The following is a 66,376-nucleotide window of genomic DNA, read 5'->3' on the forward strand; positions in this document are numbered from 1 at the left end:
GAATCACCCGGGCCCCGGCAACCGTCCGCCTAGCTATACCGCAAACTTCCCTCCCGGTCAAGCTCCTCTTGGTCGTACCAGTCCTCTCGCTCAGCAGCCCAACCGCACTCCTCCAACTCAAATGGTCGGCGGCCCTCCTCCGATCAACACCGGAGCCCCAATGGGCTACCCTCCCGGAATGGCGCCCATGGGTCAAGGTCCTCCTCCGATGGGAGGTCCTCCTGGGTTTGGACAACAACCACCGCCTCCCCAAGGATATCCTCCTCCCGGTCCCCCTGGTGCTCCTATGAACCAGCAGTTTCAACGACCAGGCCCTGCTGCTGAAGTCGAGGGCGCCAGCAAGAGCAAGGCTCAGCTCATTGTTGGAATTGATTTTGTAGGCCAGCTACCAGCGCAGCAGATCCTGTAACCAACTAACAACCAACAGGGTACCACATTCTCAGGTGTTGCTTTCGCTTTCGCGACCAACAACGAAGCCAAGGAAGATATCATTACTGAGTGGCCAGGTGCTGGCTCTTATACCAAGCAGAAGGTATGCCAGCAAGGATCAAGACACGAATCAAGGAAGCCAGCAAGCTAACAGCTGTCTTTGACAGATTCCAACAGTGCTTTATTACGATCAGTACCAGAAAGTGGTAGGATGGGGACCCGATATTGCCGATGCCCTTGCTCCTACTGGCTATCCCAAGCCCGGTGTACAAAAGGTTGAATGGTTCAAGCTGCAACTGATGCTGAGCGGCAACACATACATTGATCCTATCAACCTTCCTCCTCTGCCTCCAGGAAAGTCAGAAATCGATGTCGCCGCCGACTACCTTTTTAAGCTTCGACAGGCTATGCGGTCAGCTCTGCAAAAGGCGTTGGGTGAAGTCTTTAACCGAGAAGAACGCAACATCCGATATTATCTGACCGTCCCTGCTATCTGGAACGATGCTGGAAAGGCCGCCACTCGAGCTGCTGCCATCCAGGCCGGTTTCCTTCGCGATGAGAACGACAACCGCCTGACTCTGGTCTCAGAACCCGAGGCTGCCGCTTTGTTCTGTTCCAAGACCGGTCTTCTGGACCTCAAGGTCCACGACGCTGTTCTGATTGTGGATTGTGGTGGTGGTACGGTCGATTTGATTGCTTACGAGGTTGAGGAGGAGAATCCTTTCACTGTTGCCGAGTGTACGGCTGGTTCTGGTGACTCTTGTGGTTCAACAGCCCTGAATCGTAATTTTAGCAACATTCTCCGCACCAAGATTCGAAAGATGAAGCTTCCCGATGGCTCCAAGACCGCTGGCCGAGTCTACGCCAAGTGCATCATGGACTTCGAGAACCGAATCAAGGCTGATTTCCGAAACAACGGTCAGAAGTGGGCTGTCGACGTTGGTATCGAGGCTGAGTTCCCTGAGGCTGGTATTGAGGAGGGTTACATGACCTTCACCAACGAGGAGATTCTCCAGTGTTTCGAGCCCGTTGTCAACCGTATCCTGGAGCTTGTGAGAAACCAGATCATCGCCATCCAGGCCCAGAACCGCACTCTCCAGAACATCCTGGTTGTCGGTGGTTTCGGTGCCTCTGAGTACCTTTTCCAACAAATCAAACTCCATGTCCCTCCGCAGTTCCAGTCTAAGGTTGTCCGACCCATGGATTCCGTGGCTGCCATCGTCAAGGGTGCTGTTACTGCTGGTATCACAGAGCGAATTGTTACTCATCGTGTTGCTCGACGACATTACCTCATGGCGACTCTTCAGCCCTTTAAGGAAGGCTATCACCCCGAGGCTTATCGTGTGCCGTCTCTCGATGGAAAGGACCGCTGCAAGTTCACCCGCCAGATCTTCGTCCAAAAGGGCCAGAAGGTCAAGAACGGCGAACCTGTCAAGGTCTCTTTCTTCCGACAAGTCGCTCCAGGTGCCACCCTTATGTACGAGGATGTGCTATATGCCTGCGACGATGATGTCTGCCCTGAATACACCAAGGATCCACGTAAGTTAAACATTCATTCTGAGCCTCCACAACACATGACTAACATATCCCAGGTATCAAGGAAGTTGTTACTCTTACCTCGGATCTTTCTCGCAAGAACTTGGAGAAGGACTTTGAGAGAATGGATACTCCTCAAGGCACATTTTACCGCGTTTACTTCGATATTTACCTGACCCTTGACGGCTCGGAATTCAGCGCCGAACTTGTTTGTCAAGGCGAAGTCATGGGCCGCTGCCGCTCTCGCTTCAGGTAAACAAGCTTAAAATAGAGGCGGAAGCGAAAGTCGATAAGTTTAAGGTTCACTTTGAAACCCCATGATACCTAGGAAGACACAGACCCGAGATAACGCCAAGTCAGCGCGCAAATGGGATTATTTTTATAACTGCCTCAAGGGCACGCGAAGAGGACGTGCGACATGTCGAGCGAAAGATGTTGGATTTCGTATTGAGAAGTTCAAACGGACGGGGCATGGCGAATAGACCAACGTGTCTGACTGAGCCTGGTGCTACGTTCCGGGATAAAGAGGGGAAGAGTTACATGCATGAACGACATGATGATTACTCGTACATAGACAATGAATTTTCAGTTGAATGAACACAGGCTATAGAGCCATATAAAAGCAACCAATGCACACTCTCAAGTCTCATGCTGAAGCTGCTCACAGTTTCTCATCATAGGTTTATAGATCGCAGGGAGACTATGGTTGAGCACATACGACCAAAGCTCGTNNTAGTTGGGTCGGTGACGACCAGCGAATCCCCGGTGTTGTATGTTTTTTGGTGTCTTCGATTTTTGACGATATTCAGGTTTCCTAATACGGTAATTGGATAGGTGGGGCAGAGTCTCTTACACCACGCACGTGGGAATAAGGTTGTTGTTTCGTTGCCAGGTTGAGATTGACTCACTCACAATGACATTATATTAACACCTAATAAGTGTAGCTCATGATGTGAACAGTTACTTGTAGCCTATCTGAGTAAGGTACCTCGTGGGTAGGTACCTACAGTTTGAGGTGCATCCTCTGTCGTCCTGATTCGTGATTGCTCTGACGTCATATTTGACCTGCCATGTCAACCAACACCAGGAAATGGCAGGAACACCAGCCATGGGTTCGTTCCTGCCATGAGCAGCATGTGGTACTCTGTTCTTTTGCTCACTGGGCTACCTTACCTTGCCTCTTGTTTGTGCTCCCCTTCACTTCTGTATTCTCCTTTCTCGTTGGTATGTGATTCTTTGCCTTGCTCCAGGCGAGTCTTTTCATCTCGCCTTTATCCTCTTTTACGTTCTTTATTGTTACTTTCCTGGTATTTGTCTTTGGGCGATCAGACACTAAAAATAGCTGTTACAACATCATCTCTAATACCCCTGGTCGTTTCAGATTCGTGCTTTGCCCTCTCATCGTCTTTCCTTCACGACAGCCTAGCCCTATCTCGTTTCCCTCGGCCGGTCAATCCCTGTTCGTTGGGCCAACTATTCGTCCTTCCTCTGGTCATTTTCAGTTGCCACGCTTGAACCGCAGATCAACTCGACTAGGTTTAACAAGAAACAATTTCTGGGCATCAAGAAAACGGTCCCTCATTCGCACCTTCACGGCCGCCTATACGTCACTGTCAACCCTGGACCCTGGCTCCAAACCAACTCTATCGTTCGTCTTATATCTGCCTCTCGACCGCAGTTTGAATAGTCCCTTCAGCGTTATGATCACGGCTGGCTAGCACTTATTATTATTTCCTGACACTTTGGATCTGAGGCAACTTCATTCGACAGGCTTATTGGATCCAAGTCTCAATTACCAACGTTCAACTTCTTCTTCTTCTTGGTAGGAATAAAGTCCTCGGGTCGTGAGATGGTTTTCTCGTCGAGGCGTAGAGGCGCCAGTAGCGTTTCTTTATTTTGTCGAGTACTGGTACCAGCTGTTTCCGTCGGGTGTCTCCTTAGCGCCGCAGGGGCGGAAGGGGCACAAGATGCCACGAAGGGTTCACACGACGGTCTTCTGCATTTCCCTGGACGAATTAGATCTCCGAACCGAGGGGAACCAAAAGATCCTAACAGGACAATTCCCTTGACCATTACCAACAAATGTGACTCGACAATCTGGCCCGGCATCGCGACACAGGCCGGCAGAGGCCCTGGAACTGGAGGATTCGAGCTCGCTCAAGGAAAAAGTAAAGACCTGTGGGTCTCTTGGGATTGGCAAGGTCGGGTCTGGGGTCGTACGAATTGTACTGTGAATGGTGATTCGTGTTCCTGCAAAACTGGAGATTGTTTTGGGATGTTGGATTGCGAAGCCAGTGTAAGTGGCCTGTGTGGGAACAAGAGTGGTATAATACTAACCACCAACAGGGTTCCACGCCAGCAACACTCGCTGAGTTCACACTGGCCGGTGGTTTGCATGGGAAGCAGACTTTCTACGACCTCTCTTTGGTTGATGGCTATAATCTCCCGATGGGTGTCAACTACATACCTGCCAAGAACACAACATTCATCCCGCCGAATCTGACCAACTGCGCCTGCATTGCGACACCTAGTTGGATCTACGCCAGCAGCCAGACGGGAACATATTACACAAACTCATCTTACCCTGTTCCCCTTGAAACTCGAGTCAGCAGCGACAATGCCCGAAGCTGGTGCCCATGGAAATATCTTGCTTTTCCACCCACTAAGCCTGGGGATGGCGTCTATCCTTATCCAGACGACGACATTCAACGGCCAGAGTTCTCCCCCTGTAACAGCGCATGCGCTGCGTACGGAACCGATGAGGACTGCTGTGTAGGGAAGTACCACGACCCAGATGTCTGCAAGCCATCTGCCTACAGCAAGAGAGCCAAGATTATATGCCCCGATGCATATAGTTTTGCTTATGACGACCAGAAGTCCACGTTCATTATTCCTAACGGCGGAGGCTGGGAGGTAATCATGTGCCCCAAGGGTCGCTCAACTAACATCCTGCGACAACTTGGGGATGAAATGAACGAGCTCGCCCAATCCGGCACCCTATCGGAGGTGACACAGAAAAAGCTGAGGGACGTCAGTTATATCGTAGCTGAGAGGAGCCTCGCAAACCATGTGCCACCTATCCAAGTCATGATGGGTTCTACAGCGTTGGCGACTGCAATTTGGTTACTCGTATAAGCTACAACGGGTCTTATGCAAAATCCGGCCATTGGAGCTGTGCAGTTCTCTTTTGTCCATGGGGTTTCAGGCTGGTTCCTGATCTCAAGTACACTCCTTTGATGCCATGAAGAAACGATAGACGATGGAGAAGAAACCGCACCATATACCTGATTAGAACGTTTATACCCCCTTTTCGATAACCTTAAATGAGAAATGCTTATTCTTGCACCTGTGCGTAAGCTACTTAGGTTCTATCGCTCTGAGATTTGATGATTTATATCCACCCGTGAACTGGTTTGCCTCGTCTTATTGTGAAGCAACCTCTATATCTGAATTTGTGCAAACGTGCCATGTTGCGCGTCTATTTGCGCTGCTTCTCCTTCCGCCTTCTCTCCCACTCAGCTCTCTCCTCTTCATCGCTTCCACTGAACTCAGCGTCGTCGTCACTGTCGTCTGGAACATCGAGCACGGCTCCACCATGGCCCGCCGAGTTGTTGACATTGATGAAGTCTCCAGCATTTTGGTTCGCATACTCATGCTTCTGGATGATTTCGCGGAGTTCTGTGTTTGTAGGATCGACAAGCTGGTAGGGGGTAAGACGGGCCTTGTTCTTGACTCGTGTGCTGGAACCGGCCTCGAGCATCATCTCGACGAGGGCGTTGCCGAAGGGTCGCTGTGCAGGCGGCTCTGAGTTGATCCAACGAATGGCGCTGTGAAGAGGTGTGTCACCTTCTGAACGGTTGATAGGGTCGCACTCGAATTCGGGCTGGTCGAGGAGGTGGTCGATAATTTCGTCTGAGGCGGTGGGTTAGCTCGTCTGGATCATGCGCACGGGTGAAGGTATGTGAGGCGCACAGTTTCCGCGGGAGGCGGCTTCGTGGTAGAGATGGTTGCCCATGACAGTTGTGGTCTCGTTGAGGAGCTTTGAGATCTCGGCATCCGACTTGTCCTCTAGACAGTCGTTGAGAAGATCGAGGTTGTTACGGCGGCAGGCTTCGATCAGGATTTCCTGGACGGTGGCGCCCTGGTAGAGTTTGGGTTAATTCGCCGATCTGTTGGGACGGGAGTCTTTTGTGCCAAGCATGATGTAACTCACATCGTGCTCTTCATCTCCAGCCATGTTGAAATTTGTTGACTATCAAGTCGAGTTGGAGTTCGCGAGAGCGGGGTATTAGTTAGATGTTCGGATTGACAATGACGAAGTCAAGCGCTGAAGAATCCGACAAACCCCGTTGGCAAGTCAGAAGAGTTTCAAGAATATCGGCAGGTGAGAAACGGAGAATGCACAGACTGGTCGTGTCGTTGTGGCTCAAGGGAGGCAGTGAATATGGACTGTGCTATGTAGGTTTTGAGTGTTTCATGTTTCGTTGGTCGGCGTTTGGAGGGGCACTGTGATGCCCGGGCAGCCTAATCCAAGTCCACCACAGGGAGCTCAGGCGGAAATGGCGGGGAGAAGATGGCGCTAGACCTGCCAGACCAGCCTGGGCGATAGTGGGGCCAACCAGATCAAGTCAAGCAGCTTCATGCCCGCTTCTACCGTCAGTATGAAAAAAAAAACAGACTACCTTAGTCATTCCATCTTCAATTCAAGATCGTTTGTCTATTCAACCGCACCTAAATCTACGACAATTACCAAACAAGAGGACCCATCCTAAGCAAAGCAACGTCGCCCCTAATCAATCAAACCGTGTCTCTCGTCCACGAGCATAGTGACCGTCATCATGTTACTCTGTAGGAGCCCCAAAATTGATGCGCCTCTTCCAAACTAACAAACTTCAGTCTGCCCTCATTGCGCAAATATCCTCACCGTCTCCCTCACAAATACACGAACCAACCGACTCGAATGCCGAACTTGCCCTTTCGAACATCACATCACCGAGCCTGTCTTTTCGCGACGGATGTATGAGCGTGTCGAGAAGGAGGATGTCTTCGGCGGTCCTGGCGCCTGGGACAATGCGCAAAAGGGTCGTGTTCAGTGCCCTAACGAGGGATGCGAGGGAGATGAGGCAGCATTCTTCCAGGTTCAGATTCGCAGTGCTGATGAGCCCATGACGAGTTTTTACAAGTGCATGACCTGTGGTCACCGGTGGAGAGAGAACTGAGTTTGGGGAAGGATTGCTTTGGATTTCGTAGCGAAGTGGCTTTCTTTGTGCAAGGAGAAACGGAGTTGGGCCGTCATGCTTTTCTTTTAGAGGTGTTTAAGAATCTGTTCCACCGGGCGTCGCACTGTTCTTGATGACGGAATGCTTCTTTTTCTTGCGGGGAGTTTTTCGCTTTCGCGGGGTGTCAGGCATACTTTCGTTCACAGCGTCATCCTGACTCCTCTTGGTGTTACTTGGGCCTTTCGTATCGTCCTGCGAAGGGCTGTTCAGCTTGGCAGGGACCTTCTAGCTCTCTCGGTGCCAATCGACTGATGCCTTCATGCCCTCCTCCATTAGTGCCCTCACGACATCAGGACTGATGATCTGTTGCCGGAACGTCTCCTGCTGGAGGAGCTCCAGATGTCGTAGTGTCGGGCCGGGGTACGTTAGGTACTTGAGATACGGCGGTTTGCTCCAGTATTGTAGGTAGGCAAGATATGCGACAAAGGCAGGTTGGCTGAGAAGCTTCTGGGAGGCAAGATGGTTGAGGTAGGCCGGGTTTGCGAGGGACTGAACAAACTGCGCGCGATATCTGTTAGCTATGGGCTCATAGCGCTACTAGATGAGAATACAAACAAACCTCAAGCTCAACCTCGAATCGTGAATAGCCACCGTATTTGGGCTCTTGGTCTACTTCAGCAGGCGGTTTGGGAGGCGATCCCATTGTGACGTCTTGAGAATCCTCTGTCGCCATGTTCCAGGGACTGTATCGAGAGAGACTAATTCCGAACAGTTAAATATAGAGATCGGGGTTGAGGGTAGTGATTTGTGGGAGGATGTTTGATGTTCATGCTGCGTTTGGAGCGCAATTGGGTAGGGGCCGCACGCAGAGTTGCAAGGCCCACATCTTTCATTTGACGGCTGAGGAGAAAAGAAAAAGCCAAGAACAGGTCTCTAGAGAGCTTGTTAATAATACTCGACTCTAATTCCTCCCAGTTTATGTACAAACTTAAATCTTATACTAAGCAATATTCTTCTTACATGAGTCTATTTCTATGTACTTTCGTGTCTTATTCTCATGCTCTTACAATGTCATTCTTCAAGACAACGCACACGCTAGGCTTCGTTTTTTCTGTCCTTGGGGGGCATTGAATACCTAAACAGCGACGTCAGGGTGAGCTCTTAGTAGACATGAAAGGTTACCTACCTCTGATGGTATAAACTGCAATCCACAAACACAAACTAGGCAACAATATTCCTTCAAATTTATATTGAGAATTATCATTCTCTGAAATAGAGTTACTATCCCTGGTGAAAGCATCATCTACTCTTCTCTCGACAATAACTCTTCTGTCTCTGACACACTCAAACTCAACAAACCTTAAATTTTATGCTCCCATGATCGGCTTCAGTTCTCTCTACTAGAATGTCCGAAACATCTGCTACACAACATGTCAAAACCCGCATCCTTATCATATCCGACACGCACGGGTCGAAGCCAAAGCCCAAGAACAAAGGCGGACCTACCACTGATGATGAGCTCAACGAAAAGGATGTCTCGCGTGTGACGACAGGTTGGAGAGATCCCCTCCCTGAGGCGGATGTTGTTATTCACTGTGGGGACCTCACGAAGCGAACTACAATTCCTGAATTCGAAAATACATTCTCTATGTTACGGTCTATCAATGCCCCTCTCAAACTGGTCATTGCGGGCAACCATGACATGGCGCTTCATGACGATTATTGGATCAATGAGTATGGCGGTTCAGCGGACACGCTCGACAAGGTCAAGACTATTCTTCAGGAGGCTGAGAAAGACGGTGTTCGGTACTTGACAGAGGGCGTTCATGTGTTGACCCTGCAAAATGGCGCTCTGTTGAAAGTGTATGCGAGTCCATGGACTCCTTCGTATGGTGGCTGGGCATTTCAATATGATAATGGACACGACTTCAACATCCCCAAGGAAACCGATGTCGCCATTACTCACGGTCCTCCTCAAGGTATCTGCGACTTTGCTGGCATGTCTGGAACCCACGCTGGCTGTCCCGATCTCCGTGCCGCAGTCGCTTGTGCCAAACCCAAGATTCATTGCTTCGGCCACATTCATGAAGCTTGGGGGACGCACCATGTGACATGGAAAGGCAATGACATTGATGAGAAAGTGTCAAGAAAAGTCGGCCTCAGGGGGCTACGACCAAATCGCGTGACGCAGAACGAGGAGGAGGCCAATGCAACGAGGGTGAAGCTAATCGAGATGAGCAAGCAAAGAGCTGCACATCTGGACCTCACTCAGGGCGACAGTCGCGTGATTCAAGGAGAGCAAACATTGTTTGTGAACGCAGCGATCATGGATATCAGATATAGACCTATACAGCTACCGTGGCTGATTGATGTAGACTTGGTGAGAGCTGGGCCGCCGTTGTGAGAAATCCTAGACGAACGACTACGGATACCACCATTATCATTACGAATCATAACATAGATACGTGTTAACTGAAAACTAATAGTTTCAATGCTTGTTTATTACTGACTAAGCTGGTACATGTCTATTACTACTTTTCCCATCACTCTCGATGGCAAGCTAATCAACCGTGGGTACCCCTGGGAGAAGAAGAAGTGATACACTATCCATGGATCTTTGACCAACGCATTATTAATTTCCTTGTATCGTAAATGTCAATGTACTGCGTCCCATGAAATGCTCCGTGGTGAAGATGAAATTATACGCAAACAGATATAAGAGCTCTTACAGAGCAAGGACAGCACCGAGGGCAGCGAGGAGACCGAAGGCAGGGCCAGCAACAGCAGCAGCGTTACCGGTAGGAACACTGCTGGCGCTGCTCTCGCTGCCTGAACCAGAGCCAGAAGTTCCAGTGGGGGTGGAAGCTCCGTTGGTCTTGGTAGAGGTTCCGTTGCCGGGGTGGGGAGTAACGGGGACAACAGTAGACTCCTCAGGGATGCTGGAGAAGATAGCAGGGACGCTGGCGGAGCCGGTGACTGAGGTGTCGATGCTGACGGTGACGGCGCCGGAGGTGGCAGCAGCAGAGGTAGCGGTAGGCTTGCTGGAGCCGGAGCCGGCGGTCTTAGCAAACTCCTTGCAGGCCTCGGCGGCAGCCGACTGAGCCTTGAGGAGGTCTTGGGCCTCGCAGGCCTTGGTCAGGCAAGGGGTGATGATGGGGAGGAGTTTCTCCTGGAAATCGGAGGCGCATTGGCAGGCGGTGTCCTCGAGCTTGCAGCCGGCCTTGGGGATGTTCTCCTGGAGACATTTGAGCTGTGGGATGGATGTTAGTTGGGCGCTGTCATTGGATGGATGGATGTGTTCCATTGGATCAGGGTGACTTACAGCACACTCGGGTTGACCACCAAAGTCCTGGGCGGCAACGAGGCCAGCAGCGGCGAGGAAGAAAGTAGCCTTCATCTTGGATGTGTGGTGGTGGTGTGAATGATCTTTGTACTGTGACTGATAAACGATAGAGTGAAAGCGAGAGAGCTTTGAGTTATAGAGTCAACGATTAGACAGATGCAATGCAAGTCAATTCAATTCAACGAGAGGGATGTACAGGAGACAACTAAGACAAGTCTTGGAACAGGTCGGCATCGCCTCCTTATATACAATATAGTAGAGTCTTGCAAACTTAAAAAGTCCCGATACTTTATTAGCCCAGTCAATAGTGACAGACAGCAGACATCAACAAGTGGCTGGACTACGAACGAATACAGGCTAAGATGCTGCTATTGGGGTGACCATTGACCTGATCCTGATCCAATGCTAAGCTCTAGCACAGCTTCAGGCTGCAGAGGTGCCCCTGGACCCCTGGTTCAGTACCCCCCAACCCCGAGAAGCCGACACCAACCTTCTGCGTACTGTACATAAAACGTCCAGACTGACCAATCATGCCGAGTCCTGCGGCATAGGCGCTGACCTTTTTCGGTGGGTCTACAGCGCTGTTAGAGTTCTAATGGCCTGTCAATCACCATATTTCAGTAACATTCTCACAACTCCCGTAATTGTCGGGTGTCATCGTCTGAGGTTTCATAAAACTCTACTTGTTTTCTTTTCCTTCTTTTGGTATTCTTCCATCATCTTCTCTGATAAGCGTCATTTGTGCTCGGCACCGACTTTCGGAGCAAGGAAAATTGAGTTTTATTTTGTCTTTTCTAGTCCCTCATCCCCTAAATCTGCTACTCTTTTTTGCCTTGTTTGTGCCGGTTGCCGTTTGCCGTTTGGGGGCGACGCCATCATTGCCCATGGCGTTTCTTGGTATGCATCCGTGCATGTTTTAAGACGAGGGGGGAGACTAAATTGGTGCTACCCTCGAAACTAGGGATTTATTGCCCCGGACAACATCACAACAGTCAATGTCTTTCCAGATCTAGAAACATACGCACGTTGAATGTATTGAATACGAAGTAGCCTACCATAGCATACCTATGGTCGGTAACTTTATTTCTCTTTATTAAGGTTTGATGATGATGCTAGTTCATGCATCAAAATTGCTCCTTTCGTCTGTTTACTCTTTTTTCCTTTCCAACGCGAAGCTTCCTTTGGTTTCTCTCACTTATTCACTCATTCGACTTACAGAGTATACCGTCTGGAACAAGATAGAGCTAGATATTAGAAGAAACTAGAAAACCTTACCGTCAACATACATGCTCCTATGAAACGCCACTAAACAACACAAAGACCAGGATGAGAACATGATATGCAGCACCATCTCAGCTTCCGCAGCTCTCACACACTGAATCAATCGTGGCAACCTTGAAGGCTGAGCTGGCTTACTGCTACTGTTGCTGTAGTCTCTTCTGGATGTCATCTTCACATCCTCGAGCTCATCCATCAACGTCAGCTTATTGCCCCCTCACGCATTGTGCATGCGCGTGCATACAAGCACTTACGCGTCGTCCCAAAGTGCCTCCTCAGAGTGCCTCGCCTCACTAGGACTTTTGGGCGGCCTTGTACGGATAAATTGTATCCAATGCTTCCCAACAAAACATCTTCCTTCTCCCTCGCCGCTATTGGTGCATGTCGGCTTCTAATTCGGGGAGGTGTCTAGACAGTGCAACTCTACGAAACGCAGTGATGCTTAAACGAATACTGCTGTAGCTGTCTCTTGCAGCTGCTTTTTCTTCTCTTGACTTCATCCTCGCATGCAGGGCCAGATCAGCATCACCGATCAGCGGCTGCATCAGTGCATGCATCTCGTATCCAGAGTAACGTGTTGTCGAGGCTTGGAATCAGGCGAGTACGGCATAGCACTTACATAACCTCGCATCACATCATGCCAACATCACATATGGATCTCCATTCCCTAAGAAAATCATGGTATAATTACCTACATACTGAGTAGTAGAGAGGATGATCAAGTCTTCCTCTTCAAGTGGGTAGTGATGTATAATAATGACTGAGTACACATATAGCAGCACACTGCCGTCAACCACCATTCGCAGTGTACGTACCACATACCAAATGTTGAGTCTCCCTCAACTGCCACCTACGATTTCATTCCAATTATCTCAGCCACCAAACCTCAGCCAGAGTCAGTTCTGCCTTTCCTCAGAACCTCGATCGATATCCAATACCTACTCGCTCACTTCTCGATCTGTGACACAGTTTTCCATGTCGGCGTCCTAGCGTAGCCTTGTGGAGTTGAACAAAAAGCTTGGCTCAATATAGAAATCCTGCCAAGTTTGCTTCTGCGTTTGGCAATTGCTTATATTATACAGCGGGACTCATTTGTCGTTCTCTTTAAAACACGATGCAAATAAAGATCTTGTCAAAATTTCCAAAATGTAGTCACTGGGATGGAAATCTCTCTACTCAGGACAGTAAATGCAGGTCTAAATACATTAACAAGCAAACAATAGTTACATGCCTAAGAAAAGACATCGCCTCATGAATCGTCATCCCATCGAGGCCGATTCATGATAATGGGTCTCGCAGGATCCCACGGTCCTCGTATCTCATTCTTGTACTTCTGAAGCCCTATCAGCCACCAGCTGCAGCCTCCTGTAGCCAGTATGGCAATGAGCATTCCGACAATCATGCCCACTAGTCCACTCTTCCATGGCCATCCAATTGTGTTCTTATCGTATCCCAGGATTAGGCCGACTCCGAAGCTTGCACCTAGGACCAGCAGAATGGCAGACAGGATATGGAAGCGCCAGCTTCGATGTCGTACATAACGTCGAAACACTGGAAACAACCCAAACACCTCGATGCTGAAGAGTGTCAGACTGAACACCTGCTTGGTCGATGGTAGTCGGCTGGCGAGTACAGTCGATGCCATCAAAGCAGCATTTGTGGACAGTGATGCTGGAAACTTGGCACCTACACCTCCAGAGTAGTCAAAAAAGAAGATGTTGATCGCGAGAAGCCAGAAGGACATGGCCCAGATGCTATCGCTTGATGTTGATCGCGTCAGAGACTTGAGAATAGGACTCAGTCCAAGGAGCGTGCAATAGATAAGAATCGCAGACTTGACTGTCTCCATTCTCTGTCGATATCGATTTTCTTCTGCCAGGAGGGGTGGCGGTAGTTCAGGGAGATGTTCCTGACTCGCTCGTGGAGTGTGTGCGATGCCACTGGCCAGGGAGGTCGTCGAAGCAGACTGAGCTCGATGCATCATGCTGGGCGCATGCAGATTGGTTGTTGAACTCGCTGCCGAACCGACAGCAGAGGGTGCGGCGGTAGACGGCGCCGACTCGACCCGGAGCGGAGCTGGACGCCGGATACTACCCGTGCGGGTTGGTCGCCTTAGACTTCCAGTCCGACCGGCCCTTCCCATCACATTCGCTGCCACGCCAAGACTCGGGTCATCCGTGTCTTCGATTTCTGATAGCCAACGTTCCCAGAGGATCCATCCTACAAACGTAGCAAAGCTGCTCCAACTTGTGACAGCAACAGGAGACACGCGCTCCTGAAATATGCCAACGAAACAAACAACAAAGATTATGACTGAACAGACGTGCTGAAGGATGACCGTCGAGTCAGCGACGAGTGGCCAGAAGTCATATGGCTTGAGACGAGGGTTGCGCTGGAGATTCTCGAGGAAGGTGGCTTGATCTGTGTAGTTATCGGGGTCTGCAGGCTCAATTATTAGCTGCCATTGTCCAACACGGGGATTTTCTAAGGCGTACACGATTGCTTAACCCACATCAGCTTCTTCCACGGGCGTTTACGTCTTCGGCTCCGGCCTCGTGGCCCTCGAGGAGGCGACACAAAGGCATCGTCAGGGGAAAGATGGGAACGACCAAAGCCATGGAGGGCCGAGTGGTCTAACGAGGGGAACGGCGTCTCGTCGTCGGTAGGGGGTGGCATGCTATCGAGAAGGCATTGGAGGCGTCGGGGTCTGGGTCCGGGTCCGGGTCCGGGATCGGGATCGGGGGGTTGACTTGGACCTGGACTTTTTGTTGGTGAAGTTGGAACCGGAGCTGAAGTTGGAGGCTGGTGTTGATGCCAATTGACACCTGTAATGAGTGGGTCGCCCAGGGTTAGTGGGCTTGGAGATCGTGCCGTAGCGTCAGTGTCTCCCGTCATGGAAATGGATGAGGTGGGATGGATCTACAAAGTTAGGCTATAGACAAGTGCGTGCGCGAGCCCGTACGGAGCTGTGCTAGCTGTGTGAGCTTTGCTGTAATTTGCTGTACGGAGTACTGTACTGTGTGTATGTATGTATGTCGGTGGCTAGTAAAACATCCCATGCTTTGAAAAGTTGAGATGTGACGGACTTGCGGGCTTATCGTCATCTCCAGCTCCCACCGGAGGATGCTGATCCTGCAGCAGTACAATATTCGTATACGTAAGGTAAGTACCTCCTCAGGTATTGTCTCTGTGATCTTGTACCTCGACTGTTGAGGTACTTCTCACTTCCATCAGGCAGGAGGATAACAGGAAGGATGGAGCTGTCTTATGGTGGGGTCGGTGATACACTTGCAGCTTCCCACTCGTCTGTATGTAAGCTTGGAACTGCACAACTGATGGCGCAGTCACCACCTGGGCTCAGTCGCAGAAGTTTTCTCTCTCATCCCCTCCCCCTCTCGTCTCACAAAGCTGAAATACAACCACAACAAGCACGATAGAAAATGTACCGATACGCGGACCGAGAGAGTCAAAAAGAAGCTTTGATCATCCCTTGGGCATGGCCCATTTCACTACCCTACACAAGCAGAGTCAACTCAGCCGCCCGACGACTCCTCATCACTCGCATGATTTCACAAACATCACCTTGCATTGCAGGAGGAGAGAACACCACCGGAGAGAAAACTCAGGTCTGGCGGCTACAGTGCGATATTCTTGATGGCATTGGATACCGAAAGTGACAACTTGGAGTATACGCAGATACGCATGTACACCGATGTTTCAAGCACAGTCATCAGCCATTCCAATATTGAGCACATCACCGCTCTTCCTTTGATCCACCACCCACCATCCCATCCTGCTCGACCAGCCAGTCTGCCTTGGCATATTCAGTAACTTCTAACCGAGAAACTGGGTTGATATGCTAGACATGGTTCGTGGATACGCAGCATACAATGAACCGTGCAGAATGCAGGCCCTCCTCTCCCTGTCACACTTACAAAACCACATAATTATCTCCACTCCTCGATAGCGACCACTTCGCGTCTGCCAGCCAATGGATTGGGTTAGCTCTCCCGATCCTGAGAGATCGATTTGGAGAAAAACGTGGTCTCGGGACCCAGAACCAGCCACGCACCCGTACCTGCTGATGTGCTGTTATCGGAGAAATTGGATCATGTCGATGGCAAAATGAAAATATGAAATTGGAACCCCGTGTTATTGTCCGGCATCCATTCGCTCAGCCTTTACTCATCACCTTCGCTATCTGCAGTCATCAAGGATGCCCACTGCTTGTTGCCCCAAGTCAGATCTCACTGCCAATCATAACCAGACTTGGTAAAGGCGTTCATTCTTGGACTGTCCCAGAACCAGTTCACCGGCACCAATCGCGTACTATCCCGCCTCAAGTCAACAGACTCCACACGGGGTTACCCGACATCCCTTGCAGGTTCCCGTCCAAGCCCTTCCGCCTCACTTCAAGCACATTTTGTTAAGCCAACCATACCGCTGGGTCCATACCAAACTCCCAGTTTTTCTCTACAGTACTCTGTACGGAACGTAGGATCGGAAGATGACTCGGTATATCCACCGCACATCTTCAGATTTCCAATAGCAGAAAAAGATTGAAAACAAGCCTAGAATGGATAACCCAATTACCTCGCTCCTTTGGTGTGTTGAGCTGAGCTGAAAGTGTCTGTTCGCGCGTTGACCCACGTTCTCGGACAACTGTCACCTACGGATACTAGCCTCGTGATAGACAATCGACATTCCCGGCATCATAAGCGGTCACCTCCAGCCTCCAGATGACTGTATGTAACTGGGGACATTGTACACCGGACTGAGGAAGTCCTGATTCTGATTGATCTCTCCGGCCCTAGCATCGCGTCGTATCGGTCTTGCCCACTGGCAGGCTTTTGCGTCGTATGCAGCCACGACTGGGATAGTCTGCCACCGTCCAACTCACATCAGGCCATTATCCAAGACATATTTCACTAACGCTATAGACACACGAACTGATCGGTTGTCTCGAATGCTGAGCGTTGCCTTTTTTGCTGTTTCGACTGCGTATGCACACGACGAGATATCCTGCCAAACATTCGATCGAAAAAGCAAGACAAGACAATAAATCATGCTTGAAGCAAGATGATGAGCTAAAAAGAGCGGCGAGGGGAAACGACGGGCGTTGCGAGGCTTTTGCCAGATTTGCTTTTTGCAAGACAAGTGAGAGGCAAGAGGTAAACAAGAAGCGCGGAGTGTTCGATCAAATGTGATCGTCCACTTAACATCTTGCACCATCTGCGGCTCCCCCGGTCTCATCACCACTTTGTTCCTTGGAAAGCTGCCTCATTGGTAGGCTGACCGAGACATCAGAATCCGCCATGCAGCATGCCGCCATCGAACCGCTGAGGGCGGTGTCGGTGAACCATCCCGGTTTTAGTAGATTGTGACACAGTATGTACAGCACATAGTCTATCTACTATCTACCACCTCCTGTACATACCTTACATGCATGCGTGCATGCATGTATGCACCGCGTCCGACGATGGCTTCACGAGGATCATTATTTTCCCCGCCCCGGACGTGCCGCAAACGGTCATGGCCCCCTCCCTACTTGTAGGTATGACACCGTTTCCGTCTGTCCTCGTGAGAACCCCTGCTATGGGGCTCGACACTATATACCCGACGTGAGATTAAAACCGCCGCTGATACCTCTTTGTTTGGCAGCCAAACTTTGATGTCTTCTCCTGGTCTTTAATCTCTGGAGTTCATATACGCCACCCTCTATTTACTATGATGAACATGTCTTCTTCGTCTCATGACCTTGAGACCATGCCGTCTTTGTCCCTCTCAAACTCAGCTACGACCGACTTCAATTCTTTACCAACAGAACTTCGTCTGAAGATATGGTCACGAGCCAGTGAGCCCCGTATCGTTTTGTACGGTGATCTGGTTCAAAAGAGCCGGTCTTATCCCTTGCCTACCGTTACACAACTCACTGCGGAAGCGCGAGATGAAACTCGCGTCGGGTACGAACCAATTGGTAATGGATCATACTTCGACTTCTCCAGGGACATCCTCCTCTGTGACCACAGGATCTCAGATCAGGTGACCGACCAGTACCTAGATGGTCTTGCCCCGCGGATACGGCGTCTTGTCTTCTGGGACTGCTTCCCTGATGATGGACGGGTGGAGGGACCCTATCACTATTCTGTCTATCTATCGGCGTGTTACCGGCAGCCAGATTTTGGGAAAATCGAATTCGACAGGTTTTGGTTCCCTAACGTGGATGATATGTGGATTGTCAAGGTCGGGGAAATCGACCCAGCGTGGATGGTCCAGGTGGATCCAGAATTGCCATACAGAGAGCGACTTCAACTGTTGGCGAGGCAGTTCAGATACTGGGTGGACGAGGACATCATTGAGATGGCACCCCTGGACCTGAACGAGCCAGAATCACAAGCTGTCTTGAAAGACGGCCGTTGTGGAAAGGAAGACTGCCATGAACTCAACAGGCAGCGCAGTATCATGCTGTCCAAGGTTGCCTTCCTCGAAGGTAGATACAGGGCTCCTGATGACGGACAGAAATGGATCCGGATCATTTCATGGCAAGCTGGCGAAGAGAAAGTCGTCTACGAAAACAGGATGAGATGGGTGGTTGTCGAGAGAATTCTGACGTTTGACTTGCAACGGGATGGATGGAGCGAATCTGGAGTGGAAGTAAGACGACGTAGCATTCAAGGTAACTGAACTGGATGGGAGACACCTTTGACAGGCTCAAGGCCTTGCCACTGAACGATAGGAACTGTCAGTACCAAGGTCCTGGGCAACTAATATGTGCATCAAGTTCAACAACGGCACCAACACAAGGAAGAACAAATTGACACTCTCTGGGGGGTAAATGAAGAACAGGCATGGAGAGGGGCTCAGCATATGAAGAAAACTTATTGGACTACTATGTCCATACAGAAATGACGGGCACAACGATCGGAACAAGCTGTGGTCTAGGCGCTATCATTTTACGCAACTCAATGATGAAACAAGCAACGGTATCTAATTATTTAAGTATTCATTCAAAGCATACTGAGGTATGTTGTTTCTGTTATATATTGCATTTATTCATTTGGGTTTCCAAACAAGCAGAATGATTAAAGAAATGACAAAACTGAAAAAGACTACCTATTTCCTCAATCCTCAGGTGAACCTGCATATTAAGATTGAACTTCTGAACATTATAATGTTCTTGTATCGCTCTACCGTCCACAGTACTTCAGCTTGTTTACCTGACATGGAACATCTGAACACATCTCCTCATACTGAGATCGGCGTTGTTATAGTAGTGTTCAGACGAACAGAGAATGATATAGCATCAGCCTCTAACTGAACTATAGCCTTCCAATGAACGGGGATGTGATAACATGGACAACGTCCAAGGATGATGAACACTTCATCTTTATACTGATGTTCCGGATATGATTTGACTATAAAGCCAAGATAATATGCTCTAGGTAGTTTGCTAACCAGACTGCCAGACCATCTTCTACTTGCATTCACCAAGAAGAGATCCATTCCAACATCCCCAATTCAACCGCTTTGACCATATTCAAAATCTTGCTACCTCTACAATGTTTTTGGTACTTCACAACACAGAGCAAGTGGTGCTCGCTACCATGGGTAGCGATATTGACAAGCTCATTGGGCCCAAAATTGTCAGTTTCTTCCCTGAAAAAGCACCTAGATGCGAAGATGACTATCGCAGAATCGAGGCAACGATATACATCGGATCTCATATGCCTAGACCTGGACCATATCAAGTGTTCGAGCGACTTCACCGCACTCGTTTCCAGGACAGGAACCATCGATCGAGGCGAATGTCTGTCACAAAGGACACCTTCTTGACACACAACATGATCTTCCCAAAGGCCGTGCCCTCGCAGGCTGGACCTCCTCCTGGATATAACCTCATCAGTCTTGGCCTCCGTCTAGTTGCGTCGACCTTTGATTCTGGTGAAGTTATTCCACACATCCAGTTGACAGAATATGCTTGGCGACCTTTGAGCCTCGGGACATTTCCTCAACTTGAAGAGTTTACTATGATGTGTCTGCGACATACCAACCGCAGCTACCAAAGCCATTTACCCTTCCTCAATTCCTCAGCAAACAGACGAGGTGAGTACTATGGTTTCCGCTACCACCAAGATACCCACCGCGTGGAGCACACTCAGCTAATTTGGTCTGACGTCTCAGAGCTTGCACTCGCTGACGAGAACCCTGCAAATGGGCTATTTCCTTATACAATTGTCCGTTTGTGGATCGTCGGACAACGGCATGGTCGGTATAGGATGCCAAAAGAGCTTGAATGGACGCACCTAGACCTGCATGCGGACTTTAGGGAGCACCATCTCAACAAGATCAGAGACTTGTGGATTCTGACTCGAATGAGACTCGAGAACCCGATTCGAGATGAGACTTGTCAGATGGTAGTCTGATGGACTTTGGGCAATTATTTTATCGTGTTTATGAAAGCACAAGGATCGGGATGGGAGTGGAAGTTGGAATTGAAGTTGCTTCGTTTGATGCTTTGAGTGTAATGTTGGCCGTTACGCTCTCTTGTATTTGTATTCGATTTGTTAGTTTACCTCAAAATTAAAGGAAAAAAGAAAAAAAAAAGTAGAAAAGTCGCTTGGATATCATCATTGAATTAGCATTCGTGACTCAAATTGCTGTACTGTTGCTAGGCAAAGAGTAACAAGAATATGCTCTTGCCAGGCAGATGATTGTTTTGTTTACCTACAAATCTGTCTAGAACAAGGTTCAAGAGTTGATGTCATGTCGTCAGTGCAAATGGAGGATTTCATAATTGAATAGTAGTATTGGCGTGACAATTGTTGATATGCTATATGCCATTCTCGTCCTATTGATAAAGCAGTTGCCTAGGTAGACATTGTTGCATGCATACCTGGGCTTTATAACCCCTGAGTTACTGCAACCAAGCACCAACAGTATACCCAAGGCACTGCAATTCCTCAACTATGACCACCAGGATCCTTTTGACGTGACTTGTATTTATCTTATATGAAATGCGGCAAGTAAGTGTTGAGTATAAAGATACATATTCGACTTCAAGACAAGAAAGTCCAACGCTGAAACAGTCTACCCCCAGTAGTGTACATAGCAATGGGCTCGTCAAATCCGGCTCTGTATAATCCTACAGAGATATTATATTACGTTCCTCCGATCGTTTCGTTTCAAACTCGAAGCTCGTGACCATTCTCCTGCTGATTTCCGTAGCCTGTTGCCCAGACTTATGCTGGCAGCTGAAAGGCCCTGCATTCGCGAGGGAAAAGAGGACTCAACTCTCTCCCAGTTACGAGGCATCTTTGTGTCGTCGTCGCTATCATCCAAGGCTGGACCAGGCAACATCATCATATGTCTTTGCCCCTTGAGCATGGCTCCCTGAAGGGCTGCCCATGATTCAACCTGGCCATCTGCTGCCTCCTCCACACAGTTGCACTCGTCGCCTGCGGGGCATTGCGTTTCGCCGGCAGCATGCCACTCTGCTAGACACGCCTCATGACTTGCGCAACCACAGGCCAAGCATGGAGGGAAGAGAGCATCCACAGGCTCAAGGCAGTACACACATGTGAGCTGACTCTGAGTCTGATGGCAGCGATCACATGTACCAACAGCACCACCGACCTTGGAGTCACTGGAACTATAACGAAGTGGCTCCAGCTGGATCTCGTGTATGCGGCACATCCCTGTGACATCAAGACCGCGGCCTGATGCAAGCAACGCTTGAAGCTGATCCTTCTTGCCCATGGCGATGGGCGATGAGTTATGTGCTTTGCCATCGTGGCCAGCGCCAGGCTCATGGAAGGCGTCGTCACCATGCCCTCCAGTCATGTCCTCCTTGAGTGAGTTGAATTTCATAACCTCGAGTCTGGAGAGTGGTTGATTCCACATTTGCAGCATTTCAGCATACGCATATCGATAACGAGCATGGACATCTGCCTGGCTGGGCTCGAGCATGGATACGTTCAGCCAACCATCATCGTCGAAGGCGGTTTGATCCTCCATTGTGACGGCAATCTTTGTGGGCACAAGTGACAGATAATCATCCCTCCCATAATCGTCCTCATCTAACGAGGTTCTCCCACCAGTCGAGTCCATCGTGGTCGACGCACTCCATGTAACGTTGCCCGGAGCCAGACTGCTGAGGATCGTCTCAGCAGGGCTGGGTCTCTTTCTTACTTGATTTGGAGGTGACGACGAGCTGACCCCTGCAAACGAACGTGGCAGGTTGGCAGCAAAAGCTGATGCCAGACCCGAGTTTGCTCTATTTAGAAATCGCGTGTTTGGAGACGTAGACACGCTGGGCGGTGCCTCGACTTCCCCTAAATACCCCTTGAATTTATTTGGCGGCGTCTCTCCACAAGAGTACGAGTTCGATGCTGCATCGCCACCCCATATGCCATCGTCTGAGGCCTGAGATCCAGAATAGTGGACAGGAGTGTGCACTGTCATCGGTGTCGTAATAGCTGAGTTGGTATAACTGCGTCCACCAATATTCCATAATGAGGCATCAGTGGGGAAGTAGTCCAGTGAGAAAGCTGGTGCCTTGAAGGGGAGCGGAGTCTCGGGCTGCGGTAGATGCGATTCAAAGTAAGCCACACTGTCTGCAGCAGAAGACTCGCTGAATATACAAGAAAGCATTGCCAACATTTGGATGTCGGCAATCTGCTCATAGTATGCAAAAAGGTCCATGATGAAGTCTCTGGCCAAGGGATGTCTACCCCATTTGACTCTGCCAGACAATGCACCTTCATGTCTTTCCAAAAAGGAGTCGAGAGGAGAAGTATCTGCATTGCACCTGGACACCACATCGTGGGCTATTACCAGAATAGAATCGCGCCTCTGATTGTGGGCGAGTATCTCGAGCGGAACGCCCTTCTTCAATAGAAGCCCAAGATATCGCCAGACATCAACCAGATCTCGAGCATTGTACTTCTCAGCAACCTTTGCGTTGTGCTCACAGACCTCGGCCCCGTCGCCAAATATGGCGTACTCACGCGCAAATTCCTCTTTCGAGGGGAGAAGACCACGGAAGTCATGTATCGAGATTAGGTTCTTGGGACGACCAGGCCTGCGACGACTTGTGCCAGTGCCAGTACCAGTGCCTACTCCTGTACCACCGCCACTCGAGCGTATTGATCTGTCTTCGCTCCATGTTTTCCTAAACTGGCGGCTAGGGTGGTACCAGAGATTAATCTTGTGCATTGACGTAGATTCCGAATCACTCGAAGATGATGAGGATGAAGACGATCCAGAGGCAGAGGTATCAGAATCCCCGCTGGATGCTGAACTGACTTCCGCCATAAAACGTTGTCGAGGCCCAAGATCATGTGCGATTCTGCCAAAGCCCGCAAAGAATGGTTCCCCCTTGGGACGTTCCCTATAAGCGTCCATAGTTGTTGTGAACAATGCGCGCGCCTTTTCCTCTTTGGAGGGGAAGAAACAAATCAATCGTCCGTTGTGTGAGAACCTGGCACCGCAAGTCCTGGGTGGCGGTGGCACGATTGTCCTATTCGGAGGCGCAAGCGCGGTGTCCAGCTCGTTATGAGGGGGCAGTTCTTGAGACATGGATGCTGAACCGCCAGCGGGGATATCCTCGTCGGATTCACTAGAGCTCTCGTCTGCTAGGCCATCGAGCTCATCATCTAAATCTCGAACATTCTTGAAGAAAGTTGTGCTGCTTTCAAGATCAACTTCCCCAAGGAGATACGTAAAGGCAACCTCGAGGCAATTCTTTTTTCTCTGCAAGAACTGATTGGCCAGTTGGTGAACCTCGCGATCAATCTTCTTGTGCGTCTCTGCAGGCATGAAGGACGATTTCTCAACATAGAACTTTGGTGCCCTGGTCTTGGGATAGCCGACTGGAATATCAATCCGGACCTCAACGAATATAGTTTCCCCATCAGCGCCCCAGGGGCCGTTCAGTGAGACGTTGAGAGTCAAACTATCCATATCAATGTTGTCCCACCTCACTTTGGGAAGTTGATGGCTTATGCGTAGAAGTTCCTCCTGAATAGACTCAGGTTCTGCCCACTCATCGTCAGGGTATCCATGGCCAAAGATACCCGAGTCTTTCGATAAGTGTCGTTTGGCGCTCGTTGATGCCTTTCTCTTAGTCATGGCAATTCCTTTCATCCATCCTATTTGCGACTGGTTACGATCGACGGATCTTCCAGACACCTTGGCCTTCATCGAAGGACCTCGCCACGCCATCGATGTACGGTGGCTTTGAGTTGTGCCTGATCGCATTCCTAGAGTAAGAGCACTTTGCTTATGATAGCTGTTGCTAGGCCGGTGATCACTCATTGTGGCAGATTTACGATCGCGATCCGTACTTTCGTCGACTGTACGGAAAGTCTTGTATGTTGCGCCTTTCCGAGTGATGCTGATTGCTGGATCGGCTGGCATGCCGCGTTTATGGCCGATAGCGGCGAAGATTTTGGGGTCGATGCATTGAAGCTTCAGTTCATTGTCCGTGCCCCAGGAGACGAGCTGGAATTCACGGTTGTCTTTACCGTCATCAGTTATGCCGCCACGGCATCGCCACAGAAATTCCTTTGCTTTGTGATCTCCGTGCCCCGGCCAGACATCGATTGGTTGACTCGTCACTTTCGATTCTGGTTCAAAGTTGGTGTCGTATAGATAAAGATCTCCCGGTTCGTTCTGGGGTATTGCGAGGAGGCCGTGTCCGAAAGGTGTATGACGAGCTCTCCACACTGGAAATCCAGTTTCAATGGTATGTTGCAAGGGCTCTTCCGCAGTATAGTCCCAGAAGTTGATCCTCTTGTCGATGGAACAGGAGACGATCGCCTTGGGGTCAGATCGATTCCAGTCCAGACCATATATCTTGGATTTGTGAGCTTTGATAGACTTTAGAGGCTCAGAAGAACGGCGTTCATCCCAAATATGCAGCCATCGATCGTGAGCAGAAGCCAGAATGTGAGATGCTTGGCGGTTGTATTTGACCTGAGATGCGCCAGCAGTCCAATCGCAGAAGGTCAAAACAGGCTGGCGTGGTCTTCGAAGATCCCATGCGTGAATATAGCCATCTACTGAGCAGGTCGACAAGAGGTCTGGATGGTGAGCAGACCAGTTGACGTCTGTAATAGCACGACTGTGGCCTTGAAGAGAATGTTCTATGGCACCTGAACTTGAGTCTTCCCTGCGATTTAGATTCCACACCAGGGCACGATGGTTGGCGGCTGAGACGATCCAGTAGTCGCGAGCAGCAAAGGGTGACCATTGGACATCCACAACCAACCACGGGAGGCCATGAGTCCTCAGTCGCCGCGGAGGGCTATAGGGCGAGTCAAGATCTATGATTGCCAATCCATCGGGCCTATTTGGTTGTTAGGATCTGTCAAGTCAACAGTACACTTTTTAACCTACGAAGCCAAAGCGACGTCTCGCCCAGCAGGAGAGATAGTGGCAGAGCCGACTAGGCCATCAACATGAATGGTGCCATCTGACTCGAAACTTTCGCTCTCGTAGGCGGATTTGATGACCTTGCCCTTCTTGGGGGCATCAGCAAGTTGGTCGAAGGAGGGCATAGTGATGGGCTATCTCGAGAGGGTATCACGACGTTCCTCATGTCGCAACTCATATGATAACTATGAGGTACCTTAAGGAGAGGAGACAAGGCGAGCTGCCACTGAATGGCTTTGAATCATGTCATCATCCAACCCACAAGAGGCCAAAAAAAGATAGAGGCGTTTAAGTACAGCAGGGGAGGAGAGTTGCCTAACTTAGGGCAAGGTATTCTTCAATACGAACGTTGTATAATAAAGAATGGATGTTATTAATGAAGTTGCTCACCTGAGCTCGCGTTCCTCACTGGATGAATGATTGACAGGAGGTGGTCAGAGCGCGCGACGTCGTTCCACAAGTACCCCCCTGCTGTTTGAGGTGTTGTGGTACATCCGCCATCCCCCGCCATTGAAGTGCCCGCCTGTGAAAGGTTTAGCACTTGAGACGGAACCTTCCGCGACCTTTATTAGGCATGTATTGTAGGAATGGTTGTATGACAGCGCCTAAAGGACATGTACTTGAAAGTATAACTCTCTCTACCTACTAGAGACAAACTACCTACTAAACTAATGGATGCATATGGCTTATCTCTCTGCCCATCTTTGCCTAACCATTTGTTGATAATCGTCACTTGATTTATTAAACGATCAGGTGTTCAACAATTCTATTCATTTGTGACGCGCTGCCAGAATCTTTCTCTTCATTTAATCACTCCCATCGGGGTTTGTTACTTTAGTAGATTGCTTGCTTCCCGATAATACTGGGCTACTAACTACCTACCTACCTGCCACTGCGACTGCCCCGCCGTTGACCTTAATAAGTCCCGCCAGGTATTTCAACCATAGGTAGGTTCAACTCTAGACCTCCTCACCCAACCACAACCTTTCTATACGTGGCTCTATCGAAAGCTACCGCTACGACGACACGATATCTTGCGAACAAGCACTCGCCGATACAAGAACCGCATCCGCCGATAACGAATATCATCGAAATACCTTCACACACACACACCCCGACTCCACCATGGCTCTCCCCAAGCGCATTATCAAAGAGACAGAACGGCTCATGGCCGAGCCGTAGGTCATCCCCGAGGCCACAGGTCTTGCGCCTTGACTTCGTAACCTAACACTCGTCCCGATACAGTGTTCCAGGAATTAGTGCCGTTCCTCACGAGGATAACCTCCGATATTTCGATGTCCAAATTCACGGTCCTGCCCAGTCTCCGTATGAGGGTATGTTCTGAATCATTACCGGCTGATCTGCCGACTAATCGAGACTTCAGGTGGTGTTTTCAGCCTCGAGCTCTTCCTCCCTGACGATTATCCAATGACTCCTCCCAAGATTCGATTCCTCACCAAGATCTTCCACCCAAACGTCGACAAGCTCGGTCGTATTTGCCTCGATGTCCTCAAGAGTGGGTTGCATATCAGGATGCACATATGTCTGGGACGGCCAAGCTGACAAACGCTACAGATAACTGGTCTCCCGCCCTTCAGATCCGAACTATCCTCTTGTCGATCCAGGCCCTCCTCGGTGCTCCTAACCCGGATGATCCTCTCGCTGCAGATGTCGCCAAGAGCTGGAAGGAGGATGAGCAGGCCGCTATTGCAACCGCCAAGGAATGGACGGCCCAATATGCGAAACCTTGAGGGAAAATGATACACCAAGAATAAATACTTATGAAAAAAAAGGGGAATTTAAACGCCCAGGGATGATCAAGTTGGGAGAACAAATGCTGGAGTTTAGGGACCAAGCGATGTCTCATGGAGATACTTTCCGTTGACTTTGATTGTGTACGTTGGCACTCGCAGGTTTGCTCTTGTTCTTATCTGATAGATCTGAATGCTTTTGCTGTCAAGAAACGCATCGCTTTTTTGTCTAGTTTCATGCTGATACTTTCAAAAATACCTGCCGCTTCAGTGTGAAAGGACTATCCAACTCCTACTCCAGGTACCTCCTTGACCTTTCAGTTACTACTAGTTCGTTGTTCCTCGCCGTACCTTCACGACTACGACATGCCAGAGCTGTGGTCTGAACCTTGCTCCCTATGCAAATCAGAAGTTAATTGAGTTGGGAGACAACTTAAGTCCTTTTTCCTACACCAGGTGGTAGGATGGTGTTTATCCTTGAATATAATCCAACGGTAAGATCAAGATACTGGTATTGCCAACCATTCTATTGAATAAATTCTTGTTCTCGAATATATGTGTCGCGAGGAAGATCAAAGCCTCGACTCACCTAGAGCCTGGTACCTGAAAGGAACTCCAATATTTCGCAGCCTTAAATTGCATTTAAGATTATGTTTCCAATTCTTTTTTTACTGTTTTGCTCTATTGAAGGGTTTGAAGGGCTTACTGGGTCATGTTGCGGCGATAGAAGTGGCAATGGAGAGAACAATAATAAAACAGATCAAAATATCCTATCCTATCAAGCAACGGAAAAGGCATGCCCTATTCCGATCTATCTTCTTCTACTTGAGAAGCCATCGTAATCCGTCCAGCATATGTTTCTCGCAAGTCAAGGCATGATCGAGGTGAGGAGCCTTGAGCCAAAAGGTATGCGGCCAGCCCACTTCCACTTGAACCTTGACATCGATACCTGCTTCCCTAAGAATCATGGCATAGCATAGCCCATCCGAGTATAGGGGGTCGTTTGAAGTCAGCTGAATCCAGGTACGAGGGTGTCCCTTCAGCTCATCTTCCGAAACCTCAAGAGGTAGTTTCTCAAGGCCATCCCTAGGTTTGCTTCGTTGTAAATATCCGCCCAACGATGTGATAAACGTTTCAGACACGCTTGTGTGATACGGACGTAACTTTTCAGGTACAAATTCCTCGCCACTGGCTCTGTCCGCTGTGACTGGACACCTGAGTAGCAGTCCGTGAATGGTACCCTGAGGAGCTGCTTGCGCCACTGCAGATGCCATCTGTCCACCACTCGAGCTTCCAATAACGATAGTTCTTATCTTTGGATCGTGGAGTTTACGAAATCCGTCCAAGCTGTCAGAAAGACACACGGTAGCTGGATTCTGAGGCAGTAAGCGATATCCCACCGAGTAAAGTCGGATCCTGGCAATGCCTGACTTGACAATATGTCTGCATGATAGTTCTTCGCTATCCGCTTCGCCAACCCTCAAGCCACCGCCGTGGTAAAATATGACGATAATCTCCGGCTCCTCAGCTTCGGTACCTGTAAGGTCCAGCTGAAGGACAGGAATTGGATGCCCATCCACAGAAGAGGGAATAGTGAACTCTTGCTTCGTAACTCCTTGGGAGAGCTCATGATCTCGGGTTCCAGGCGCCGTAACTTGAGCATATAAGTCGCGACATTCCTGAGCATAAATCGGTTGTCGTTCTTCTACGCTGCTGAATACTCTAGGGGGGCCTTTCTTCTTGGCCTCTTCTTCATGTGCCAGCCAAGCAGCGTCTAATTGCGGTGCCGTCTTAAAGACATAGGTTTCGAGTTCCGGATCTGGAAAGGCCATGATAAATCTTGATCTTGTATTTTGGGAAAGCACTTGATTCGAGAAGTAGTTATTCGCAGTACTGACTATACGTTACGAGGGATATATGGCGTATCGTGTAAGTCGGGGTTTTCAGGCTAAAGGCCACGTGACACTGATATTACTGTATGAACTTCCAGCAAAGATATTGCACGAGACTACCTATTATCTAGAGCCTTGCAGACTTGGTCAATAACATCCTTTGAGTAGAGAACCCTCATATCGGAATAGCCAAGCCTGTGTTAAAACAAACAAGATAGAGGAGCCTAACCATTAAAGAAGTAACCTATGACAAACCCAAAAGAAGCTTAATCTTCACAAACCGACTCCTGAAATTCGAAAATGAGCAATTATCCAAATAGTGTACTGCCTTTCATGTAGTCCGACACCTGACTTGGACTTAAGTCTCAAGTTGTTTTCAGATATAGGGTATGCCAAGACATGAGTGATGATACAGATGACTAAAACATTGCCGAACAGAATGAACTCGATCGGATGGTGTGCCTGCAGTTAGATTACAGATTACTTTGGGTACATCAAGAGTGTCCCGTACATTAGGTGCCCATATAGTAATTCGGCCAACATCTCCCTCGGATTGTTCAATCTCCTGAAATGACTGCCTCCGTACTCGATAAGTATTGGGCCAAATATGGACGAAGGAGTGAAGGTTCATTCCAAATTAAATCCCAAGACAGCACTCGAAAGTGACGAGAACAAAGAACAAGGCTGCTCGGCGTGAATTGAGTAATCAAGAAACAGCAATGGGAGAAGTCCGAGGTTGGTCTGGGAACATCAAACCACATTCTAAACAACCCAATAACATTTCATTATAAAGCACAGAGGAAAAATTGTAGCGAATTGGAAATGAGACAAGCCGGGTTCTCCCTCGGGATCTCGTATCTACAATGCTAGAGTACACAACGCGAAGCCGGAAAAGGTATATCGCGATTCGTTTAAACCACAGCCAAGTCGCCGAACTTCTCCTGCAGTGGGTGTTAGTGCTGTCATTTCCTCTATCATCCGGACAACATACCTTGTATCCTGGCACCATCCATCGGCCCTTGGAAACGAGCTGATCAGTCTTCTCGTCGATAGACTTCTCGGCAGCGGCAACCTCGTCCTATAACTTGTGAGAATCGACCCAATAGTCTCAGCTTCGGCGGTACGTACGACAGTGAGCTCCTCGAATGGTCGGGCCTCCTCGATGTTCTTGAGGGTAGCGGCAAGATCCTTAAGCTCAAGGTCAACGGCCTCCTTGGTAGCCTCGGCGTTCTTGACGGCCTCGGCCTCGAAAGCGTCGATGGCCTTCAGTTGTCGGCTAACATCGTAGGTGACAGGCTTGAAGGCGCTGAATCGCTTCTCGATCTCATCGATGATAGCCTGGTTCTTGAGGATGGATCGGTACTGGGAGAAATCGACGGTGGTGGGCTGCTCCTGGAGCTGCTGAACCTTACGGCGGACGTCCTCGTTGCGCTTCTTGAAGGCCTGCAGGGAGGCAACGGTCTGGCCACGGAGACCGAGGGAGCTGGTGACCTTGGTCCAGTCAAGCTTGAGAGCTGCGCTTCGCTGTCGGAGAAAGGGAAAATTAGCTCAAGGCATCCTGAGACGTAGAGGCGCGCGATCGGGACCCGGGGGAGAATTTCGACAGCACCTGCGATCAGTCACACGCGCCAATTGGTGAATTGAACTTACAGTCGCCATTTTGAGGAAGGTTACGATGTCGAGAGAGCGGAGAGGATAATCTTGATTGACTGTTGATGACTTTGCCGAAGTTCAGGGAACTACCGGGCACTAAAAGGTCACGTGCTTTCACTCAAATATCCGGCGAGCGGCGTTTTCGGACCCCTCATTGACGTCGGCTCAGGATGAGCGAGGACAAGAATCAGGAAAATTGAAGTTCAAAAGCCGATCATTGGCGAGAGAATATTGAGTGATCAAGTACGAGATACCAGAAACTCTTACGAATCGGGATACGGTGACTCGGCGTAGATGGCAATTAGCAATTGATTTCATAAGTAGTCATGAGACCCATCGCTCATGAAATGAATATCAAGTCAGTCAGTCCGTAACAATCAGTTAACGAATACAACATCACGCATGGTCAAAATTTCAACAGCATTCTTTGACGGATTTTTGGGTGTTATTCCCCTTCAATTGTTTCCGTTATTTGGCATCAACTCCATTCCGCAGGGTACAGTTCGCCAAGAACTAATACAAGAGCCCAATGTTCGTCCCATGTACATGCTTTTTTGGATGATCGTCCAGCACAAGCTCATGCTTAGATACTTAGAGCCATGATGGAATTGACGATATCGTTGTCGTTCTCCTTCAACGCCTTGACGGCCTTGTTGCGGCTGACGTTGGCCTGGGTCATGACAAGCTCAATATCCTTATCCTCGAGTCCGGAAGCATCGACCTCCTCGCCATCATCCTCCTCCTCCTCTTCATCCTCGTCCTTGCCATTCTTCTCCTCAGCGGTCTCGGCAGCCTTGCTGGGCTCACCGTGGTTGTGGCCAGAGTGGTCCTCAGCGTTGGCGGAGGCGAGCTGAGCAGCAGCAGCTTGTTGAGCAGCGGCGTTCGTATCCTCGATCTTGGCCTCACCGAAAACACTGGCTTGAGGTCAGACGCAGATCAATCATTTTACAACAATGCAACTTACATGTAGGTGTTGCTGTTGGGAGACTTGTAGACCTCGGGGTTGTTGATGACGAAGAGGATCTGTAGCACTTCGGTTAGCACCAGACACCTCATTTTACCCTTCCAACCTCTTCAAAGAATCCGCCGGCACTCACGTTCTTAGGTCGGCGGAGAGTGACACGGGTGATGCCAGGGATGCGGGTGAGGTGCAGCTTCTCGAGGGCCTTGCGAGCCTTCTTCTCGTTGCGGTTGTGGATCACAGTAGAACCAGCGGGGAGCTGGCCCTCACCGACCTCCTCGACCTCGGAGTCGTCGCTGGAGTCATCCTCGTGCTCCTGGACGGTGGTCTTCTTGGGCTCCTCGTCGGGAAGTTCTTCAACGCGGGGGTTCGACATTTTGGCGACTGAAGTGCGGGCACAGATGTTAGTAAATCTCAGGTAAACAATTTGTGGCAGCAAAATCTTCCCGAGACCGCAAAAAATCGAAAGCAAAATAACACAATAAACGTAACGACAGCTGCACACTTACTTGTTTTGCTGATCCCAGTTACGTCTGTTTGCTGGCCTGATCTCTCACGTCGTCGTTTTGTGATGGGGTCCTCGCACAGCGATAATTCTAGGGCTTGGTGGGAGGTGGGAACTAAGGCGCATTAGGTAATCAGTTTCTGTGTCACTACGTCCCCCCCCAGAATCCGGATGTCCAAGATTGAAGAACCTAGGTAAGTGACGACGAGTGGAGGGAAATATATGGACAATCAGGGCAACAATTAAGGCTGAATATGGGGATACAAAGTGGCTGATTGTAAAGACATGCATGCATGCACAGGCAGCGGAGTTTTGGGGTATTCATTTCATTTTTATTTCGGCTACAGTTCACAATGAATCCATGTTCTTTTTTTATGCTCCTTATGCTTTGAATTCAGTTGATCTCAGAATTTCCGTATTGACGCCGCTCATCATGATGATGAAGTGTGACATACAGCCTTCCAGAACGGAGCAAAAGTGAATCCAGCAGCCTCTATACCGCCGTGATGTGTTTCCTGCCCAGTTCCGTGCCACTTGATCTAAACCCGACTTTCAAGCACCTCCGTGACTCCAGCTTAATGACCCATTTATGCGGAGGCCTTGACCTTGGCCAGAGCCTTGCGCTCCTCGAATCGTCGCTGCTTCTTGAGTCGGAGAACCTGGAAGCGCTCGAAGTCGGTGAGACCCTTCCTCCGCTCCATCTGATCCCGCTTCTTAGCCCAGTTGGTCTGCTCCCACTTGGAGTCGATCTCGGACTTCTCCCAGAGCTTTCGGACAACACCAGTTCGGGAACCGCGGTTCAAGCCCTCGACGATAAGAGAGGAGAGGAGGACCTTGCTGAGGGGAACGGCTTGTCGGGGAACAGCGAGGCTAGCGTTCGCGGAAGGACCGTCGACGAGAATCTGTGACGGGGTCAATATCGCGTGTTTCGGCAGACAAGCCTGATCTGAAGCAGGAGAAACCTACTCGCTTGTGGTCGATGATCTCGACGATCGTGGCCAGGCGGCCGGCGAAGGGGTGGTCGCCGTTGATAACAACGACACGGCCAACCTCAACGAGGCGCCAGTTCGAACCCTCAATGACTGCGTCGCCCATTGTGACGGTGATCTAATTAACGGTCGATTAGTCGAAATGTTTCAAGAGTCGCGCGCGCAGTGATTGATTCTTCGAATGCAACTGCGATCGTAGGAGTCGAGGTTCATACCAGTTGTCGATTATGCTGTCCCGTTAGTTGGTTGTTTGCTGGAGCCGCGGACCTTGAAATCGCTAAGGACTTTTTGATCGTGGGCAGAAAAAGATCCTGTGCGTGCCTGCCCTAACTTTTCGATCTAACTTCCGGACTAACCTTTTCGCCGTCCCAAACCGATTGGGGCCCAGCACCCGGCAACGGAGCACGGGCCAGCCGACGAGAACTTCAAAAGAAAATTTCTGGTAGACATCAAGTCTTGTACAGCCCAACAATTCTCTTCCTCTTTTATGATCGGAGAGGCACGCGACGTTTTTAAAAGTGCATCAAGGTAAGAATCCAACACCGCTCCCCTTTTCACCTTCTTCTCTCTCTTGCACAAGGATGAGGTAATTTGCGATTGATTCTGCTTGATGGTCCTCTTTCGCCGGAGTGGCTAAATCGGGCGGATAGCTGATATTCAATTTCTTACATATTCTGAAAGCACATTCTGTCTTATTCTTAGTCTTGCATGGCCTGGCATTTTACAAAGACTAACTCAAGAATATAGTGATACACTCCATACTTCTCTACCTTAGTCGCAAGTGTAGTTGGCATACTGCGAGCCTTCCAAGCCACTACAGGCAGATATATTTAATGTTGATCGCTGCAATTAATAATAATTATATAACCATTCAGAAGTCGTACAGTTCAGTTCGTTTGATTCATGTGACGTGCCGTATAATCTCCCGAACTCGATATCTGATGACCATGGAGTTGGAACATAAATATATACATATGTAGGTAGTGGTATAACACCCATGAACTGAGGCGTTTGGAGCACTATCATTGAAACAGACTTGTACTTCAACAAGACCACTAGGCTTCCTCATATTCACATACATAGTCAAGTCGCGATACGGCTTTCAATTCAATCATTAATTCATCCTTTCCGAATCATTTGCCTGCAATGAAACGGCCGTGATCTAAAGTATTGTTACAATTAAGCCTTGCCCTTGCGCTTCAACTCCTCTTCCTCTTCAGCCTGGATTTGAGCATCCACCTTTGCGCCCTTAGAAGGTTCGTTGCCGTGAGCGCGAGCCTTGTGGTTGCTGTTAGTTTTTCCTTCTTTTATTTTGGCACCAGGGCCAGATCTTGATTGGACTTACAGGCAGAGTGGGATCCTTCTTTAATTGGGCGGTCTCGAGATCGTCTTCAGGCTCGGATCGTTGCTGTTTTGCATTAGTATAGATATAATAGTGGATATCCTCTCGCGGCGGCTCAACTAACCTCCTCAGCAGCCAGGCGGTTGGCGATAGATCGCTCATCCTCTGCAATTTTTTTTTAGAAAATTTCCTCATACTTGATCGGCGGAATAGGTACGTACTGGAATCAAGGTTGTTGTGAGAGTTCTCCTTGCCCTCGTTGTAGGGGTCCTCAACGTTGCGCTCCGACTCAGGAGCGTTTCTCTGATCGCCAGCCTCGTAGACACCACGGTTACCAACGTTGGAGTAGCCAGACATGATGAATGTGTGTTGAGATGTGTGTGCTTAGTGGTTGAAAAGGAGAATTATGTGAAGAGATGAGGAGATGAATGATGTATGAGAAAAAGTTTCAATCGATCTCAAGACCCTTTTTGTAGTTCCGCTTCGACGATGAATCAGTGCCATGGTCGTACATCTTCTCCACAACCCTGACTTCATAGGATACGTCATGATAAAAGAAAGTCCTTGCTCACCACAACTAAAACGCATCAGATCGCAACACATACGTCATAAGTAAAAAGAAAAAGACTTTAGCTCTGCCTTAGGGTTTCTGCGACATATGTTTGTTGCAGTCGATCTTCTAGCGTAAGCGGTTGATTTCAGCTTGGCGAGGCGTCTGTCTATGATCCTTGACAGCAGGCCACGTGAGAGACTCAATGACATCTCACGAGTTCTCAATGAGAGAAAGTTCATTTTGCATATATGGAAGTAATGGAGACAGAATATTACATCGATTCCTTCTCACGTCAAGGCTTGCTGCCTGTGATACCGTATGCAACTAAGTTTGAACCCGGGACAATCAGGATGTTAGTCAGGCCCATTCGATCGTTACATTTGATTTCTTAAAAACCTTACTCATTGACAATCTGCTTGTAACATTTCGTGTTTGTTAGGTTCTTCCAAATACAAAACTACGGCTGGTTATCGAGGTATCTGCTGAGATGTGGACCTTGACTTGAGCATTCGCCCTGACCTTAACACCACATAGCCATGTTCTGCCAGGATAGTGACTGGTGGGATTAATGTAACTTTGACCCCTCTAAGGATTAATATGTGATAGTGCTTGAGTAAAGTTAAAAGTCACTACCAAAAATTTATATTTTTGTACCCACGTTGAGCTATCGTCTCTGCATTAAGTTGCCATTGAGACTTGATCGAAGAAGTAAAGGATAATATGACTAGGATTAACAATGAGGCTACTTAAATCTAATAATCGAGACCTGAGATTTGAGATAAATAAGGTAATACAGTATTTCTAATACCATATTTACAAGTGACTCCAAAAGACCCTAGATGTAAGATTAATGACAATTAAAAAACACATGTCCCAAGAACATTCCCTCTCTAAGGCATATAATTATATATCTCTGGTCATCCATGAGAAAGACGGAAGATAGCGGATGGATGTCGTGGTGGGGGTCCACCTCATGCACGGGCCCTGCACATCCGAGCCATTAAGTCATCTTCGGCGTGACAAGCTTCATGGAGCTATACCGAATCGTAGCTCCGACATCAACCTCCATGAACGATCGTGAACTTTCAATAATTGTTTCACAAACATAAACTTTTAAGGAACAACCAGACAAAATGTTTCGCTTCGTAAGTTACGAGGCCAAGATCAGATATACGTAGTTGCTAACAAGAAAACAGCATAAGACACTCGATATCGTGACAGTCTTCCACAAGGCCAGCTCTCCAGCATCCGTCAGAGTCGCCAACCTTTTGAAGCAGGTCTCGGCCAATGCCACTTCTGGCGCTACTCTTGACCAAGCGAGCGATCACTCCGCCCAGACGGCACCCATTCGAGACCAGTTTGAGCTCAACATCACCGAGGATCCTCCTACAGACGACCAGGTGAAGACAATTCTGGAATATGTTGGAAACAAAGGTATCCCCAAAGTGATCAAGGGCGCAAATGACGAGAAGGAGGCTCTTAGGAAGTTCAAGGAGAGCAAAGAGAACTTCATTAGACCAGTGGTACGTTGCCTCTTTAACCTCACGATTGAAACCTACTGACCAATATACGTATAGGTTGTGGATTGGAACAACGGCAAGGCCATTGCTGGCGACAACGAGTCTGAGATCCTCAAGCTTCTGAAAGCACAGAAGTAACGCCTCTAAAACTGCCCATGAACTATCGCATAACCCCTCTCTGTATATACTATGTCAATGATCCATACCATCTGACGATCAGCCATATTAGCATGCTTGTATTAGTGACCGACCCATCATGAGCCGATGATAGTAGGTTGACAAACGCTCGATTTTCTATTCGAAATGCTACAAGACATTGCCTTGGGTATGATTGCTAGCACATTTACGGAAAGGCCCTTTGTGAACAATGGCAAACTTTGGCGTTTAAATCTACCAGACGTGAACCGTATGCCATCAAAGGGCACTGGCATTAACATCGTCTGATCGCATGGCACTTTTACTCAACCAAGCAAGAAACGAGTTCTGACAGATATTTCACAATCTGCCTTCAAAGAGTGGCCGTTTGTGTGGAGCGAGAATCAGCAAGCACCCGCGTTGAGCTGCAAGACGCTTGGGCGACTGCATTGTTGACGCGTTGAGTAGGTACCTCGAGCAAAACTAACATTGTATTATCTGGTACTTGGTATATAAATACCGGCAAACCCAAGGTTAGTTGTGACCAAAGTCTGTTACAATCTATTATAGGCGAGTTAGCAAGCAGGCTGCGAGCCGTTCAGGAAGGTTTCCTTACCTTTGTTTGACTTGGACAGTTTGCACTCCTCGAGTCACAAGCAAGCACTGCAAAGGCATAACTGTTGGTGAATGGATAATTGCAAGCGAGAGAGACTTGTGATCACCAGCTCAGGTCTACACCAGCTGTGCCAGTGCGCATCAGTGTATGCCAGTTACTAACATTATCAGTGCCAGTCACTTAAATGTTTATTCGGTGACAGTGTCGGCGGCAGTAAGGGCAAAGCCAGAGCAATCATTGCCACCTCAGTCTTCGGGTTTACTCTTATTTTCAGTTTCTCTCTCAATTCTTTCCTCTGCTTTCTCTTCTTTTCTTTCTCCTCCAACCTCACCTCACTCCCGCTTGTCTCGAGAACACCGACAAATCTGCCCTACTCCTTCTTTCCTCACGGCGCATCATCGCGCGTTGAGCATCAGCTTGAGGAAGGAACTAACTTCCTTCTGAAATCAATCACCTTCATTTTATACCCGAATTTGAACCATAACTTGCCCTTCTTTTACGCTTGGGCGCTTCACTTCTCAAGGTAAGCCACCAGCACCTCTACCTACTAACCTACGCATTCCCCCATTTATCGAGACGAGGTGAATGCTTCCATCTCATGATCCCTCAAGAGCTTCTAAGCTGGGATGAAAGTTTTCGCTTCGTTCTCAAGATGAAGCGCGCCTTGTCTCATCATGTGCTAACCGACTGTTACACAGAGCATCATGGCTCAACCTCAACCCGCTTCGGCGGGTGAATCCTCCATGTCCATCGGGCCATCGCCGCCGCCTCAACCAGATTCGGACCCGAACCGGACTTATGCCAGAGACCAGCCGCCTAACTTGCGCGAAGCCTTCACCAGCTTCTACCCCAATGGCCTACCCAACCTCTACAAAATGCTGCAGACACCTGGTCCTGAGGGCGTTGTTCAAACGTACGTCGAAGACTATCTCCCTGTGGGATTCTACAGCAACCCCCCAGTCGGGGCCAAAGCCGTCTTCTCTACCTGTAATGGATCGAACCCTTTCCATTTCATGAAGCATCTACTGCCTCAGCGCCGCGTTCACCTTTGGTCCGCAGACGAAGTTCAATCTGCTTGCAACTCACTTCGTAAGCTCTACTGGGAGGTCATAAAAGACATGCCGCATCCAGACTGCTGGGATAGCTTGTGGGACTATTTTGATGCCCAAGACATTTACAATTACGGAGCTTTGAACCTCTGGAATGTGGTCAGTCAACTGTTTGTCGAGAACCAGTCTATCGCCCTCGACGTCCATAATGCTTTTTCCATCGAAATTGGCCAATGGGTTGACAACTGGCTGTATGACGACGAAAACCGCGCCAAACTCATCAAGAGCAATGAAACTGGTCTTTCTATCAATGGTGTCATCGGCTGGGAAGCTCTGAAAGGCTTTCCGGATGTTGCCATCCATCTTTTTGCAAGTGCCCTTGCGCATCGACGATCTCTGTTACTATCGCCCGAGAAATTGAGGCCAGGTGCAATGAAGCCTAATCACCTCAAGGAGTTTTATGAAAATGGGCGCCTCGAAAACTGGCTAGGTATGTGAAGTTTGCTTTCAAAATCAGGTTCTACCGTTATGCTGACAACTTCATAGCGGGCCAACGCGTCCTCGGACCTTCGGGCCTGTCTACAAGGCCAACAGAATGGCAGCATCACCATTCCTCCCCTGCTTCAGAGAACGTCACTCACCCTATCATGGTGCATGATGGCAAACACTACTTTAGACGGCCTGAATACCGTGTGCACAGTGCGGTAGAAGCGCTCCACCAATCCGCAGCAGCAGCAGGGCCTTCCGTTCACGGCAACAGCGAAACAACCTCGATCGAACACAAGCAGGCTAACGACACGATCTCTCGCGGTGGTCTCCAGGTAAAAGCTCAGGCCAGAAGTAAATCCACAGAGCTTTTCCCTTCAGTCCGAACACCATCTCCCCACACCAATGGTAAAGGAAATGACGCTTCGTCTTCCAACGGACACCACGATCAGGAGGAGCAGGAGGACTTTGATGCAATGACCCCCACAAGAGTCAAAAGGCAGGGCCGCAAAAATCACCAGACCACACGAGGACCTCGGAAATCCACAGTGACAACATCATTGCCAGGCTCAGCAGTTATGCGTAACTCAAGTCTTGCTAGTCCTACAAAAGATGTTGCAAATGCCAAACATGGCACAAACCAGCGGCCTCCGACCGATAGCCAGAAGGCTGATTAGCAACTAGCCCAGGCTACTTCGAGTCGTTCAAAGGACCATATCACTGGAAACATCATCAGAGATGCAGAGTTGCGGTTGAGCACCAATGACAGACCCAAGAACCAGCGACCAAACCGAGCTTTTGATGAGCCAGTGGCTTACGGTCAGAAAGAAATGAAGTATCCTGGAACCACGAGTACATTCAATCAGATGCAAAGGCCCGACGCAAGCTTTCAAGACAGCGCGATGAGTACTGAGCCCCCTGAAGATATGAGACTTTCTGGGCAATTCGCGATGCCGACCCCTCCCGTGGCACCCTTTTACCCGTCAGGAACCTTGAGCCCTACCATTCAAGGAGACCATTCTTTACCTCGCCAACAGAATTTTCCCATGCAGAATGGATTTGACCATGGATTTTCACCAGCTCAGCAGTCACAACCGCTTCAGAGGGGTTCTTTGCCTGGTCGTGGTAGAAATACCAGCAACACTTCCCGCAACGATCGCTTTGATTCGAACGATGGCCGATGGTCTCACCAAAGCCATGAGAATAACAACGGTGGGAATTCTGGATCGAGTCGTGGAGGCTTCTATTGCGGAGGAAATCGTAAAAGCCGCCGCGGTGGCCACAACCAGCGAAACGCAACTGCGCCTGTTGCGCAACCTCATACCGGCCTTGATTTCAACCAGAAGAGGCGTGAGGGGGCACCATGGAAGGATTCATGGCGTCGAGATACAGTTACTTGCCAGAACGTTCAGGATGGTTTTACGATCAAAGATTATGTACCTTGCTCTTGTCCGATCTGCGATTCTCGTGACCGCTCTGTACACATCATTGTCCAAGGCTGTCAAGGAATTACTGTTCCAGACATACTCGCACGACTCAAGTTTGGCCTGGCTGAGAGATATGGACATGTAGACGAGGTGTTCCCGATAGCCTCGAAAGAACCAGGACGTTTTATCGCCCGGTAAGTCATGACTCGTTTCGGATTCATGTTGAATTCAATGACAAACTAACAAGAATTAGGTTTGCAAAATCCTCGTCAGTTGGTGAAGCACTGACTATTGGCGGCGGCAGCATGCCTGAGCAAGGCATATCTGTTACATTCTCCGCTGCGTTGCGATCAAAATGGACACTCTTGAAGAAAGCACCCACTCGACCACTACCAGGTCGAGTTTCTGGTCAGAACTCCGCCGCTCCACCATTCTCTCCTTATCCTTTCGGCCTATCGATGCCAGGCAATGTGCCGAGTACTGCCGCAGTCCCTCACATGATGCCAGGCATCCTTCATCCGGCTGCAGTCAATCCTGGACAAGCACATAACAGTCATTTCTGGCAATCCAATGGAGGGCAGCGTTCTGTATCTGGGTTTGTACAACCTCCAGCCTCTGGTATTCTATCTGCAACTGTGCAGTCCGCACCCGGCATACAGGCACACCTTGCTGGACAGGTGACTCTGGATCCAAGACAAATTGTCCCTCCTTCCATCCATCAGGCACAGGAAAACGCATCCCCTCCTGCGGTATTGCAGACTAAACCTCCGTCTGAAGAAGCTTTGGATGAAATCCATCACCTTGATCAAGATGATCGGGGTAGTCCACAAAGTGACATAAGCAAGTATACTGGGATCAAAGCTCGTGTTTCCTTGCCCAGCACCCCTTCGAAAGCTTCCCTTCCCTCCCAAGGGACCCCAACGAAGCCAAACGAAACAGCAGAAGGGCTTGCGGGTATTGATACGACAGTACATCACCAAAATGAGATGCCCATTGAGGCGCCTGAAAGCCAGGCAGAAACAAAGATCACATCCGGTCATCAAGCTGAACAACTGTCTGAACCAAATGGTAGCAAGAGCAGTCACAGTCGTGTGCCAAGCTTATTTTCTGAGAATGAGAAAAAAGAGAGGCGACGAGCATGGGCTAAAATTCCTATGCCTCTGACTCTCCGTGGGCCTCGCTCAGTTACTCCAAAGAACCCCATCAGCATCACCACCGAGCGTGGCAGCAACTCTGGGGTTGAAAAGAGAGAGAATCGCGTACCTAATGCTACACAGCCGGAGTTGCCAATCTCAGGACAGAATGAAACCTCTGCTCCAAGCATCAGCGATGTTTACGAGTCATCTATGTCCGAGAATCCCGAGTCTAGGTTTCCGTTACCGCCAGCGCCAAAAAGCTCTTCTGCTGCCCACTCCACCAGGCCAACAAAAGAAGATGCTACAGAACCGCAGGGTACCACTCTAGATGAAGTACAGCCGTCTGAGATGCCTGTAGCCTCTCCCGTGACCGAAAATGTCATATCCAAAGTTGAACAAACATTTGAGCAAGAGCATACTTCAGACACGCTACCAAGAGGCAAAGGAAAGAATGCGAAGAAGGCCAAGAAAAAGAAAGCGAAGAACATGGCACCCACTAGCAACGAATCTAATCACGCCTTTCAACAAAACGAGCCGCCGTCTTCTCCTCGCTCCAGCAACATGGCACCTCAGCACATGCATGGTAGCAGTGGAGGAGGGATGGGGTCTGATACACGCCATGGAGGTCTTATCGGAAGTCTGGAATCGGGTGCATCCTCGCCTATCAAGCGACACCACAATGAACCTGAGCAGCCTTCTGTATCTGGATCTGCTAAGCGAAGTAAGAAGCAAGGGAATAAGTACGAAATGGCCCAGCACCAGCACCAGCCTCAGCCTCAAACCCAACCTCCATTTGACGAATCAGACTCGCCTGATGAGGACGAACGCGGCCGTCGTGGATTTAGAATGGGTAGAGGAGGTTCACTTCGCTTTGGCAAGCAACGCCGACCTCGCCCTATGATTCCTAGCTCAATGCTTGCAGGAGAACAATTCGATGCTCAAGCGCCACCTCCTTCGACGGATTTTGCTTTCCAATGCCAGAGCCTCCCCGAGTCTGATGACTCACTATACTTGCGCGATCATGGAAATAGCGCAAAGAGCCGCCTCAATCCCGAGGCCCGAGAGTTTGTATCTCCATCGAGAACAGCATCTCTCAGTAAAGGACCAGTTGTCAATCCTAGCAGTGGTGAAGCATCAAGCAGTGGCACAATGACTGAATCAGCTGCCAAACATGACCAAACAGATGAACTGATCCGAGAGGTCCCCAAGACCGGGCACGATGATGCATGCGAGACAACTCTTCAGGATGACAAAGTCCCATCCGCCGTAACCAGCCAGACCCCTAAACGTCGTCGGGCCATCTCAGAAGCGGTCCAGAAAGGAACTCCTAAAAAGGAAAAGGGGCCTGCTCAACAAGGAGAGGGAAAAAGGACTCCGGCAAAAAGTTCAAAACGAGGCAAAGGCAAGGAGAGGGCAGTGACGGTGAGTGCCAAGACCGACAAGGCTGAGGCAAAGGTCGAAAAAGCTCAAGAGATACCTCAAACCCCGGAAAATCAAGGAGGGAAGGTCAAGAAGCCTGGCCTGATTGACGATGACTGGCCCTCGCTTCCAGCCTCTCGGGAACGGGCACAGTCCAAGCCACAGACACCCTCGATTTGGGGTGGAAAGACAAAATCTACCCAAGATGACGGTGGACTCGGACAAGGATCTCCTGTCACGAAGAACTAGACTGTGACGCGACCGAGCAGACATGAATCGTGAAAGGGTCAGGGATTTTATCTCGGTTGGCGCCTTTCGCTCAACTTTACATCAAATCAGTAGAGGGGAAGGGGAAAAGGATGAATAGGGGACATGGTAGTGAATTTCCAAGGGTTTGCTTGCATTGGGCATGGACAGGTTGGATTGCCCATTGGCATAGTTGGTGATATCTGCCCTGTTGGGCACGTCATAGTGGTCTCAGGTCAAGGGATTAGAAAAAAGTGTGATTTATGCCAGGCGTAATATAGTACCGTGAGTGCAAAGGTGTTTCTTGATAATAGTGAGGTGCTGCTACATTGATATTGCAAGCCTAGAAGCGTATATGTCTCTCGATGTGTTAAGATTCGGGGTACGTTATGACCCCAGTAGCGAGCGACGAGGCCATGAAGCAGCTACGAGGAGGTCGTTATTCAAGATGATGGATGGATGGATGGGCCTCGGAGTAGTACAATGCTCTCCTGTCCATGCTGAATTGACCCTTATGTACATTTCATCGTCGTGATGGCCGAGCTCGAGGTCCCTCCCTATAACTTGTCTTTCTTTTCGCAAATATTGATCAAGCGAGACTCGTGATTCTATTGGTCAGCCTTGACCAAGCCAGTGACGGTCTCTTCAATCTCCTTGTCGGAGAGACCCTCGAGGATCTGTGACTTCTCGACACCTCGGTCTGTTTTGATCATGTCAGTACTGCCGTGATCTCGATGATATCGCTCTAGTATGTCCGAGGGCTTCCAGCGACGTAGATTACGAACCGTATCGGGCAAAGACCTTGGGCTGGGTGCCAGCGGCCTCTCGGATCAGGATGGGGATGTTGGGGTTGTTGCGCTTCATGGTAGGGTACGATCGGGTGATGAATGATCTATATCGGCGCAAGAAACAATCAGCCCAATGGTTCCTCAAGTTCTACTGTCCTTGTACAATGTCGCTCGATCTCTCGTGTCCTCCAATGCGCCCAATTGGACCAGTATCATGCCGATTGTTGTTGTCGTTGGGAGTAGTATGTATAATATGGTTTCAGACGTACCGAAGAGCCGCGCTCTGCTCCGAAGTCTGGCAAAAGAGGAATCGCACCTCGCGGAGAGACTTGGTGAAAGCGTACTTTGCCGACATTATGAAGCGAATTGACGTGGTTGAGTCGTTCGTTAGGTAAAACAGACAGAAGCGACGGAGTCGGGTCGACCTTGAAGTGCTAAGTAATTGCAAGCTTGTGGTTGGCAAGGATCCTCAATGAGGCTCGAGTGGGAAACTGAAAGGCGGTACTGTACAAAGGTTATGTACGTATAATTTGCATAAAAGAGCCAGTGGATGTAATACTTTAGGTTTAGTATGTGTGCATAATTCAGTTATGCACAGCCTCCGGTGCCGCTGACAGCTTTTCCTCCCTCCCCCACGTACAATGGCAAATGGATGGATCCATGAGGTGCCTGTACCCGTAGTTCGTAGTGAGAGTGAGCCCCGGACGCACGATAACTCCGGTTTCCGGGCACGGTGCAGTGAAGTATTTAGTGGATGGTGCGCTAAATCCACAGCACCACAGCAGTAGAGTTGAGTGCAGGTGGGCTATCTATCTCGGGACGACAGTGACCGACCACCCTTGCCCCAACGTCCCAAAGCTTAGTCTTTCGCCGACGTTGAACCTCATCTTTTTGACCACAACCTCTCTTCTGTTGAACCAATCTCCTCTCCACCAAGAGATCAACGTGTAAGTTTGCTATTGACTGTCTGATCGCGGATTCAATTGTGTCATTCATGCTTTTCTATGCGGTCGCCGAAAGTCTCGATTTGCGCGCAAACAACCCATCTTGACTACCCAACTTTGTGATTCTTGATATTGCATTGGATCTCATATTAATATTGATTGATATTGGTACTGACGATAATCGCATAGCGATCATGGCCTCCTCCGCAAACACCATCTTCCGCGCCTCGCGCCCCCTCTTCCGTCAGGCTACCCTCGCCGCGCCCGCTCGACAGGCTTTCCATCAGCAAACATTCCGACAGAACTTCTACCAGGGCAGCGGCCGTCGATGGCAGAGCACTGACGGCGCTCAGCAGCAGCAGCAGAGCTGGTTCAAGCGCATGATGGAGAGCGAGGTTGGCTTCAAGACTGTGCATTTCTGGTAAGGACAAGTCTAGAACAAGCCATGGTTGACCCAGAATGCTAATATGTGTGGTTGTAGGGCTCCTGTCATGAAGGTTCGTTGACTACATTATCCCGCGATATCTACACTACGGATGCAAATACTCTCGAAACCCCGATATAATCACAATTACTGACCTTGTTCGCCATCTACAGTGGGCTCTTGTCCTTGCCGGTATCTCCGACTTCGCTCGTCCCGCCGAGAAGCTCTCTTTCACTCAGAACCTCGCTCTGACCTGCACCGGTATCATCTGGACTCGATGGTGCCTCATCATCAAGCCCAAGAACTACCTGTATGCTAAAAACCCACCAAATAATACACACTCAAGCTAACAGGTGTCTCTTAGTCTCGCCGCTGTCAATTTCTTCCTCGGATTGGTCGGCCTCGTCCAGATCACCCGAATTCTCAGCTACGAGTCCGCAAAGAAGAAGAGCCTGGAGGGTGTCGTTGAGGACATCAAGGCCGACGCCAAGGAGACCATCCAGGAGGCCAAGCCTTAAATGCAATCAAGCATGGGCGAGTTAGACAATTGTCGAAAGGGGTGGCCTTTACTCCGACATATCTCACGATTTGTAATGCTACAGTCGAATACTCCTTACAGAGGGACTGCTTTCGAAAGGCGTGGGTCGCAAATGGACGCATTTATTGCTTGAAAAAGGAGGGTGTTGCAAAGCTATTTCAGAGTCAGGGGAGCTCAGGAATAGCTTGTCACTTTTTTACATGGTAGATTACCACACATATAGTCAGCATGTAGAATTGAGGAAGGGTTGGGTTCAACAAACAAACACGTACAAGACATGACTTGCATATCGTAATTTGAATGAATATCAAACCACACAGTGGTTATCTACCTAGGTACCTGAGGTAAGGTAGGTATATCATACCAGCTATGCAACAGCCAGTGACCTTCATTGTCATTATAATCCAAATCCACTATAGATATCTCTCTAAATTGTTCTTTAGGTATCATTCATGATGGCATTCACAACACCAGCAACTTCTTATACACCACCTATGAACGCCCTGCCACAAATATTTCCCTTCGCCATAGATAGCCTCAGCCATCCATCCAATCATTAGCTGGCCGCTTGGGCCATGGAGCGTCAAGTGAGGAACCAGACCAGTGCCGATATGTACATGTACAGACTCAAAGAAAAGATAAGCCCTATCCCTTTCTTCTGAACAACCCATCAATTTGGTTGTTCATCTCATGATCTCAAGTCATTCACATTTCAAGATCTTGTGCCCACGCCGGGTGGGTACTGAGTCTCTAGAGATGCTTGCTCATCATCGTAACCATTATCAATCATTCGCTTCCTCTCATTTCTCCGTGTGTCCGTCGTTCAAAAGCATCTCCAAAACGATCTGTCGACCTGGGAGCTCCGGATGGGCCATGGCAATCTTGACGGTGCCCTTTGACCCTTCGCTACCCGCGCTTGTCGACTGCATATATCCGTTAGTGTGTGACTGCGGATTCAACGTGCTTCGGCCAGTCGGTCCACGGACGCCGAGATCGAGCACGCGCACGTCTCGACCGGCTATGATTTGGCGCAATCGTCCGTTCTCCGCGTTGCGCACCTCAACATAGTCCTCGTTAAAGAGGAGCAGATACTGTCCATACATGGTCGCACCACGGGCCTTCTTCTGTTTGCCCGTGTACTCCATGATCAGCGTGCGGCTGACATCGCCGTGTTTGTCCACGTATACAGCGCAGTCCTCATATGTCACGATGAATTCGTTCTCGTTCAGCCTGAACATGCCGAGCGGCTTCTGATCTCGGATGCGGCTGGCAATGTTGGCAATTGCAGGCGCCTTAAGGTCGGGGATAGACATAGGCTGCTTCTTATCCAGGGTGAGCATCTCGACTCCCTTCGCTGTCGCAACTGCAATATATGTTTGGAACAGACTGAGGGAATAGCACTCAGTTGGGAAGAAGAATTCGTCAAAGTCGCGGAATGTCTCCGCGCATCCACCACCACCGGTCTTTCGTCCGCCAAAGAGCCGAGACTTCTTCTCGGTAGACTTCTGGAAGATAGGCTCCAGAACCTTGAATGATGTATGCAGGCCTTCTTTTCGTTTGTAGAACAGGAGCATTCTGTCCTTCATCTTAGCTGTCGCAAAGTAGGTGACGTCCTTGGCAAGTCTCTGTGGTGCCCGTCGAGGGCTGTCGTTTACAGGGGCCGAGAAGTCAGACACCGGGGCGACCACATCTAGAGGATATGAGATGAGGTTCTTGTCGGCAATGAGTACGCAGACAGAAAACTCCTCAAGGACAGCAATTTGAGTGACACGAGTTGCTGGGACCGTCTGCAATGAAATTGTTAGCTATAGTAGATTGAAGAAAAGGGTGCCACATACCCTCTGCCATCCGCGAGGATTTGATGGCTCCGAGATATAAACTCCGTAATCAGTTCCGATCGCGATAACAGACTTGCCAAAGGCAGTGAAGCTGGTAGCGCAGTTGACCTGAGCACGGCATACAGGGGCGACGCCCTGGGCCGGTCCTAGTACGCTCTCCAACTCGTGAATTGCCCGGTCAAGAGGAGTGCCCTTGACTGCAACACTGGAGAACCTCGCGTACATAGAGGCGGTGTCGTAGTGGAAAGCTGCATCCGCGAGAACCCGCAGCCTGAATGGCTCAGCATTTTGAGAGAAGAGTGCCTTGGCGTGCCTTGTCTTGGTTTCGATAATCATGTTGCACCAGTCGGCACGATCCTTGGCTGACGATGCATACAGAGTATAAACCTCGTGACCCAGATGCTTGACCTTGAACGGATACAGGATCTTTCCTTCGGTGTCGTTCGAGCCGGTCGGTGTACCAGAGGCCATAGACGAGTTTGTCGCTGCGTGCTCCAGACCAGGTCTACTAGTGTTACTGCTGACCTTGTTAAGTTGAGTGCTGGAGGCGGCCGCTGCCGTAGTTCTTCCCAATGGAGCAGTGATGCCCTTTTGCTTCTGAACTGGTTCGTCGTTGATGCTCTCAGGAAACAGGAGAGGCATGGGGATGGGCTGCGCCTGGTTAGATGCGGTTCCATAAGCTGTGCACTAGACTTTCACGTACCTCCTTGGAAACATCATACTTCTTGTCCTTGCCCTCCTTGGGAGTCACCGTCTTGGCCAGGATCATGTAGTGGTCGAATAGCAAAGCATGTGTGTCAACCCATCTGACTCCCTTGGATCCCATTCTTTGTAGGTCGCCTTGGAAGATCAACTCACGGCCAAGGTGGTCGAGATTCAAAACAGAATGGAAACCTGGCCGCAGCACGAGCATTCTGTTCAGTTCCATCATTTCGACTCTCTTGTTTTGTTCTTCGACCTTGAGATCGGACTCGAGAGTGACCTGTCGGATTTCCGCGATGGCCTTGGCTAAGTTCGTCTTTTCCTCGCTGTCGGTTGGCATCTTTTTCTCGACGCTGTCGAGTAGAAGGGAGTAACGCTGAAGGCGCTGAATAGGCGCGATCAAGTAATGTGTCCAATCTTGCTTCGAAGACACCTTTTGCTTCTGCATGTCGTCCAAGAATCGCTTGAAGAGAATATTGCGATCGGCCTCCCTTCGAACCTGATAGACTGCGTTGGGGTAAGCCGAAGCATACTCGATATAGACTGATTTGGCCTTGCGAATCCATTCTCGGAACAGATCGCTGAAGCCGATGATCCAAGGGCCCTGCTCTTGTTGTCGATACTTGAGCTGCGACAAAAGATGGTCCTTGTTGATTGCCTGGACCTGGTCAAGCTTTCCAAACACCGTATGCAAAAACTTGTCTCGCTTCTCGGGCTTCAAGACAGGAGGTTGCATGGCCCGAAGCTGATCCCTGTAATACCTGCGGAAGATATCCAACTGCTTGATATAGTTTTCCTCGCCAGTAACAATTTCGTGTAAAATGTTCTGACGCTCGACCTCCTTCTTGGGCTTTGATTCCCAGTCGGCCTTGGTGAGACCATAAAAGACGTGCCACTCGTCTGCAGGTTGAGAGTCCTGGGCGAGCTCCTCCAAGTCAACCTTCTTGATAGTACGAGTGCAGTGATGAGAGTAGCACCGGCCACCAATCTCTTCGTCGTGGACCTTGGGAGCATAGCAACCAGAGCCGGTCAGTTGCCACAAAACTCCAGAGATGCGGCCGTTTCCAAATTTGACCCATTCTTCATCAGGTACAAGCACACCTCGTTCCAGCATCAGTGATACTACATGTGTGCTAAGAACTTCGGCATCCGCCACATTCATCATAGGAATCTTGCCAGTGAAGAGGTTGATCAAAGCCTCCTCGATCGTCTTGGTCCTTAGATCCATCTCACCTTCTCCCATCTCACGAATCCAATTTTCAAGACCGCTGAGCGCCCATGGCTCAGCGCATCTGCGGAAATCAGAGGCATTAAGCTTGGAAGGGATGAACTTCTTCTTTCGGCCGCTTGGTAGTGTGATTCCATCAAAGGCCGCTATCGAGCCAGCAGGAGTCTCATATTCCGGGAATGATTGGTTCGATGGCACTTGCTGATGACCGTGCCGGGCGAGCTTCCTCCTTTCTTCGGCAGCATCAGTCCTGGATCGAGCAGGTGTTTGCACCTGAGGAGTATGGCTATGACCAGCCAAAGAGATGGATCGTTCGGGTTGCAGGTTGTAAGCTTGATTTCCCGTATAGTAAGCTTCAGGGTTATCCGGCGCACCAAATCGCGAATCGGTACTACGCGAGTATGCGTGTTGGTATTGCTGTCGGTTGTTGGTCTGAACCGAGAGCATCGAGCTGCTATCGGATCCTGGCCCCGGGATAGCTGGGAGGGGTCGGTTTGATAGTCCCGGGTGGTAGAACAGATCTTGCAGTTCATCCTTACTAGGAGACTCCGTTCCGCTCTGTCGAGACCGCAGTGATACTCGTTCATCCTCCTCGTCGAAGCTCAGCCGATGTTGTGTTGGGGGCTGCAAGCCTCCTGTACCGCCGTAGTCTATTTCTGCCGTCTTGAACGCAGGCACACTTTCCCCTTGATCATATGCACGGGTGAAATAGCCTGGCGTGGGCAGGGGTCGACCAGTATCTTGGCCGGATGAGGCGGGTGGAGATCCAACATCCCCGCCGTATGTCAAAGTACCACCAAATCCACCCCCTAGCATTCCCAAGTCTACACCAGCAAAATCACTGTCGCTGCTGTGGCCTTGCTCTTCAGGGTGAGTATGTAACACCTTCGTTGGCAAAGAGTTGATAGGAGCGGGCTCTGGAGAGGGTTCTGGCATAGCAGGCATGTCCGTATATCCGAAGCCGGTACTGAAGCGCTGTTCGTCAAGCTCAGCTTGCCGCATGGCCATCAGACCAGCCTCACCATATGCGTCATCATCTTCTTCAGGCTCATAAGCTGTCTGACCAGTTCGCGTGGATGTCGTTCGGCTAGCATTGTTAGGAATCGTAGTGGCACCTGAGTCAAAACGTTGCAATCGCTGGCCATGAAGATCGTCATCATAATGACCATTCTCAGGCTCAGGAAGCGGACGGTAGCCTTGTCCAGAGCCACCCAATTCTAGCTCCAACTCTTGCATAAGGTTGTCACTCGTAATGCGTTCATGTCCGGCACTCCAGGTGAGCTCATCATCGACAGGACGACTTGGCAAGGGTGCATTGGTCGGGTGCCGTTGCAGTCCGGGTGATGTTGATCCGGGGTTCGCAGGTGATCCCATAGGCGAGGCTTGTGAGTTTGAACGAGACCCTCTGTTATATAATGAATTATGCTCATTCGGGGAGTAATATGGCCCGACTGGCATTTGCGTCGCGGTGGGATATGGAGGCTGCGAAGCGCTTGAGAAAGATCCTCCCCCATTAGACAATTGGCCTGGGTATTGGCTATAAGACTGGTCATATGCCGAGGTCTGTGCTGCGCCTGGCGATGCATTGAGTGAGGGGCTCCGTAACGGCTGCTCAAACCCGGATGATAAAGCAGTAGAGGCCACCGATTGGGGATAACTTCCTGTAGAGTGATTGAAGCCAGGGGATGTTTGCGACCCATATGACTGGCCATATGTATTGTATCCTTGGTAAGAAGCTTGTCGTTGTGGGACATTGGTGCTTGCATAAGCAGAAGGGTCGTAAGCCTGCGGTGTGTAGGAGCTGGCATTCGAAGCATAGCGCGAGGGGGGCTGAGGCTGGGGCTGGTTGCGGAATGGTAGAGCGTTGGTGGATGTCGACCGCGAGAAGCCTGAAGTTTGCGCAAAACTTTGGGGATTGTATGAGTATGTCGGCGTAGGGGGTACATCTTGGTACTGGTGCTGGTAGCCCGACAGCGCGTTGTTCGTGGAACCGTAGCCTGGCCGGGCCGCCGCATTGTTGTTCATGAAGAGCTCATCCTCTCCTGAGCCACCAAAGGCAGGAGATCGGTTGGCGGGTGGTTGAATATAAGCAGCGTCGTCTCCGCCGTTGAAGCTAGCTCGGCGTCCAATATCGTCGTAGGATGAGTGCGGCTGTTGTTGTTGTTGCTGCTGCTGCTGCTGCTGCTGTTGCTGGTACTCTTGGCCGCGGCCGGCGACCGGATACTGCACAGGTGGCACATGGCCATATCTTCGCTGGTCGTCACCGCGAAAAGACATGGCGGCAGGTGGCTGTAGATGGAGGTAGCTGTGACGAGGGAATCGGGAATGGTCGTGAGAATAAATGTGAGTGCCGCTTGGGCTTGGCGGTTCGGGCGTCTACCTCGTATAGGACGGCGAGGGTTGGTGGGCGTGGGCGGGTCGCATTGAGGGGTCGAGGACGTCGACGATGGATATAATAGAGAATTGCGGGTGCTGAAGATGACCGCCGTCACCGACAGAGTAAGACGTAAGGAAAAGAGCGACGGATTTGTTGTGCGCAAAAACAAATCGAGGCGGTCGGGTCGGCTCTGGTCTCGAGTCGAATGAGCTCAGCGGAGAAAATGGATCTTGGGTCGGAGATGGATGTGGATGGGACTGGACTGGACTGGATATGTGTGATGGGCGGACTCGAGAGCGGCGGGCGCGGAATTGGGATTGGATTGTCTGAGCGAGATAGAGAGAGAGGGAGAAGCGAAACTAGAGCGAAAGCCCCTCTTACTCAGACAGTGAGTGCCGGGACAGGACAGGACAGGACTGAACCGACAGTGTAGTCTGGTCTAGGCAAACAGGGTCCTGAGTCCTCCTCCTCCTCCACTTGAAGTATCTGTCTGTTTGTCGGGTCCTGTTAAATTTGGGCCTGAGCTAGCTTAGTAGCTAATAACCTAGGTAGAGAGAGAACAGTATGTAGAGCCTTTCCGTCCTGCAGTGTGAGACGGATGACTGGCAACTGGAGACTGTAGGTAGTCTAGAGGTGACGAGAAGAAGGAATAATAAAACAGTCTCGCCCTCAGCTGTCAGAATCTGGTTGGTGCAAAGGCAGGGTTTAGCGAGTGACAAGGGAAAGAATAAGACAAAGTGATTAAACCCAAGAGAAGGGGACTGTATCCGACGGAGAAGAACAGAACAGAGCAGAGCAGAAGAGACGGAGTATGCAGGCGTAGGTAGGTAGGTAGGTACGTGAGATTGGAATAACCTAAACTAAACTAATGAGACGTCACTGAAGATCAATCAGGCTCCGAAGCTTCCCCCATGTCATTGCTATCCAACCATCCAACACATCCCAACCATTCATGGACTATCCTCGGGAACGCCTTGAGGTGATGTTACAGTATAAGCCACAATCAACGACACAAAGAGTTAATCTACGTAGTCTCAACGGCCCAAGAAGCCGGCCTTGCCTTGTGATGCTGAATCGCAAATAGTCATTCAGTGCCTGCCCAGGGTACAAACAAACACATACTCCACATCTCAGTGCTTAATTATCGCCTGGGGAACCCTGGGGATCTTTTGAATTCGGTCTTTGGCCATTGAAAGTACCTTGTTGTTCGAATTTACCCATGAGACTTGATGGTGCGACCACATCATACATAGATGGATGGTCTAGGTCACAGGCTCGTGCTCCGGGTCATGACCTGGGGTTTTTGGCGTCAGTGGCCGATAATGTTTTACATCCCTGAAAATTACTGATGAGTACGGATTAAAAGTTAATTACAAGCAATCTTCTTGTTTGATCGCGGCGGTGCAAAATACAACATTTCAAGAGCCACCTCATGATGTATCGCGTTTTATGTGGGGGTTCACTTAGTTACTGGGCGGCCTCGCTGTCAGATTAGCGGGATCCAACTTAGTACTTTCACCGTACCCGACGTCACGGATGGCGCAATAATAGGTACCTACCTACCTACGGAGTAGTAAGGATATTGTCTCCCGGGCTCTTCGTATTTTGTTTGACAAGCAGCAACTCCCACCTCGGTACGGGAATGCCATTGGTCAAGGAATACGTACGTATCTCAATTTTAGGTCTGATATTCAACATTCAATACGGTCAGTTGTGAAGCAGCCTATTATGTACTAACTCCTTTGTTTGTACTCGCCCAAGGCCGTTGGAACTGAAGCTTTGTATGAATTATGCTTTGTCTATTGTTAAGTTTGATCTACCCGAGAGTCTCTAATAAAAACAGCAACGGCGGTTGGTGAACCCTTGACTCAATCTAGTAAACACATGTGAATGACTCTACCCCATGGTTATAGTAGGACCCCCACACCAAGCGCAATAATCCAAGACATTGCTCCCATCAACAAAACGATAGGGCTGATTTACGGTGACATTCCTATGATGAATGTCCTACTCATCTGACTGCATGTGCTAGGTTTCGGCATGTCGACTCGACGTGTTACGGCCAGGCCGAACGAAACATGTCAGCCGCCTAACGCCACAGCCCTACAACCTCCAATATCGCATTTTGTGTACGGAGTAAGGACCCTGAAAATTGGGCTGCTAATGAACTACCTCCCTACCTCGGAAATCCAGATAATCACCCCCAACTGAGCCAGCTTCATCTCGTTCAATCCACAGCACCCATGCTGAGTCTGCTTGGCATTCACAAACACATCTTCTTTCCACTTATAGACAGCGTTTTTGTTCAGGAAAACAGCAATGGCCAACAGTAATTGGGCACATCGTAAGAAACGTTAGAATTACCGAGTCTGCAGGTTGACTTGCCTAACACTTTACGCATGCCTACCTATAAGCAAGCCAAGCCCAAGCCGTGAACGTGGTAACACAACTAACTGTCAGGTCATAGGAGTTTGAAGTTGCTGGGCTGAATCCATCTCAAATTATAACATATGTTGTTGTAAAGCCCGAAAGGACCGATAACAAGATACTGCTGTGTTATTCCACGCAGGAAACCACCAAGTTTGTCCTTGTATTATACCATGGTCATTGCTCAGCCAACTTCAACTCCAAAGTCGGGATAGAATTACGGAGACGGGCGGCATCTGCCCCACTATTTACGGCACCGTTCGGACTACTGGGGTCACCTTGTTTTACTGCTACAATGAGGCTGTTGAATAGATGTTCAAGACATCTTCGGAATTTGAATTTGAGAAAGTGCTGTGAGCACACGTAATGATAATCTCTGTCTTCAAAAACTGGCAGAAAGTGTTTCGAAATGTAAGCTTAAGTCTCAGCATGCGGATCTGGCCTCTGAATAGTGGGGGTTTAGAGGAAGCGTGGGGTTTCACCTCTGACCTCCCCTAGCTCCCGCCTCTGAATCAACTGAATCAACCTCACAATCTGATTCACTACAACTCTTCGAAACCTACTCCAAACCCATGAATCGTTACAATGACAGGTGACACTCACCGCAAGATCTGTCAGCCCCTCCACCCCGCCATTCGTGACAGTCTAGATCCCCAATATGTCGCCTATCATGAGGCGCATCTGCAGTATATCGAAAGAGACGAGATCAGTAGCTGGGACGGCTCAATACGTACCAAGAAACATTCTCTTCCTCCTGGAGGAACAAAACCGATTCCTGTAGGGAGCATTGACGACCATGACGTTGCTAGATTCCGAGTGAGAGTTTACACACCAACAGGCCAATCTGATGACCGAGGCTGGCCTGTCCTCGTCTGGTTTCACGGTGGTGGCTGGGCAGTTGGAGGACTCAACAACGGCACCGATCTTTGCTGTTGGGCTTGTGAGAGTATGTGTTTCTCTGATTGTGTCTTATCGTACGATGCTTACACAAAGTTCAGGAGCGCGATGTATAGTCGTCAGTGTAGACTACGGGCTGGCCCCTGAAAACCCATTCCCTGCTGCTGTCGAGGATGCGATTGACGCCGTGAGATGGGTCGCATCTCGCCCAGCTGAGCTACAAAGGATAGACACCTCCCGTATTTCCATCAGCGGAACTTCAGCTGGTGCTAATCTGGCGATTGTCGCTGCATTATCTGCATCGAACCCAGAAGTCTCTTTACCGACAGCTCAGCCTTCACTCCCAAACACTGTTACACACCCTCCTATATCATTGGTCTTATTCATACCCGTTGTGGACAATACTGCCACAGCTGAAGGGATATGGAGGCCAAATGCCGAGACTGCACCTTGGCTTACACCTGCACGAATGGAGTATTATCGTAAGCTTTACTTTACTCATGATGATCATCGCTCCCAATGGGACGCAAGCCCTAACCTCGCCCCCGAGTCTCTCTTGAGAAAGCTTCCAAAGACGTGGATTGCTGTTGCAGAGATGGATATTCTCGCACCGGAGGCACTAGCTTTTGGAGAGCAGTTAAGGGGGTTAGGAGTTGACGTGGAGACTTTGCTAGTGAAAGGCGGGACACATTCTATTCTTTCGCTTCATGGTGTGATTGATAGAGGGTATAGGATGATAGAAGATGCAGTCAAACGCCTACAAGTGACTTTTGGCACGGGCTAACATCCGAATGCAGCTTGGATTACCTCTTAAACTGCTCGAAGACACATAGGGACTACCCATAGGATCCATATAATTCACTACCTACAATACGTCCATTCGACGTTTATGCCGCCCTCTCAATGTCTACAGGCTTCCCTATACATATAACTTAGGGATTGTTTCCAGCGCTCGTTCTGATACAACAACGTACACGCACCGGACCAAGTCTAAACTGCAACAGCTTCGCTCGTGGGCGTCTTTCGGTCTGAATCCTCTACAGACCCTTCATTCATCATGGCATTGCTTTTGCGGTTGCGGAATCCCCAAATGCCCTTGAGGCCACCATCATCCATCTCCAAGAGCTCTTTCATACACAAGGCGGGATGAAAGATATTGAGAACGGCCACAGCAACAACAATCAAGATTCCCTCAAACCCAACAAACATATACTGATGGCCCATGAGGGGCCCTTTCCAGCCTTCAGATAATTCCGCAACTCGAAACGCACTTCTCCAAAGAATGCAAAATGCAGAGAGTGATAGAGCACATAGAAAAGCTTTGAACCGTCGAGAATTTCGGACTTTGACGATTTCGGGGCGCTGGTCAAAGGCTGCTTCACCGAGGGTACGTTGACGATGAATAGTCCGAATGCCAAAGTCGACTGAGCAAGCAATAAATGCGAGAATAGTCGCAACTTGAAAGGCGAGTCCTGCTATCATGATGTTTGTGCCTAGGTCTGCGCTTTTGTACTGTTGAGAAGCAACCGAAGCCATACCACCCCCAAGGGCTTGAAGGACTAGAGAAACAACATCGCAAGGCATGAACTAAAGAGTCAGTGTATTAGGATACAAGTTCGAGTAATATCCACAAAGGCAATGACTTACAAATCTAGTATAGTATTCGGGAGGTAAACGTGAGTTCTCTGGTCCAAACGCTGACACAATCCTGCGTAGGCAAAGATAGATACCCGCAGCCATAAAGGCTGGACCCATAGTCAAGCAACAAATCTGAGTAAGAAAGGCATTCATATCGAAGCGATTGTACCAACTCGCGATGCGTCCACTGTATCCAATGATCTCGCACAAAAGACTTAGGATCATGGCGACATTGAAAGCTGTGCCTCTGCGAGTGAAAGCCCAAGTGACGATGAAGCCGATCAATGAAGATGTGAATATCGCAAGAAATGCAGCATTTGGTGCAAGGTCGATGCGATAGAGATAGTAGCCCGTATCATCGACACACGCTCCAGCTTCGGGATTTTGAAGACAAAAGAAGGGCATGTCAGGAGCTTCTGTCCCGTTAAGGGCAGCGGGCGAGGTTGGCTGCATAATGAGGTAGTGAGAGCAGGTTGAATATGAGCAAGTGTACCCAGAGTTTGAAGGACAAGAATGAAGAGACGAGTAGCCCTATTTATATATAAATGTTCGTTATGCAACACTCCCGGACCTCAACTCCAATGTCCAGTCTGCCTATATACAAACAACCTTGAAAGATATACTGTATAAGAAAGAAACCAGGGTAAAGGCTAGAGAAGTAGGTGCAGGATCCAAGTGTCATATCGGAGTTCATCTCCGTCGTATTTCGTGTTTCGCGAAGTTTGCGGTTAGTCTCTGACATATTCTATCAGCCCGTCGGCCCTTGGTGGCCGAAAAACAACATGCATAGCCATTTTGATTGTGGATGTATTGAAAGTAGTCCTATCAAGAAATAGTATCAAATGCTTCATTTCAGCCTCAATAATACAGTTGAAGGATCAAAGGAGCCTTGCATATGGCCCACTCACACTTCCTCGCACCATCATGCTGTTTTGACTGCCTATCAGATGAGAGTCACACTCTCATTGCTGTGCCTCTTTGGAGCGGAAAGTGATCAGTGTAGCACAGCAGAGATCTCCAGCTCGTCTTTTGTTGCATCCTATCGCGATTCCTGGCGACGTGACATATGCAAGTGTGCATTATATATATAGCGAAAAGCTGGGCTCTCTCAAACCCAACATATTGTAACGTGCGTGTACTGCTCGAGATGTATCGCTGCCCCTCCTATAACAGATAAAAAGAATAAGCATTATTTCTGAATCGTCGATCGAAGACATGACTGAATCCAACTCTTCCTCCCTTGCGCTTCCACTTAGCCACCTACTTCTTTTTCTTTTCTGCAGAGCTGTCCCTTCTAGGACTCTCCTCCACGTTGGTTCCGCTGGCGCCGCTCTTCGTCACAATGCCACCAGCAGCCTTACTCGCACCGACACTGATACCGCGACCCTCTCGCATATCTAGGCTGATATTGCTCCCGACACTCCCGCTGCGCTTGACACCAGCTTTTACCCTGGCCGCCACTGGGGAATCCAATCCACTTTCAGGTGAGTCTCTTCCCGCAGCACTCTTAAAAATCTCAGGGGTGGCTGGTCGGTCGCCTGCAGGTATCTCACCCGAGTATTTCACTCTGTGTCTTGTCGTGTTCTTCGGAGAAGGAATTCCAGACGCTTGCTCTCGTGCTCGGTGTGGCTGAGGCTGGGGCGTAAGTTGGGCACCATTGGCTCCCTCGATACTTGGTGTAAGTGTCGAAGACTCGCTCTCACTGCCATGATGAGCATGCCCAAACGCATACCCTGACCCTAGAAGACTCTCCTGCCGACTGACATAGTAACGATCATATTCCTCCTTTGTATGTTCGGCATCAGTGAAGCTGTCAAGCGCATCAAACACGTGCTGGAAAACTTGTGTATCGACATCCCGAGCCCAGAGAAAGTCAAGATGTTCATAGTGAGGAATCTCGGTTGCCACAGTTTGAGGGGGTAGTTCCTTGAGCATAACCTTGATATCAACCAGGGAATCGCTGCCACCGTAAACCAGAACGATTGGTGTTTTGATGTTTCGAGTCGGGTACTTGGCAACCTTGGAGTATTTGCTGCTTGAAGTGACACTGATTGGCTGGTGAACGTCATCGTCATACATTTGGAAGGATTTGTTTCGAATGATCTGGAACCAGTGAACCACACTCTTGGTGCTCGTAAAAGAGTACAAATGTGGGTAGGCAGCCAATTTCTGGCTCGCGGAGATATTGAAGGTTTGCCAATTGAACAAGAATGAAAGCCCCATGTCGATGAGCTTGCTGAAGATGGGCGGGTACAAGATGGTCTCCCACATAGTAGCGGAACTGAGAATGGAACGACGACCGAACAAGAGGAACAGAACAGAAGGCGATGCCGTTACGAGCGCGTCGACAATTCCACTAGATAAGCCGGCAGGCGCCATAGCAGGCGCGAGAGCGATGAAGACATTGATCTGGTTGTTGAGCTTGGGATGGATGGCTAAGCTGGCGAAAGCCTGAGCTGTACCTTGCGAAAAGCCGATGTACGAGAGACTCTCCTGCTGGGTTGTATCAAGGATATAACTGATGCTATCCGGAATGTCGTGGAAGGCAAACTCGTCAATGGAAAAGTCCCAGAAGGCATTGGAGGTTGGCGACTGGTTGATTGACTTTTTGGAGTACTTGTTACCCCGATTATTTCCAAACTGTACAGGTGTTAGTGAATAGGTAGGCGTGGGCTGCGTAATAATCAAGGCAAACTTGCCCAGACGTCGTAACCTCTCTCAACCAGCTCGAATGGTAGACATCTCTGCTCATCCGTGAGAGCAACCCAAACCTCTGAATTCATAAGAAGGCCATGGTGCATGTAGATGACCTTCTTTTTCAGACTCGTGGGGCCGTAGTTGACTTTCTGTCCTTCTTCGCCCTTTCGCCACTGCAGACGATGAAGACCTAAAAGATATCCATCCTTGGTCTGAACGATATGTTCCTCTGCTTCGTAGCCCCAAATGCGACACAGCTCAACAAAGTCTGGCGCGTCTCGTACCTTGGTGGATATCGCTGTACGATGTTAGTCCGAGTCTAGTAGAAACAGCCAAAAAGCCAACTTTTTCGTTTACTCTCCGCTCGTCGCCTCGCAGGCGCAGAAAACCTATTGAAGAGTCGTCTTGAAGCTCTATAGAAAAGCGTAACAAGAAATGGGGCTGCGATGTTGTTGTTAGTATGACCCCTACACCGCTTGGAAAGGGTCTGCGACTCACGCAAAGCCAAAGTCAAGACTCGAATGATTGCCTCGAGACCGACGAGAATAAATGATCCCACGAGAGCGAGATATTCGTGACTATTCGTATTAGAGGTTAATAAAGTCGGCGCATAGTAGTAGAGCAGAGATGAGAATGTGGATGAGCGCCACGCAGATCTTCTAGGCCAAGACAAAGACGAATAGGGGAGATACTTACGGGCGAAGCCTCCCGATGAAAGGAATAGCCATCGCGACAATCTTTGTCTGAGGATTGTCGCGATACAAGCTTATCCCAGCTTAAGGTTTTTGTTGTTGTAGGGACAAGGATCAATGAGCAAAGTAGCTAGCAAAAGACGTTGATAAGGTAGTTCCAAGGTCTTGTCCAGATGGAGGTGATGTCAGTATTCAATGAATCACATGCAATTGGGGATAGTGATAGAGTTAGTGCCTGGTCTACTGAGCTACAGCGAGGTCGCACTAAAGTAGCTAGCGCACCTAACGAATCATGACCTCAGAACCTTAGGCGAGTCAACTACAGCCCAAGTAACCCCGAGTCGAAAGAAACTCGGTGAAGAAACGAGAAAAATGGAGATTCCATCAGGCCTCAAGATGCCGAAAGAACCCAATGGTCGACAAGATATCCCATATTTTCTTCCATGAGACCCATATGAAACAGTCATTACCACAAGCGAGCCACAGAAGACACTGCCACATGGCATACGCCAATGTCAGGGTCGCAGGAAGAGGATTGGTTCTCTTATAGTGGGTCATCGACGATAAGACATACAGATAGATTGAGTGGCTAGAGTGGGCGAGAAGTGAATAAGTGAGTGGCAGCAGTTAATGAAAGTCGATGAGGATATCTCCAATTACTACTTCCATCGCAATTGTAAACTCAACTACTATAGTACCGTAGAGCCCAGTCCTTCCCTTGCTTCGCTTCCCTTTCCCTGTCCTGTCCAGGCCATTATTTCACGACTCTCCCTCACTTTCAAATCGCTCCAAGCTGCTCCAAAATATTTCATGCCATGCGAAGCAAGATTATGCCATGCTAAACATCGCTCATCCTTCCAGAGTACAAGCTACGATATATCGTCTTTCTCTTTTCCCATCTCGTCATCTTATCTTGTTCCATCCTACATCCTGCTGATCATGCCCCGTCTCCGTATCTACTGCTCCTATATTTCAATCATCTTATCGACGCCATTGGAGTCATGGTTTTGCTCTGGTTCAGCTGGCATCAAGGCCCATCATGTGCTGACTTGACGATTTATATAGCCAGGAGCACTACAACCAAATCCGGTGAGCGGTTCGAAGTGCGGCCCAAAAGCTTGCGTCTTCCCAAAGTATAGGGATACCACAAAGAAGCCGAAAATCGTCAATACCCTTGCGAGTATCTCGCGCCCAAGGACAGTCGACGTCGTAGTAACCGGGCGCCGCCAAGTAATACAAGAAGAAGAAAAAAATCTTTCCAGGAAAAAGAAACGCTCCCCCAATGGGTCCGGGATTTATTTATTGTTATGAACCGAGCAGCTCTGACTTGCGGTTACTCTTCCAAAAGTCGATTGCCTCAACAACGTCGTCTCCCTTATCGTCCTCGTGTGCAAATAGAATCTGACATCATGTTAGCATCCTGGAAAGAAATAGCCTTCTGTGTGATAAAACTTACCTCATGTGTACTACTATGAAGCATGCGAATGTTCTTACGAGGGACGATGTGCACAGCGCCGTTCTCCATGTTCCGGAGCTCAATGAAGTTTGGCTCGAAAGCAAGGATCCAGGGGTAGCTGAGTGCGAAGCTCTGTGGTGTACCCTCCCAGTCAATTCGCCACTCTGGCCGGGCCCTCCAGCCGTTGCGGTTAACAAAGAAGGAGAATTCCGAATAGTTAAGCAAGAACTCTCCGTTAAGTCGTTCAATGTGGATTGGCCTAACTCCTTCTTTGCGAGCCACAAAGTCAAGTGACGTATCAGCCTGGTCGAGCAATGATTGTGTTTCGAGGGTTTCGAGAGAAACGACCTCGAAACCTCGAGCGCAGGCGACGCAGAGCTTGGACTTGAGGAAGTGAACGGACGAAGATTCGGTGGGAATGTAGAACTCCTTGAATGGCTTGAGCTCATCATGACCGCCGCTCATGAATTTCCCGATACCCTTCTGCTTCTTGGCCTTGGTCATGGCATCATTAGGCTCAAAGACCTTGATCGTGGTAGATAGGGCAGATGACTTGACGCAGCACACCAGATGTCTGCCCAAGCAGATGCCCGTCTTGAAGAAACTGCAATGGTTCTGGATCTTTTTAGGCCTTCTGGACAATGCGGGCTCATCAGGGTTGAGGGCAGAAACTGGGTAAGACTGGAGTGTTTTGTTAGACAAAACCAAGAGTAGTTGGTACTCTTCCAGAATATCAATCTGAGTAACGCTTGCAGTCTCCAATACCCTACGAGGCACTTGATCCTTCACCTTGCGGTCCGACAGGTAAACACCATTGTCAGTACCGTACAAGAGTTTACGGCCACCATCTGTCATGATATTAGCGAACGGACCGGAAAGGGCAGAAAAGACTTACCAAATGGCGTGACACAGTTAACACGGTTGGTACCGGCAAAGAACTTGCTTGAGATGACGGTTGTGTTGAAGAAGTCGGCACGGGATCTAAGACGTTCCTGTGCAGTATGGATAAACTCAAGCCACTTTTGACGAGCAGCTTGATTAGACGCATAAAGCGTCAGCTCGTAGCCTGCTTTACCCAGATGGCGGAAGGTGATCGGCCAGCCTTCCTTTCTCGCTGGGTCGTTGGCGTTGTTCCGGATTGAAGGAATCAGGCTCGACGAGGTACGCTTCATGTTGCCGTCCTTGGGAATCACTTCGTCCATTTCCCTGATTGCGAGGAGCTCCAGAGGAATGGGTCGTCGGTATGCCTTGATCTCCTCAGTTTTGCCAGTCTGCTTGATGCGGACAAGAAGGACGGCGTGGTCAAAGAGGAAGGCTGTGATTTCTGCAGGATCCGTGGGCGACTTCTTGAACTGGCATTTGAAGACCATTTCACGACCCTCCTCTGTGAGTCGAAGATCAACCCTCTCATTAGGTCTGAAACGAAGCTGCTCATGAAGCCTTCTGAGATTAAATCGGTTCTCAGCCTTTCCAGACTCTGCGTTGACTCTGCCAAGAATATCTCGAATCATAACCAGAACCTTGGGAATGTCCTCCTTATCAGGGTTGCCATCTTCCGTGTATTTCAAGACGTTCTCCAAAAGTAGGGGGTATCGTGCCAGACGGGTCGTAGGCTTGGTCAGATAACCATTCAACTCCAGTTTCCTAGACTCCTTGCGCCTTTCAATCTCGTCTACGAATTTGCCGAAGTAGGGGTTGACTGATCTCTCGTTCTCGAATTCAAACTTACCTTCCAACTGCTTCGAACCGTACAGAATGAAGGGCTCGAACTGGGGCACATACTCAAGGAAAATGTCACCGATATTATGGACGATAGGTTCCTTTTGTTGTCGAGTCGTGAGTCCAGACGCAAACCGGGAGCTGACAGTATGAATACTGGGGTGGTCGATAATGTTGCTGAAAATGGTCTTGACAACCTTTTCGCGACGCTGAACAGGAACTGGAGAAGCCTTTGATCGTAAAGGCAGAATCCAAAAGTCTCGTAAATATTCCAAATCCTTAACGAAATCTCGCTCAGTATAACAGATCTCTGAAATAACTTCCTGCCTCTTCTTCTCCCGCTCATCGACCTTCTCAGCAACTTCCTTGGGAACGGAGTTAATCCAGAGTTTTTGTTCGTCTGTCTGATCAGCTTCGTCATCGACGGCATTGACAGCATCCTCCTTTCGTAATCCAGGGTTGATCTTAAGATTCAGTCTCGAAACCTGCTCCAATCGTCGAGGGCAGGCAATTGAATAACAAAGTTGATCCCTGGTACAGGTTGGGGAATAGCATTCGGAAAGCAGGACAAAGACACCATTGACTGCGGGCTTATCTTCTGGCTCATCCATCAATGTCTCCCTGAACTGGTACATTTCCGATTGCGAGTCTCGTAAACGGTGTTCGTAAGTGACATCGTGGAAAAACTTCTGGGCATCCAGAGCTCGGCCAAGAAGAAGGGCAAGGTTGCGATCAGTAGTCCTAATAATATATGACAAGACATCGACAGCCTCAGAACCGCTGAAAGCATTCTTGTATGTCAGTTCGTTCTTGGTCCGGTCACCAACAATAATCTTGCGACGGAAGCACTCCCCGACTCTAGACAGTAGGGCTGGATATACGAGGGGTGGTCGAATCTTAGTGGCAGTCGGTGGGCGCTCGCTCTCGATAGACTTGCTTCTGGTTGGTCGCTGAACCAAAGTAGAAGCATCAGACTCGGAAGGGGTGATGGTTGGTGCCACGGTAGAGGCCATCGACATTGTCCTACTATGATCGCCAGCACCATTGGACGAAACCATGCTAGAGGTTCGGGTCTGTGCTCCCGGAGCGTGAGGCATCGAATTAGGATAACCGTTGGTGGCCGGCAGCTCGGTAGGTGCTCGTCGGTTAGGGATGACTCGACCGCTCATGGTCTGATGGGCGTCCATGCTCTGGGGTTGGTAATTGCCAGTCAGCGACATGGTGCGATCTTCATGACGTTCCGGTACAATTCGCCCTTGAGCGGTCGTCCTCGCCGAGTTCTGCTGCGCGTACGGGGCTTGTCGAAGGTGGTTTGCTGGTGCTTGCTGATAGGCACTAGGAGGAGGGTGATACATTGGCTGGCGAGGAGCAGAAGCGAGTGACTGCGAGCGATAAGGGTCATTGTTCATTGCAGGGGCCGGTCCTCCTTGATAGAATCGCTGGGCGGGAGTCCTTGCACCAGGAGCTTGCGGAGGCGGCGGACCCCTTTGCTCCATCCTAGGAGGTGGAGGTCCTCCAGGGCCAGGATACGGACGTCGTTGTTGATGATGTTGCTGCTGCTGCATATAGTGAGGTGGCATTTGACCACCCGATGCTGAGCGCTGACTTGGATAGTACCCATTCCCCATCATGCTATTGCTATCCATTGTCCGAGTCCTGCCAGCTGCTGGGTCCCCGTAGTGTCCTGGGGGAGCACGAGGCGGTGGCTGCCGTTGCATACCAGAGGACATTGAAGACATAGTCTGAGTGCGACCGGGGTCCGTCATGTTTTGAGGCATCGAAGAGGACGAAGTCATCGTTTGGGATCGGCCAGGAGGCGGAGCCGCGCCGAAGATGTTGGAGAATGCAGCATCTCGTTGACCGTAATTGTTGTCGTCGCCGTAGCCCCTCTGCGGCGGTCTTTGAGGAGCTCCTCGAGGATCGTAACCGTAGTTCGACATGATAAGGGAAACTTGATCGAGAGCATGTCAGGGGACTTTCCGAGAAAGGGGTGATACCTGGGGATGGGAATTGCATTACCGGTAGGGTTTTGAGCGCCAAAGGCTAAAAGCTCGTTATCTGGCGTATCAACAGCCGACTTCGACGGATGCGCCGCCGCCAGTCGACGCCGATACTGTGCGTCCCCTTAAGCTTAAGATAAGTGTTGCGTGAGCGATAACCGTCCGTTATATACTGGCGCTGCGAATACTCTCGCAGGTAGCGCTCGTCGTTACGGTGGGAGAGATGATGAGGGATCGGGGTGTAAATTCTACCCAAGCAAAGTGTCGTGTCGGAATTTGCAAGTTTGGGCTCGAGGGGGACCGTCGGACAAGGCGGCCGGTTGAGCAAAATGGCAAACCTCTAGCCTTGGGGCCGAAGCTCGTCGACCGATCGAGGATGTGAAGGGACGACGATAGGGAATGTGATTGCAGACAATGGGCGGTCGCCGTCTCGAGAGGGTTTTTTCTCGGGGGAGCGGCCCTCTGGTGATGGAGTTTGGAGGGAGTTGCAGTTGCAGGTTCACGATCCAGACCAGGCACCCGACTCGTCGCAGGTAAAGAGGTAAAGGCAATCCAAGCCAATGGAATCCACGTCCAGGTACTGAATGGAACAGAACAGGACAGGGAGTCAACTGTAGGAGCCAACGACGGACACGCCAGTGCTAGATCCACCACAGTCCACCTGTCTGATGGCGGCCTCTGCGCTCTTTGGGGGTCGAGATGAATGTGTTGACGGGGGGCCGGCAATGTGGGCGCGCCGTAGTGGATGGGCTATGGGCAGTTAAATTATTTAGTACAAGTTCAGGGGATGAATATACTGGGGTATAAAGTAGCAGTGTAAGAGCATGGATCTTTGGCGTTGCGCCGTGGATACGAAAAAGAGAAGTGGACAAGTTAAGTTAGGTAGTTATTCAGGAGCAGGTTAAAATAGTGATTTATCTTTAGTCGGTACTAGAGTCGGTTCCTTGTTTCAAGGCGTCAACTCGAGCTGTTACAGTGAAGTTGAGCCTCTTTGTTTGTGTATCGTAGTCCGACCTGAGGTTGGTCGCCTAACTGTAGGTACTGGTACCTTAGTGTTGACGCTCCCGTCCAGTCCGACACCTGGAACAGATG

The 66,376-nt window shown here is 49.6% G+C and overlaps 25 protein-coding genes across 25 annotated transcripts; 10 read left to right on the forward strand and 15 right to left on the reverse strand.

Moving 5' to 3' along the window:
- Nucleotides 1-4,240: 4,240 nt before the first annotated feature.
- On the forward strand, nt 4,241-5,100 carry FTJAE_2417 (pathogenesis-related PR5K (thaumatin family); the record flags this gene model as incomplete). The annotated part of the gene is made up of 2 exons (XM_037348608.1): nt 4,241-4,261; nt 4,312-5,100. The coding sequence occupies 2 exons, from the start codon at nt 4,241-4,243 to the stop codon at nt 5,098-5,100; spliced, it is 810 nt and encodes a 269-aa protein (XP_037210431.1).
- Nucleotides 5,101-5,443: 343 nt separating this feature from the next.
- On the reverse strand, nt 5,444-6,202 carry FTJAE_2418 (ankyrin repeat; the record flags this gene model as incomplete). The annotated part of the gene is made up of 3 exons (XM_037348609.1): nt 5,444-5,877; nt 5,938-6,106; nt 6,179-6,202. 3 exons carry the CDS (start codon nt 6,200-6,202, stop codon nt 5,444-5,446), a joined length of 627 nt encoding a protein of 208 aa, XP_037210432.1.
- A 601-nt stretch (nt 6,203-6,803) lies between these two features.
- FTJAE_2419 (DNA-directed RNA polymerase III subunit C11) lies at nt 6,804-7,184 on the forward strand (the record flags this gene model as incomplete). The annotated part of the gene is made up of 2 exons (XM_037348610.1): nt 6,804-6,813; nt 6,862-7,184. 2 exons carry the CDS (start codon nt 6,804-6,806, stop codon nt 7,182-7,184), a joined length of 333 nt encoding a protein of 110 aa, XP_037210433.1.
- A 96-nt stretch (nt 7,185-7,280) lies between these two features.
- FTJAE_2420 (SOH1) lies at nt 7,281-7,887 on the reverse strand (the record flags this gene model as incomplete). The annotated part of the gene is made up of 3 exons (XM_037348612.1): nt 7,281-7,469; nt 7,530-7,742; nt 7,804-7,887. The coding sequence occupies 3 exons, from the start codon at nt 7,885-7,887 to the stop codon at nt 7,281-7,283; spliced, it is 486 nt and encodes a 161-aa protein (XP_037210434.1).
- Nucleotides 7,888-8,589: 702 nt separating this feature from the next.
- FTJAE_2421 (metallophosphoesterase domain protein) lies at nt 8,590-9,588 on the forward strand (the record flags this gene model as incomplete). Its single annotated transcript, XM_037348613.1, has 1 exon — nt 8,590-9,588. The coding sequence occupies one exon, from the start codon at nt 8,590-8,592 to the stop codon at nt 9,586-9,588; it is 999 nt and encodes a 332-aa protein (XP_037210435.1).
- Nucleotides 9,589-9,909: 321 nt separating this feature from the next.
- On the reverse strand, nt 9,910-10,581 carry FTJAE_2422 (cell wall protein; the record flags this gene model as incomplete). Its single annotated transcript, XM_037348614.1, has 1 exon — nt 9,910-10,581. One exon carries the CDS (start codon nt 10,579-10,581, stop codon nt 9,910-9,912), a length of 672 nt encoding a protein of 223 aa, XP_037210436.1.
- A 2,473-nt stretch (nt 10,582-13,054) lies between these two features.
- Nucleotides 13,055-14,481, reverse strand: FTJAE_2423 (phosphatidylinositol glycan class C; the record flags this gene model as incomplete). The annotated part of the gene is made up of 2 exons (XM_037348615.1): nt 13,055-14,244; nt 14,301-14,481. 2 exons carry the CDS (start codon nt 14,479-14,481, stop codon nt 13,055-13,057), a joined length of 1,371 nt encoding a protein of 456 aa, XP_037210437.1.
- A 3,051-nt stretch (nt 14,482-17,532) lies between these two features.
- Nucleotides 17,533-18,541, forward strand: FTJAE_2424 (uncharacterized protein; the record flags this gene model as incomplete). Its single annotated transcript, XM_037348616.1, has 2 exons — nt 17,533-18,459; nt 18,515-18,541. 2 exons carry the CDS (start codon nt 17,533-17,535, stop codon nt 18,539-18,541), a joined length of 954 nt encoding a protein of 317 aa, XP_037210438.1.
- An 823-nt stretch (nt 18,542-19,364) lies between these two features.
- Nucleotides 19,365-20,228, forward strand: FTJAE_2425 (uncharacterized protein; the record flags this gene model as incomplete). The annotated part of the gene is made up of 1 exon (XM_037348617.1): nt 19,365-20,228. The coding sequence occupies one exon, from the start codon at nt 19,365-19,367 to the stop codon at nt 20,226-20,228; it is 864 nt and encodes a 287-aa protein (XP_037210439.1).
- A 730-nt stretch (nt 20,229-20,958) lies between these two features.
- On the reverse strand, nt 20,959-25,364 carry FTJAE_2426 (retinoblastoma-binding protein; the record flags this gene model as incomplete). The annotated part of the gene is made up of 2 exons (XM_037348618.1): nt 20,959-25,153; nt 25,204-25,364. 2 exons carry the CDS (start codon nt 25,362-25,364, stop codon nt 20,959-20,961), a joined length of 4,356 nt encoding a protein of 1,451 aa, XP_037210440.1.
- Nucleotides 25,365-26,364: 1,000 nt separating this feature from the next.
- Nucleotides 26,365-26,990, forward strand: FTJAE_2427 (ubiquitin-conjugating enzyme E2; the record flags this gene model as incomplete). Its single annotated transcript, XM_037348619.1, has 4 exons — nt 26,365-26,417; nt 26,485-26,573; nt 26,624-26,755; nt 26,815-26,990. 4 exons carry the CDS (start codon nt 26,365-26,367, stop codon nt 26,988-26,990), a joined length of 450 nt encoding a protein of 149 aa, XP_037210441.1.
- An 821-nt stretch (nt 26,991-27,811) lies between these two features.
- On the reverse strand, nt 27,812-28,822 carry FTJAE_2428 (lipase 2; the record flags this gene model as incomplete). The annotated part of the gene is made up of 1 exon (XM_037348620.1): nt 27,812-28,822. The coding sequence occupies one exon, from the start codon at nt 28,820-28,822 to the stop codon at nt 27,812-27,814; it is 1,011 nt and encodes a 336-aa protein (XP_037210442.1).
- A 971-nt stretch (nt 28,823-29,793) lies between these two features.
- FTJAE_2429 (ATP synthase subunit D mitochondrial) lies at nt 29,794-30,541 on the reverse strand (the record flags this gene model as incomplete). Its single annotated transcript, XM_037348621.1, has 4 exons — nt 29,794-29,823; nt 29,874-29,960; nt 30,011-30,406; nt 30,533-30,541. The coding sequence occupies 4 exons, from the start codon at nt 30,539-30,541 to the stop codon at nt 29,794-29,796; spliced, it is 522 nt and encodes a 173-aa protein (XP_037210443.1).
- A 577-nt stretch (nt 30,542-31,118) lies between these two features.
- On the reverse strand, nt 31,119-31,872 carry FTJAE_2430 (nascent polypeptide-associated complex subunit alpha; the record flags this gene model as incomplete). The annotated part of the gene is made up of 3 exons (XM_037348623.1): nt 31,119-31,449; nt 31,500-31,558; nt 31,606-31,872. The coding sequence occupies 3 exons, from the start codon at nt 31,870-31,872 to the stop codon at nt 31,119-31,121; spliced, it is 657 nt and encodes a 218-aa protein (XP_037210444.1).
- Nucleotides 31,873-32,588: 716 nt separating this feature from the next.
- On the reverse strand, nt 32,589-33,096 carry FTJAE_2431 (ribosomal L14; the record flags this gene model as incomplete). Its single annotated transcript, XM_037348624.1, has 2 exons — nt 32,589-32,903; nt 32,968-33,096. 2 exons carry the CDS (start codon nt 33,094-33,096, stop codon nt 32,589-32,591), a joined length of 444 nt encoding a protein of 147 aa, XP_037210445.1.
- A 1,073-nt stretch (nt 33,097-34,169) lies between these two features.
- Nucleotides 34,170-34,689, reverse strand: FTJAE_2432 (uncharacterized protein; the record flags this gene model as incomplete). Its single annotated transcript, XM_037348625.1, has 4 exons — nt 34,170-34,268; nt 34,336-34,398; nt 34,457-34,497; nt 34,554-34,689. The coding sequence occupies 4 exons, from the start codon at nt 34,687-34,689 to the stop codon at nt 34,170-34,172; spliced, it is 339 nt and encodes a 112-aa protein (XP_037210446.1).
- Nucleotides 34,690-36,018: 1,329 nt separating this feature from the next.
- On the forward strand, nt 36,019-36,543 carry FTJAE_2433 (thioredoxin-like fold; the record flags this gene model as incomplete). The annotated part of the gene is made up of 3 exons (XM_037348626.1): nt 36,019-36,030; nt 36,082-36,408; nt 36,463-36,543. The coding sequence occupies 3 exons, from the start codon at nt 36,019-36,021 to the stop codon at nt 36,541-36,543; spliced, it is 420 nt and encodes a 139-aa protein (XP_037210447.1).
- Nucleotides 36,544-37,860: 1,317 nt separating this feature from the next.
- Nucleotides 37,861-42,922, forward strand: FTJAE_2434 (uncharacterized protein; the record flags this gene model as incomplete). Its single annotated transcript, XM_037348627.1, has 4 exons — nt 37,861-38,695; nt 38,752-39,273; nt 39,376-40,312; nt 40,372-42,922. The coding sequence occupies 4 exons, from the start codon at nt 37,861-37,863 to the stop codon at nt 42,920-42,922; spliced, it is 4,845 nt and encodes a 1,614-aa protein (XP_037210448.1).
- A 605-nt stretch (nt 42,923-43,527) lies between these two features.
- Nucleotides 43,528-44,062, reverse strand: FTJAE_2435 (NADH2 dehydrogenase (ubiquinone) chain; the record flags this gene model as incomplete). Its single annotated transcript, XM_037348628.1, has 3 exons — nt 43,528-43,619; nt 43,705-43,811; nt 43,977-44,062. 3 exons carry the CDS (start codon nt 44,060-44,062, stop codon nt 43,528-43,530), a joined length of 285 nt encoding a protein of 94 aa, XP_037210449.1.
- Nucleotides 44,063-44,845: 783 nt separating this feature from the next.
- FTJAE_2436 (FMP43) lies at nt 44,846-45,593 on the forward strand (the record flags this gene model as incomplete). The annotated part of the gene is made up of 4 exons (XM_037348629.1): nt 44,846-45,072; nt 45,133-45,148; nt 45,249-45,385; nt 45,440-45,593. The coding sequence occupies 4 exons, from the start codon at nt 44,846-44,848 to the stop codon at nt 45,591-45,593; spliced, it is 534 nt and encodes a 177-aa protein (XP_037210450.1).
- Nucleotides 45,594-46,413: 820 nt separating this feature from the next.
- On the reverse strand, nt 46,414-51,658 carry FTJAE_2437 (GDP GTP exchange factor Rom2p; the record flags this gene model as incomplete). Its single annotated transcript, XM_037348630.1, has 3 exons — nt 46,414-47,400; nt 47,452-48,108; nt 48,155-51,658. 3 exons carry the CDS (start codon nt 51,656-51,658, stop codon nt 46,414-46,416), a joined length of 5,148 nt encoding a protein of 1,715 aa, XP_037210451.1.
- Nucleotides 51,659-54,770: 3,112 nt separating this feature from the next.
- Nucleotides 54,771-55,866, forward strand: FTJAE_2438 (esterase lipase thioesterase; the record flags this gene model as incomplete). Its single annotated transcript, XM_037348631.1, has 2 exons — nt 54,771-55,131; nt 55,184-55,866. 2 exons carry the CDS (start codon nt 54,771-54,773, stop codon nt 55,864-55,866), a joined length of 1,044 nt encoding a protein of 347 aa, XP_037210452.1.
- Nucleotides 55,867-56,072: 206 nt separating this feature from the next.
- On the reverse strand, nt 56,073-57,173 carry FTJAE_2439 (RTA1 like family; the record flags this gene model as incomplete). Its single annotated transcript, XM_037348632.1, has 2 exons — nt 56,073-56,669; nt 56,730-57,173. 2 exons carry the CDS (start codon nt 57,171-57,173, stop codon nt 56,073-56,075), a joined length of 1,041 nt encoding a protein of 346 aa, XP_037210453.1.
- An 807-nt stretch (nt 57,174-57,980) lies between these two features.
- FTJAE_2440 (lysosomal acid lipase cholesteryl ester hydrolase) lies at nt 57,981-60,145 on the reverse strand (the record flags this gene model as incomplete). Its single annotated transcript, XM_037348634.1, has 4 exons — nt 57,981-59,360; nt 59,426-59,715; nt 59,916-59,995; nt 60,114-60,145. The coding sequence occupies 4 exons, from the start codon at nt 60,143-60,145 to the stop codon at nt 57,981-57,983; spliced, it is 1,782 nt and encodes a 593-aa protein (XP_037210454.1).
- Nucleotides 60,146-61,414: 1,269 nt separating this feature from the next.
- On the reverse strand, nt 61,415-65,224 carry FTJAE_2441 (Rho1 guanine nucleotide exchange factor 1; the record flags this gene model as incomplete). The annotated part of the gene is made up of 3 exons (XM_037348635.1): nt 61,415-61,510; nt 61,566-62,413; nt 62,461-65,224. The coding sequence occupies 3 exons, from the start codon at nt 65,222-65,224 to the stop codon at nt 61,415-61,417; spliced, it is 3,708 nt and encodes a 1,235-aa protein (XP_037210455.1).
- Between the last annotated feature and the right edge of the window lie 1,152 nt (nt 65,225-66,376).

Source organism: Fusarium tjaetaba (genome assembly GCF_013396195.1).
Source record: "Fusarium tjaetaba strain NRRL 66243 chromosome Unknown NRRL66243_c0000042, whole genome shotgun sequence".
Taxonomy (NCBI): Eukaryota; Fungi; Ascomycota; class Sordariomycetes; order Hypocreales; family Nectriaceae; genus Fusarium; species Fusarium tjaetaba.